The sequence below is a fragment of the Beta vulgaris genome, chromosome 4, assembly GCF_026745355.1.
Source record: "Beta vulgaris subsp. vulgaris cultivar EL10 chromosome 4, EL10.2, whole genome shotgun sequence".
In the NCBI taxonomy this organism is placed as follows: Eukaryota; Viridiplantae; Streptophyta; class Magnoliopsida; order Caryophyllales; family Amaranthaceae; genus Beta; species Beta vulgaris.
This window is the reverse complement of record NC_079205.1, coordinates 53,670,071-53,742,159: the sequence shown is the minus strand read 5'-3', so window position 1 is coordinate 53,742,159 and position 72,089 is coordinate 53,670,071. Positions and strand designations below refer to the sequence as shown.

The 72,089-nt window shown below is 34.1% G+C and overlaps 2 protein-coding genes across 2 annotated transcripts; one reads left to right on the top strand and one right to left on the bottom strand.

Annotated features, from left to right (window-relative positions):
- Positions 1-23,216: 23,216 nt before the first annotated feature.
- On the bottom strand, positions 23,217-30,787 carry LOC104890786 (uncharacterized). Its single transcript, XM_010676377.4, has 8 exons — positions 29,857-30,787; positions 28,590-28,681; positions 27,749-28,449; positions 25,639-25,709; positions 24,938-25,027; positions 24,640-24,837; positions 24,134-24,206; positions 23,217-23,865 (listed from the first exon to the last, which is right to left on the bottom strand). Exons 1-8 carry the CDS (start codon positions 30,226-30,228, stop codon positions 23,702-23,704), a joined length of 1,761 nt encoding a protein of 586 aa, XP_010674679.1. The 5' UTR covers positions 30,229-30,787; the 3' UTR covers positions 23,217-23,701.
- A 39,553-nt stretch (positions 30,788-70,340) lies between these two features.
- On the top strand, positions 70,341-71,514 carry LOC104890787 (TLC domain-containing protein At5g14285). Its single transcript, XM_010676378.4, has one exon. It carries the CDS (start codon positions 70,585-70,587, stop codon positions 71,347-71,349), a length of 765 nt encoding a protein of 254 aa, XP_010674680.2. The 5' UTR covers positions 70,341-70,584; the 3' UTR covers positions 71,350-71,514.
- The last annotated feature ends 575 nt before the right edge of the window (positions 71,515-72,089 follow it).

Sequence of the window (72,089 nt, the reverse complement as noted above, 5' to 3'; positions counted from 1 at the left end):
CTTGTTGACTAGAGTGGAAAATTTTCCAATGCTCCCTGGCCTGAGGGATCCGAGAAATTTGAGAGCGGGACCGGTGACCGTGGCTCCAAAGGACTTGCACATGCAGGCCTCTACCAAATGCCAAGGAATTGACGCTTGCCACATCTGCTGCTTGTATTGGGCGACATGCTCGCCTAGATCGGTTGAACCATCATAATTAGCAACGAGGGTAGGCAGATTGAGCTTCTTGGGAAGCACGGCCTTCGCGATCCTTTCGACGAATGGCGCCTCTGCATAACCGTCTGGATGCTCCACGATGCTTGGCGTCGGAACCCCGGAGAGCTTGGACATGAGCTTCATTAAGCACTTATTCTGCTTTTCGATCTGGACCATGCGCTTTGCCATAAGATTCGCTTCTCCTTCGCCTTGGTCGTTCTCTCCATTGTTTAAGGGCTCTTCATCCTCGGGCTCTTCGTCGTTTTCAGGCTCCTCATTATCTGACTCAGAAAGGTTCCCCATGAAAGGGATGTCGTTCAGATTAGTGCAACGTCGGACCTTCGAAGCTTTGGACAACGCTTACTCTTCCTGCAATTTCTGGATTCTCTCTTGCGACGTCGTGAAGTCGGTAGCTAGCCACTCATTGGCTTGCTTCATTTCGAGCATTTCTGCTCTCATCTGTTCATATTGTCTCTGCATTTCCTCGAGGTTAGGTGTTTCTCCCATTTGATAGATTTTGAACAGTAGATGGTCTGGTTATGCCCCACGGTGGGCGCCAAATTGTTTATGCTAAAATTTATCACTTACGATGAAATTGAAGTTTGGGACAATTTAACCAGATTATGTTTAAGACAATGCAACAAACAAATGCAATGGGGATGAAAGGAGATTAAGACACAAAAATGGTGACGCGAAAAACCCCAATGAAGATGGGTAAAAACCGCGGGTGGATGGAGATCCACCAATCTACTATGGTTCACTGTCTTTCTTAGTGAGTGATTGTCGTTACAAAAGTATTTTTCTCTCAAGTATTCTCTCGGTAATGTTGCGTAATCTCTCACTTATGACCCTCTACTCTCTTATGTATGCCTTTTTCTTTCCTTGGCTTTTTCTCAACGAATACATAATAAATTCACTAATTATTACATTAATTTCCGTTCTTCAATCATGGGAGATCTTCCCTATTTATGCTCCAACGTCACAAAATACGCTCCTTAACGGCTGATTTTATGCCTCGTTAGGCTCCTTCCTTATTTGGAGAAACCGTTACTGCTCAGTGCTTGGCTCCAATTTTACGTTCTCTGTCGCGTCTTCAAGTCATGGTCACCTTGTCATCATGTCGGATTGCTCCATGTCGTCACGTCGCGTCGTCATGTCATTGCGTCAATGTCATCCTGTCAAAAAATCCAGCCATAACATTAATTTTCATTTCAAAGGTCACATGTTCGATACCTTGCACTTATATATTTTTTTTTGAAAGTGATGAGTACACATGAACATAAAGCATTTGCATTAGAAATTTGAGGAGAGTGCCACGGGGCACATAGACTTTCTTTCGCATGCCTTTTAATATATTTGTATAGATATTAATACATGAAATTATTATTACCCGAGGCATTGTCCGGGCCTAAAAACTAGTTCGATACTCAAATAGTGCATTTTGTGTGTGTCTGTATCATCACAATTCAAATTGCATTTAGAAATTATAATTATGACTATTGTAGAGAGAAACTCAAAGTTATAACACTTACGAATGGGATTATAGGAAGAACTCTATGCTAGATGTCAGATGGTTGTTTTTATTTACTTATTTATTCCAATTGGTTTGTTTTCGTTGTCAATCAACTCCCTAGTTGTGGTTACACTGCCATATTATATCGTTAATCAACGAGTTCTAATAACATGTATTCATATGATCATGATAACTGAAGCTTTGAATGACTGATCCGATAACATAATCATAACAAGTCAACGATACAATATAGTTCTTGTTTAAATTGTTTAAATCAGTAACAAATTCTTCACTAATTTGAATTCTGACCAATAAAGACTATCAAGTATATATTGCATAATTTGACGTATCAATTCTAACCAAGCTCCAGTATAATCTAGTCCAAATTAGTTCGGTTGAAGCCGTAGATAAAGACATAAAGTTTAGCTCGGATCGGATTTGGACTCCAACTCCCATAAACAAAGTTCTTTTCAAGTTGACTTCAACTCAACCTTTTATGATGCATCCATTTCTAGACGGGTGCTACTTTGTAAAGTTGACATTGATACTCGAAATTTTTGAACAAAATCCTTAAAAAAACACACAAGTATCACTTTTCGACGATTATATGCCATCTTTATAAGAGTCATCTTTCAATTATATAAGTATATTTTTTCAAAATTTTAATGTGATTGTTCAAATTCCGTGTCAATATTTCTTTACCTTATTCCATGTCATTTTTGAGTCCCATTGTACTATTTTAAACTTCAATACCATCTTTTAATGTGTTATATTCTCAAGCATTTTGTACCATTTTTTGAGAAGTTCAGTCACTAATACCATTAAGCAGTGTTTACATTTTCCCATCTGTTCTGAGTTCAGTATACTAGTATCACAGTTCAGTTACTAAACAAGATCCGCATTTGTTCAACATACCGGAGAGTAAAACGTTAAAGCTGATCACAAACTCATAGGGTTGCTCTGCAGGAGTGCAACTACACTCAATTGCAGATTTTGTCACAGAATTTTATCATAGTTTTGGCTCCTTATCAATGGATATATAGCAAAATCATATTTTCGTTAATACACAATATAGTCACACACTTTTATATACCATAAAGAACTAGATTAGTGATCATGAGCCTATTTGCATTGTTGGCTCGTGAGTTGTTTGAGCTCGACTTGTAATTTTATGAGCCAAAGAGATTGACTTAAGAGCGAGGCTCGTGAGCAAGCTTATATTTTTTTTAAAAATGGTTATGGTTTTAACTTTTAACAGACTATAACATCGAACTAGACAGTACAAATAGTATAGATTTTACACAAAAATAATCTAAACAATAGAATATTAGCAAAAACTTTAGAATTAGGAACATCATAACCTACAAAGAATAACTCAAACAATGCTAAAGAACACAAAATAGAGAAAATCCCATTATGCGTCGATCTAAAACTGGTATCTATTTCACAAGGCGACTCTTTTTTCTTTTTTTTTGGTGAACAACGGTAACTAGATAGATTAGTAAGTCATGGCAAAAAGCCTATTACAATCATCTGAAAAATTATCCTGGCCGGCAATAATTAGGGGGTGGGGAAAATACCTAATTACATTCAAGATAAGGTGACCCTCTGGTTTCTACATAAACACGGATGTGCTAAATAAATAGTACTTGTAATAGTTAAAAATTGACAAGTTTAACACAAATTAAAAGAAACAGGATCAATTAGTTTGTAATTCTAAAAGAAAGTCATAAACATAAACTGATGAATATCATGAAATCAGATTACTCCAAAATTTATGTTGCATAATATTTTTTCTTAGTCTGGAAACTAATAACTAATAATATCCTTTGCAAAACTGATCGAATTTGTAATCTATATTTCTTTACTTTTGCAAGAATTGAAAAAACAACTATTACATCAACAAAAAAGAAGAATTTTGAACTCTAATTCACTACTAATAAAATGAAAAAAAAAAAAAAACAATCACCCTAAAGATATACGTGCCCTAAAAAACATTAATTAGAAAGAAGAGATACATCGATCTAGGACATATTGTTGGCTTGTTGCCCAAGTAATTAAACTGTATGTTGTCTCTCGTCAACAGCAAAGAAGTAAAGCTGATAAGTTTTAGACTGAAAACATACAAAACTAATTACTAGTACTGGTACTACGAGTTACTACCCCGTAATTGATCCTAGGTGTCCTTGGCTTTGTTCTTCCCCAACTCATTAATGGAAACTTAAGCTTGTTTACAAGAAAATAGATATGGCCATTGGATCGAAACGACACGAGTCGAATGGTATCTCTTAATCCTAGTTCATTCTCTGATCTAAGGGACTTATATGCACTACCATTGAGTACATACCTAAATCCAACACCACCTTCGAAATCCCAACGACATAATGTCATGTTATACTCTTTTAGAGATTTCCACCCTATCACCTTACATCAATACTTTCCTTTTTATTTATCTCGTTCTTCTTGGATTTGGATTTATGAAGATGTAACTTCTCAGCATCTGTTAGAAACTCCGATAATGTACTTTGGCTCTCTGGAATCGATAATCGGTTTTGTTGATGAGTTACATCAGATGCTTCAAGTTTTTTCCTTAAAATTAGTTTCATGTCAGTCACGTTTTCATACTTGTTCTTTGTCATAATGTCATTGAGCAACCATCTACATATACGATCCTCGTGACTTGATGATGATGACGCCGCTTGATTAGATGAAGAAGATGGTTGATTATCATCATCCATTGTTGATTCTGGGTTCGAGGGAGGCATCAGTTTCTTGCTCATCATACTAGTCTCTATTATCAAAGCTTCTCTCTTTTCTACATTATTTAACGAGACTACTTTATTGCTATTATCCTCTATTAAGAGATCACAATGCATATCGATGGGTGGTTCATCTAAATCAAAAGTCTCTCGAGTTTCATTATCATTCTGGTATGGAGGTTCCATGTGTGTTGATTATAAGAGAGAAAAATAAAGAGAAGCTTAATCTATATTTTGTTGAATAATACGTACGTGAATAATGTTCTTGTATCCTACTATATATATGGTAGATGTATTTATAAGACAAACTTAGTCATCTCCAAGTTGTAGTAGAACTAGTAAATCAACACTATTTCGGACTTGGAAACTAGTTATTCGATGGATAAGATAAGCTAACTAAGTTGTTATATAATCTTAGAATTGTTAATAGAGGGATATTAGTTAGGATATAGTTTATATTTTTGAAATTGATATGATGGGGTAAAGTTAGGCTGTCCATATGCAACTTGATTCAAATGAATTTTAAAAATTATAGGTTACAACATATATTAATATGAAGTTAATGAATATACTAACTTTGTTTCATAATACATGTGGCAAAAGGCTAGTATTTTATAATAACAAAAGTAGTATTGTAACCCCCCGAAAATTCATACCTTAATTAAACACATTTTCTCCTACTTAGCTTAGCAGCGAAAAATGAAACTTAAGCCTTGAAATATTGCCCACTAATACAACGCAACCTTACATATTCCTTGGTAATTAATACACAAATGTTCGGCTCAAATAATAATGATTTCCCTAATACGAGATACCATACAATTTCCCTTGAACGTATTCCTTATTAACAACGCTCTTGCAATGGTTCTGCTTATATCTAAAATATAAAAATAAAACGTCATGAGCCGAGAGGCTCGATCAGTAACGCTCTACTCTAACATTGTAAATTCATTTTATTTGCAAAAAGCGAGAAGAGAATATAGTAAAACCATTTCATAAACATACTCTTCGAATCAGGAATTTAAAAGTCATTTACATAGTCATTCATTAATATAATTTCCGTTATCACATTTCATTATCAGAAAACTTTTTTTGGTTACTTGGCGAGTACAAAAGAAGGCATAGCCACTGAGGACTTAAGTCCCGCATTAAAAGGTGGCATATAATGCCATAACAAAATTTAAAGCCACCGAGGATCTTCATCCCCCATCAGAAGGTGGCATATAATGCCAATAGTAACATAAGGCAAAGCCACCGAGGATATTCATCCCCCATCATAAGGTGGCATATAATGTCAGGCAAAGCCATCAAGGACATTGTCCCCCATCAGAAGTTAGCATATGATGTCATTATGCGGGTGCCACCGAGGACATTGTCCCCCATCAGAAGGTGGTGTTGCTGTCAGATAACAGAATGACACGTGCACAACCCTGAGAACATAGTATTGTCATTCACCATTTTTCACTTTCATTTATCATGTTTCGTTTCTTTTAAGTAGTTTTCAGAAATCATAGCAAAGTCATTGCATAACGTCATCAAATCATCGAACATCTTGTTGTGCATGTACATGTTAAGTTTTATGCACATGTTATGTTTTGATGATGAAAATTAATATAATATGTTATAGCATGAAAGTATGTAACAGTTGCAACAGATGCATGAAGAAGAAAGAAATTGATAAACGAAGACTTTGAAGAAAAGAAGAATCAAGAATGAAGTTCGAGTTTATAATTTCTTAGAATAGTAACTTTAGATTAAAATGTAATATGCTTAGTAATATGCAATGTGCTATAAATAGAAATATAAAGTTAATATAATTATTATCTTCTTTGAGTTAAGAAATAAATAATTATATTAAATTATATTTCTATATAAAAAGGAAATAAGTTTTCAAATCAGAAATCAAAAGGGATTAAGGAAAACGAGTTTTTAAAGAAAAAGATTTTCTAAAAAATTGCTTGTATAAAAAATGCGTGTATAAAAGATTTTAATAAAACAAAGTTTTTAAAAGATTTTGATAAAAACGTGTATGAAAAGATTTTGATAAAAACAAGTTTTGATAAAAGATTTTATAAACGTGTTTTATATAAAACGATTTTTGAAAAAGATTTTGATAAAAAATCGTTTTGATAAAAACGTGTTTTTAATAAAAAAGATTTTTATAAAACGAGTTTTATTAAAACATGTTTTCTGATTTTCTAAAAGGATTTGGAAAAATATTTTTAGATATAAACAGACTTTGAGTTAAAAAGAAAATCTAGATGGAAAACTTATCTTTGTTTGTTTAAAAGATAAAGATAGAAAAAGATAAAGTTTATCCCTTAAATCAAGGATTAAAAGATAAAGATATTTTTAAGTGATTTTGCCTAACAAGCTATAAAAGGGAATCAGAATTCACTTTTAAATCTTACGTTTTCAGAGAGATAAATCGAGTCTAATTGCTGAAAACTATTTCCTTGGCACTGAGCATAGCACTGAGCGATTAGGTTTAAGTTACTATTTCTCAATTGTAATTGTCCTCTATTTGCTTGACTAAGAAGCACATCTTTGAGGATCGTTCTTTTCTGTAACTTTTACATTATAGAGAGTGTCAACACTTAGAGTTAAGTGTTGGGAGTCATTACTAGGGTTAGTAGTGAGGGGAATCGTATTGTATCAAGAGTTTGATATTTTAGGATTCAAAGAAATAAAAGAGTTTTTGTTTCTTGTGGACGTAGATCTCAGAGGTGAGATTGAACCACGTTATATCTTGTGTCAAATCTAATATCTTTTAAGTTTATTATTCGCAAAAAGCAAATTAGCAATTTTCGAGTGTTCAGCTCAGAGCCTGGCACTGAGCTGTAAAAGGATTTTTGCGAAAATCGATTAGATTTCACCACTCAATTCAACCCCCCCTTCTTGAGTGTTCCCTTGGTTCACACAAGTGGTATCAGAGCAGGCTATTCTCGTAAGACTCACATCTAGAGAATAGAAACCATGAACACACAAGACGACTTTCGCTGACAAGTATTCCAAGTGTCCAATTTTCAACGGGAAAGATTATGGATGGTGGAAGACTAGGATGAGGATATACATTCAAGGTTCTGACTTTCAATGCTGGAGAATCATAAAGACTGGACCTCTTCCTATTCAAAACAAAGATGATGAAAGGAAACCTGTCGACAAAGAGGAAGAGAGTACAATTCTGTTGACTAGGAAAGGCAGAAAAGAATTTCAAAGCTATGAGTATTCTCCAATCTGGAATTGGACCTGATGAATATTCAAGAATCTCTGCATGCACCACTGCTAAGGAAATTTGGGACACATTGGAATTGGCCCATGAAGGTACAAACGAGGTAAAACAGTCTAGGATAGATTTACTAGTCCAACAATATGAACTGTTCACAATGAATAAGGACGAATCTATTAAAGATATGTTTACCAGATTTACACTAATAACTAATGAACTAAGATCTTTAGGAAAAATCTATTCTTCTGAAGATTTAGTTAGAAAAGTGTTAAGAAGTTTGACTAATAAATGGCTTCCTAAAATAACTGCTATTCAAGAGGCTAAGGATTATCAAAACTCTCACTAGAACAACATTGGTTCTTAATGACTCACGAACTTGTTTTAGATCTAAATCAAGTGAACCAAAGAATAAAGGGTTGGCCTTAAAAACTGAAGTAGAAACGGATGATAGTGAAAGTGATGAAGAAGTAGCGTCTCTAACTAGAAAGTTTCAAAATTTCTTAAAAGAGAACAGGAGCAACAACTTCAGGAGAAGTGGAAACTTCAAAGGTAAAGGCACTACTTCTAACCCTAAGAAAAGTGCTACTAACTCTGGTTGTTTCAAGTGTGGTGAGTATGATCACAGGATTAAAGAATGCCCTCTGTGGATGAAGAAAAGCCTAGAGAAAACGAGAGCAGTCAAGAAGAGTACAAGAAAGCATGATCGGCAGTCTGGGGAGACTCGGATTCTGACAGGATCAGTGCCAGCTCAGAGCCACGAAGCAAAATTATGTCTGAATGCTGTACAGACAACTCTGAAGACGGCACTGAGCCATGACGACTCACATCTATGCTTGATGGCTAAAAGTTCGAACCCTCTTGAAGAGGAAGAAGACAGTGAGGTAAGTCTAACTTCTTTAAAACCTTCAATTCATCTTCTTTCCAAAAGTAAGCTTGTCATATTGCTTGAAAACGTAATTGATGATTGTCAAAACATGAATGATAATTTTGATAACATGAAAAGGGAAATAAAAAATTTGACAGGCTAAAAATTGGATTAGAAACAGAATATAAGGAATTACTTAAAGAAAAAAAACTCTATGAAAAGGATTGACGAGAAAGACTTAGAGATAAACACACTAAAACAAGAAAAGACTCTAGTTGATAATCTCGTAAATAACTCAGTGCCAGTCACTGAGTTCCAAGCTGAAAAGATCTAGTCTTGAGGAACAAATTAAAATTAAATCACGAGTTGAATGAACTTAAGAACTCAAGACAACAATCAAATTGTTCCACTATGCTGCCTATGATGATGCAAAGATAAAAGAAGAGTTGGATAAAGTTAAAAGAGACTTAGAGACTTCCCGAAAAAGAAGTAGTGATTTAAATACCTCAGTTGAATTTTTGGAATCACAACTTTCTATTGCTCGAAAGATGCACGAAAAATGGACTAATGGGATGAATGCTCTAAATTACTTAACTTGCACCACAAACAACATGAACAAAACTGGATTAGGATATACTGACCAGCAACCAGTGCCAGGCTCAGTGCCAGAACCTTCGAAAGAGACTTTCGAAAGAGAAAATACGTGGGCCTTCCTGAATATCTAATTTGCAATTTTTGTGGTAATAATGGTCATCTAATTGACGACTGCAACAAAAAGAAAAATCGAATTGCAAAGAATGTCAAACATGTTACTCAAATCTGGGTTAGGAAAGACATACTAGATGCTCAACGTAAGAAAAAGGGACCCAAGCAAATATGGGTTCCTAAAACAAACAAGTAATCATGTAGAAAAAGGTAAGCCCTTGAATTTATTTGTACTGAAGACCAAATGCTGATATTTTCACTAAACCACTTGCTCGTGAAAGATTTGAAAAACTTAGATTAGCTTTGGATTGATTTCTGGTACTTAGTTGATTTGTTGCTTATTTGCCCCTTTGCATACTTAAGAGTTCGAAAGATTATACCTGCACTCAGTCAGATTTTTGATTTAATCCACGACTCCTGAAAAGGCTATTGATGTTATCCTGATAACTGACACCTAAGTTGCTTCAGAAAAATTCATGAAAAACTCCAACAAAGTATCATGTTTTAAAATATCCATTGATGTTGCTTTGATAAAACTAAAATTATTTCAAAAATTGGTTTTCAAAATTGTTTTTTTAAAAATGTATGCAAGGTTGTTAGAGGTGCATAGTGAACTCAAAGCCCAAACACAATCTCACCACCAACTTAAACCAAAAAAAAAAAAACCGGTCCCCCTTAACCCATTTCAAGTTCTCAAAACCTCCCCATTCTCTCTATCCTTCCTCACCTCCAAACCCTAACCATGGGAAGGAAGAACACCAGGCGGTTCCCCAAGAAACCCACCGCCGCTGCCACTTCTTCTCTAGATCCACCGTCATCACCGCACCGCCTCTCCCAAAATCACCGTTCCAAAACCCGCCACAAGATCGGCCCAAGAAAAACCGTCCGCGACTTCTCCTTGCCGTCCTACGCGATCTCCGACCACTTCCGCTGCTACACCTCATGACGCCTCTGACTCTCGCAAACGGAAAGGCGTGAGTTCCGGTCAGCCCACCTCCTCTAAACGACCACGAGTTTCGAAATCTGCAAGTTCTCCAAGGGTTTTATTCGGTCGAACTTATCCCACAAAATGGTTAGGTAATTCTGCTGTTATGTTTCTCCTGGAATCACTTCAATCTCAGGGGTAGGAATCTTGACACCGTGTATGAGGATGACGTTTGTCAATTTTCTAAACTTTCTCAATTTCGGAAGATCAGCCTCTATCCTCCACAGTAAACGAAATTTCATTACCTAAAACTTGTCCATCACCGATCTCTTTATCCGTATGGACTGTGGCTCACCAAGATATTTCATGTTATTGTATGTGTTAAACTCCTACTTCTAAGGAAGTAACCTGTCGTGTGGGTGATGGTATGCTAAGTAGGATGGATTTATGTGTTACGGGTGATGAGTTACTAAAAAAGGACTTTCTGGGGTTCACGCCAAGGGAGGCATGTGTGGGGTGCTTAAAGAAGGTGGAAGAAGTGCGTCACATTAAGAAACAGATGCACAACGACATCACCAACCTATGTCTAAACCATAAACACTTTTCCTTTTATCCTAGTCCTACTATGTACTTTTGTCTATGCCTTGTAGTTTTTCGAAAAACATGTCGGTTTTTGTTAAACTGTTTTGATGCTTTTTGGATGTTATTTTAGATTATTCTGAAGATTGTGATGAATTGGTGTTTGTTGTAGCACCAGCATCACTAGCTTAATTAGTTGAGCTATAGGATTATTTTAAACTTTTTGATTGTGTGAATGATTTTTTGTCTTTTTGCACTTTTTGAGAATGACAAAAGGGGGAAAAAAGGATATAATATTGACTTTGTGTCTTGATGATATCCTAGGTTGAGCTAATGTGAATTGAATATAATGAGCATGTGGGACAAAAGTGAATAATTGAATGCTATTAATCTGATGTACGGATAGATTCTATAAAGGGTGAATAATCCATGCATTCTTTGAGGGGGAACAAAAGAATATATGCATACTTTAAGGGGGAACAAATGTTTATTTAACAATATTATATTTAGTTGTCATACATACAAGGGGGAATTTGTTGTGCATGTACATGTTATGTTTTATGCACATGTTATGTTTTGATGATGAAAATTAATATAATATGTTATAGCATGAAAGTATGTAACAGTTGCAACAGATGCATGAAGAAGAAAGAAATTGATAAACGAAGACTTTGAAGAAAAGAAGAATCAAGAATGAAGTTCGAGTTTATAATTTCTTAGAATAGTAACTTTAGATTAAAATGTAATATGCTTAGTATTATGCAATGTGCTTAATATAGAAATATAAAGTTAATATAATTATTATCTTCTTTGAGTTAAGAAAATAAATAATTATATTAAAATTATATTTCTATATAAAAAGGAAATAAGTTTTCAAAATCAGAAATCAAAAGGGATTAGGAAAACGAGTTTTTAAAGAAAAAGATTTTCTAAAAAATTGCGTGTATAAAAATTGCGTGTATAAAAGATTTTAATAAAAACAAGTTTTATAAAAGATTTTGATAAAAACGTGTATTGAAAAGATTTTGATAAAAACAAGTTTTGATAAAAGTTTTATAAACCGTGTTTTTATATAAAACGATTTTTTGAAAAAGATTTTGATAAAAAATCGTTTTAGAAAAAAAACGTGTTTTTAATAAAAAGATTTTTATAAAATTGAGTTTTATTAAAACATGTTTTCTGATTTTCTAAAAAGGATTTGGAAAAATAATTTTTAGATATAAACAGACTTTGAGTTGAAAAAGAAAATCTAGTGGAAAACTTATCTTTGTTTGTTTAAAAGATAAAGATAGAAAAAGATAAAGTTTATCCCTTAAATCAAGGATTAAAAGATAAAGATATTTTTAAGTGATTTTCGTCCTAACAAGTCTATAAAAGGGAATCAGAATTCACTTTTAAATCTCACGTTTTCAGAGAGAAAATCGAGTCTAATTAAAAGCTGAAAACTATTTCCTTGGACTGAGCATAGCACTGAGCGGTTAGGTTTAAGTTACTATTTCTCAATTGTAATTGTCCTCTATTTGCTTGACTAAGAAGCACATCTTTGAGGATCGTTCTTTTCTGTAACTTTTACATTATGAGAGTGTCAACACTTAGAGTTAAGTGTTGGGAGTCATTACTAGGGTTAGTAGTGAGGGGAATCGTATTGTATCAAGAGTTTGATATTTTAGGATTCAAAGAAATAAAAGAGTTTTTGTTTCTTGTGGACGTAGATCTCAGAGGTGAGATTGAACCACGTTATATCTTGTGTCAAATCTAATATCTTTAAAGTTTATTATTCGCAAAAATGCAAATTAGCAATTTTCGAGTGTTCAGCTCAGAGCCTGGCACTGAGCTGTAAAAGGTTTTTTGCGAAAATCGATTAGATTTCACCACTCAATTCAACCCCCCCCCCTTCTTGAGTGTTCCCTTGGGTTCCAACACATCTCATAGTGGCGGAGCCAAGATTTCACAATTGAGGGGTCACAAAAAAATGGAATACCACTAGCATTAGATGATGGAGTACCACTATGTAGCGTTGAAGAACATGAATTATCCTGAAATTTCATTTTCTTGAATATAAATTATCGAAGATCGGGTTGTTTTCCCATTGCCTTTGATTTTTTTTGATCTAGGTGTATCACTCATCGTTCCCTATAATCATTATTGAAAATAAATTAACACATATGAACTAACTATTAAGTATTAAACTATATGAAAATCAATCAATAAATTACCATCATAAAGAAACTAAATCATCATAGAAAATTATAAATTAATTAACACTACCTAATTTATACAAATTCACATTTCACAAATTCAACATTCACAAAAACAAACTAACAACGTGCATCAATCACTTATCACACTTCACAAATTCGAAAATTAACACATATATGTAAATATTACAATTAATATCAACCAAATAAGATTTTAAATATACAATTTAGGGATTCGGAAATAAATAATGTAAAAGAATTAAAATTAAATTTCTGTAAATGTTAATACAATAATTATTATAATACCTGAGGGCTGCAGGCTGCGAGGACGCGGGGTGAGGGCGGGTCGGAGGACTAGGCGAGGAGCGGTGTCGCCTGCCGGAGTGCCGGTGCGGGCATGTGGCGCGTTGCGAAGGTGAAGGCTGGCCGTCAGTCGTCTGGGCAGTGAGCAGTGTGTTAATTTTATTTTTAGCGTAAGATTTAATTATTATTTTTTTGAAAGAGAAATTTTATTAATTGAAGGCCAAACGGCATCTACAATAGATATTAAAGAAAAACAAGATATAATTAAACAAGGTTAAATCAAATTCGTCGTTGAAGAAACTATAATGAACCAGATCGAGCAATACAGCCCAACCCCCTTGTATTTGCTGAATCAAACATATATTGATGAGGAAGTATATCATTCTGACATAGTTTGGGAAGATCATTCTTGATCGAGCCATGTTAACCGCATCTGAGATTCCAATACCTTCATGTAGACTCTTGAACGTCAACCAATAAGAACAATTTCTCATACCTAAAAACAAAACAACCACACTCACAAATCCAATAAGGGAGAAGGAAATCTCCACAACAGAGACTAAAAACCCCATAACAGGGTTTGAAGAAATCTCATAAAGAGATACTAATTTATTCAACAAAACAGGAAAATAAATTAAAAACTGAAAATAAAAGGGAAAGGGGGGCTTGCCATGGATGAAATCATCCATGGTAGCCCCTAACTGATGAAGAAGGAGTAGGGGAGGCTAGGATTTTAGAGAGAAAAAGAGAGAAGGGAGGCTAGGGTTTAGCGTGAGATTTAATTGAGACAGGTGTGTTGGGAAAAGAAGGAGTGAGAAACTGATAATTTTCCAAATTAAATGATTTTTAATTTTTGATTTAATAAAAAATTTGACAAAAATTGGGAGTTGGGACCACTATAACTAATAATTATAAAGTATGCAAGTGGGCCAAAAAGTAGACAAACTGACATCAAATAGCGTGCGTTTGTACTCTGTTGTGCTTCCTTTCTTTAATTCTTTTTTCTTTTTTTTTTTACGAAAAATCTTTAATTTTTTTAAAAAAATTTGAGGGGTTATATGACCCCACGTGACCCACTCTAACTCCGCCTCTGACATCTCATAGTATCAAATCATTTACATAGCAAAGATTTCATATCCCGCACACCATAAATAGCATAGCGTAAAATATACGGTTTTTTCACCATATACCCCTGACAATTTTTTTTTTGCACAGTATACCCTTTCAACTTTCCAAATTCATCATATACCCCTCACATTTCGAAAAATACATCAACTTACTCTTTTGACTAACGGTGTTAGACTTCCGTTAGTCATTAACCCCTAATCCCCTCTAACCCTAATTAAACTAACCTAAATTAAACTCTAACCCTAACCCTAACCCCCACTACCACATCACCCCATCCCTTACCCCCACTGCCACATCACCCTCCACTACCACATCAGCCCCTCACCTTACCCTCACTACAACATCACCCCCTCACCTTACCCTCACTGCCACATCACCCCCTCATCTTACCCTCACTACCACATCACCCCCTCACCACCACCACCTCCTCACCACCACCCCTCCCACTCCCCAGCAACCCCCCTCCCCCCTCCTTGACCCCCACCCTCACCCCACCGGATTTTCGCACTAGACCCTACCCCCACCCCGACCGGATTTTCGCACCAACCCCACCCCACACCGGATTTTCGCACCTGACCCTACCCCCACCCTGATCGGATTTTCGCACCAACCCCACCCCACACCGGATATTCGCACCTGACCCCTACCTCCACCCTGATCGGATTTTCGCCGACCCCACTCTACCGGATTCTCTGCTCTGAAACCGTTGCACAACCCCCCACCACCTCGCAGCACCCCTAAAATTATCGCACCACCCTCGCACCACTCCTGAAATCCTCGCACCTCCCTTAAAAACCCTCGCACCTCCCTAAAATCCTCGCACCACGCGAAAACCCTTCGCACCACCCTAAAAACCTCGCACCATCATCGTACCTCCCTGAAAAACACCGCACCATCCCTAATAAAAGCCAGATTTATGCCCGAAAGCAATTTTGCGAGGGAGGGGGGTGGGACTGCAGTGTGGGTAACTGGAGTGGGGTGTGGAAGTGGGACTGTAGTGGGGGGGGGGGGAGTGGGACTGCTGCGGGGTGTCGGAAAGTAGAAGGGGTTGCGGTGTTGTGGGCGGCGGATGGGGGGGGCTTCGGGGGTGGCAGGGAGGAGGACTGCAGTGGTGGGGGTGGGGTGGGGTGGGGGTGTGAGTGGGGGATGGGTTAGGGTTAGGTTTAGGATTAGATTTAGGTTAGTTAAGTAGGATTAGAGGGTGATTAGGGGTTAATGACTAACGGAGTTTAACGCCGTTAGTCATTAAGGGTAACTGGATGTATTTTTTCAAAAGTGAGGGGTATATGGTGAATTTCAAAAGTCGAAAGGGTATATGGTGCAAAAAAAATTTGTCAGGGGTATATGGTGAAAAAACCGTAAAATATATATATAAAAGCATCATAAAATATAGTTGGAAGGATAGTGCGGGTGTTAGCAGTAAACGTTACCTGAAATCCTGCTTAACAACCTTGATAGTCGGGGGAGGCTCGTAATTTCTCTTCCTTTTTAATCTAATCAATTAAGGGATTAATAAAAGACTTATTAATATTTTATTCTAAACTTTCTTGATCCATTTTCATCGTATGCCCATTTTAGGAGGTTTTAGGAGTTCTAAATATTTAGGTCTTTGGTGGTCGATGAAAAGTCATAGACAAAAATATTATGATAAAGACTTTTTATTGGATGATCATGGTACTTTTCAAAAATAAAAATTCTTGATCAATGGAAAAAAAATATTACCATTTTTGTTCAATAAGATATCAAAGTGGATGATTGATTCATTCCATCCTAGAAATAATCATAGAAAGAGACAAGTGATTGAAGCAGATATAGCTCTCAGACGAGCTAGGATACTGGTAGAGCTAGGAATATGATTTCTTCGTGACCATTTACGTGCGTCCAAATAATCATAACGAAAATAAGTTACATTTAATTTTTTATACACCTTTTATATATCTATGGAATCTATAGTTGAAATGAATGAAATAATCAGCAAAGTGTTGGGTGTTGATTTCGTCACGCCAACGCTTGCAAACGCACTTGCAACGGAGAATGTCTTCAACTGGTAGCCTCATTAGAATATCACGTACCAACTCCAAAGGAAGGTTGTTTGATATAGAACGCAAGTTATTATTGAATGAAATTTCTGTTTTTTTCGTAGAGTTTCTAGGGTACTTGCAAATCTTTTTAATGGGTTGTATTTTTCTGGTGGAAATTCTGTATGATCATCATCGATTATCATATTTTGTAAGCTTTTGTATAATTCTTCCATGGTAGAGTAGAGACTAGCTGGTGGTGGACAACGATGCAGCAGAGAGGAAAGCTAAAAGTTGTTAGATAGTTTTTCGTTTTCAATTTGACTTGTGTGGACCTGGTTCACATTAACATTAGTGTGTACCAGGCAAAACAACATATCATTACTGAACAATCCACTATATTATGCGAAAACTCACTATATTATGCAGATTCTCATTATATCATTCAGACTCACACTATATCATGCAGAAACTCACTATATTATCAAGACACACTTACTATAACATTCAAACACACACATACTATATCATACAGAAACTCACTATATCATCCAGGCACACACTATATCATACAGAAACTCACTATATCATACAGAAACTCACTATATCATTCAGAAACACACTATATGAAACTCACTATATCATTCAAACACACACTATATCAAGCAGAAACTCGCTATATCATTCCGATACTCATTATGTCATGGAGAAACTAAATCATTTCATATGTTAGAACACGTGTCATGATATATACTACGCAACTTAGATCTTCCTGTATGTTAAAACATTTTAATTAATTCCTCTATTGTATTGCATATAATTTCACATTATGTTTTTCACTAATAGATTATATTATATTGTATATAAATTCACTATATCTCTGTAGAATTCACTATATGAAGTTAATATCTTACCAACCCGGTGCATACTAAGTTAGTGTATACCGAGTCCATTTGAGTTTTTTTTTTTATTTCTTTTTATAGTCGTTTTCACTTCTTTCTTCTTGTATGTATATTTATGCAACTACCTCCGTTTGCAAGTGGGATTTGGATATGTTATGTGTATCTAAAACCGAATTTGAATAGGAGTATAATGGGATGTAGATATTATAACCTATAGCTCAATAATTAGATAGTTTATTGAAAATAAAACTCTGTTTGTGTTTATCCTAAACTCTATCTATTTTTTATTATTATTTGTAATAATATATTTTTTTATTTAAACCTATTTTATAACATGACCCATTTATGTAGTAATACTCTTTAAATCTAATAATAATAATCTATACTAATATATTAAAAGATATTCCACATTAACAAGATTTTATGTATTCCACATATAATAAAAAAATTATATATGATTTGATCACATGGCTTCAAGTCATAATATTAAAGTCTTAATTAACCAGTGAACCAAATAATGTTTGGTGTTATAGTTTTGAAATAAAATATTAATACATGAAATTGTTATTATCCGAGATATTGTCCGGACCTAAAAACTAGTTTGATACTCAAATAGTGCATTTTGTGTGTCTTGTTTCACAATTCAAATTGTATTTAGAAATTATAATTATGACTGTAATAGAGAGAAACTCAAAGTTATAACACTTACGAATGGGATTATAGGAAGAACTCTATGCTAGAGGCCAGATGGTTGTTTTTATTTACTTATATATTTGAATTGGTTTGTTTTCTTTGTCGTCAATCAACTCCCTAGTTGTGGTTACACTGCCATATTATATCGTTAATCAATGAGTTCTAATAACATGTATTCATATGATCATAATCACCTAAGCTTTAAATAACTGATCAGATAACATAATCATAACAAGTCAACGACACAATATATTTCTTGTTTAAATTGTTCAAATCAGTAACAAATTCTTCATTAATTTGAATTTTGACCAATAAATATCACTTATTGCATAATTTGACGTATCAATTCTAACCAAACTCCAATATAATCTATACCAAATTTGTTTGGTTGAAGCCGTAGATAAAGTTTAGCTCGGATTGGATTTGGACTCCAACTCCAAGAAAACAAATTCTTTTCAACTTGACTTCAACTCAACCTTTTGGACTCTAAAATTTCAGTTTGAAGTCCCTGAGGTACTTGTGCGGCGCCTTCTTATGATGCATCCATTTCTGGGCGGGTGCTACATTGTAATGTTGACATTGATACTTAAAAACTTTGAACAAAATCCTTAAAAAAAACACATAAAGTATCACTTTTCAAGCTTTTCAAAAAAAAAAAAAAGTATCACTTTTCAACGATTATATGTCATATTTATAAGAGTCATCTTTCGATTACATAAGTATATTTTTTCAAAATTTTAATGTGATTGTTCAAATTCCATGTCAATATTTCTTTACCTTGTTCCATGTCATTTTTGAGTTTCAGTGTACTATTTTAAATCAATGAATAGCAAAATCATATTTCGTTAATACACAATATAGTCACACACTTTAATCTACCATAAAGAACTAGATTGGTGATCATGAGCCTATTTGCATTGTTGGCTCGTGAGTTGTTTGAGCTCGACTTGTAATTTTATGAGCCAAATAGATTAAGTTAAGAGCGAGGCTCGTGAGCAAGCTTATATATTTTTTAAAATGGTTATGTGGTTTTAACTTTTAACATATTATGACATCGAACTAGACAGTACACTACAAATTAATAGTATAGATTTTATACAAATAATCTAAACAGTAGAATATTAGCAAAAACTTTAGAATTAGGAACATCTAATCTACAAAGAATAACTCAAACAATGTTAAAGAACACAAAATAGAGAAAACCCCATTATGCGTCGATCTAAAACTGGTATCTATTTCACAAGGCGACTCTTTTTTTTTTTTGGTGAACAACGGTAACTAGATAGATTAGTAAGTCATGGCAAAAAGCCTATTACAATCATCCGAAAAAATATCCTGGCCGGCAATAATTAGGGGGTGGGGAAAATACCTAATTACATTCAAGGTAAGGTGACCCTCTGGTTTCTACATAAACACGGATGTGCTAAATAAATGGTACTTGTAATAGTTAAAAATTGACAAGTTTAACACAAATTAAAAGAAACAGGATCAATTAGTTTGTAATTCTAAAAGAAACTCATAAACATAAACTGATGAATATCATGAAATCATATTACTCCAAAATTTATGTTGCATAATATATTTTTCTAGTCTGGAAACTAATAACTAATAATATCCTTTGCAAAACTGATCGAATTTGTAATCTATATTTCTTTACTTTTGCAAGAATTGAAAAAACAACTATTACATCAACAAAAAAGAAGAATTTTGAACTCTAATTCACTGCTAATAAAATGAAAAAAAAAAAAAAAGAATCACCCTAAAGATATACGTGCCCTAAAAAACATTAATTAGAAAGAAGAGATACATCGATCTAGGACATATTGTTGGCTTGTTGCCCAAGTAATTAAACTGGATGTTGTCTCTCGTCAACAGCAAAGAAGTAAAGCTGATAAGTTTTAGACTGAAAACATACAAAACTAATTACTACTAGTACTGCTGGTACTACGAGTTACTACTCCGTAATTGATCCTAGGCGTCCTTGGCTTTGTTCTTCCCCAGCTAACTAATGGAAACTTAAGCTTGTTGACAAGAAAATAGATATGGCCATTGGATCGAAACGACACGAGTCGAATGGTATCTCTTAATCCTAGTTCATTCTCCGCTCTAAGGGACTTATATGCACTACCATTGAGTACATACCTAAATCCAACACCACCTTCGAAATCCCAACGACATAATGTCATGTTATACTCTTTTAGAGATTTCCACCCTATCACCTTCACATCAATACTTTCCTTTTTATTTATCTCGTTCTTATTGGGTTTGGATTTATGAAGATGTAATTTCTCAGCATCTGTTAGAAACTCTGATAATGTACTTTGTCTCTCTGGAATCGATAATCTGTTTTGTTGATGAGTTACATCAGATGCTTCAAGTTTTTTCCTTAAAATTAGTTTCATGTCAGTCACGTTTTCATACTTGTTCTTTGTCATAATGTCATTGAGCAACCATCTACATATACGATCCTCGTGAGTTGATGATGATGACGCCGCTTGATTAGATGATGAAGATGCTTGATTATTATCATCCATTATTGTTGATTCTGGGTTCGAGGGAGGCATCAGTTTCTTGCTCATCATACTAGTCTCTATTATCAAAGCTTCTCTCTTTTCTACATTATTTAACGAGACTACTTTATTGATGCTATTATCCTCTATTAAGAGATCACAATGCATATCGATGGGTGGTTCATTTAAAACAAAAGTCTCTCGAGTTTCATTATCATCATTCTGGTATGGAGGTTCCATGTGTATTGATTATATATAAGAGAGAAAAATAAAGAGAAGCTTAATCTATATTTTGTTGAATAATACGTACGTGAATAATGTTCTTGTATCCTACTATATATATGGTAGATGTATTTATAAGACAAACTTAGTCATCTCCAAGTTGTAGTAGAACTAGTAAATCAACACTAATTCGGACTTGGAAATTAGTTATTCGATGGATAAGATAAGCTAACTAAGTTGTTATATAATCTTAGAATTGTTAATAGAGGGATATTAGTTAGGATATATATAGTTTATATTTCTTTTTTTTTTGAAAGGGATATAGTTTATATTTCTAATTAGAGTCATTGTGGGACTCTAGCACTGTTGGGTACTTGGATTTGGAGAGAGATAGAGGGGGTTAAGAGTTGGGGAATTTTTGTTTTTGAAAGGGAAACACGCTTATAAAGTTAAGAAATTGTGAATTTTTGGAGGGAATTTTTAATTAGATTTAGACAAAAGGAAATACAAAGAATATTGAAAATATTAAACCGAAATCGATGAAAAAGCAGGTCGTGTGATCCTCATTAGTGGGTTTTTTTTTTTTTGTGTTCATTTTTCTTTTTTTTTTTTCTTTTGCTAACAATATAATTAACAAAGGGATTATATCTTATACAAATCAATAAGCTAACACTAAAAAATTTATAAAAATAAAGTTAACAATGAATTCTAATAAATAAGCAAGCAGTGAAAATAAACAAGTTAATATGAGAGGATTTCTTCGAGTGAGAAAAGACGTAAATTTAACTGAAAAGTAATTTAACTCTAATCATAAAAGAAAATAGAAAATAGAAAATAATCATACATAAAAATATATATTCCTAAGAAAATCTTAAAATTTCTATTTTTTTTAACTCCAAAAATTTAATGGCACAAGTCCAATGTATGAGATGCATGCTATAATTCTAAGAGAAGAGAGAGAAAGAGTGAAGAGCGTGAGTTTTGGGTTCAAAAAACATAAAAAATGAAACACGTGCCAAGCACGTGATTTTAAGTTGCCAGAAATCATAAGTCAACGCCTGAAAACTTTATTTGGCAGCAGTCAACAACCGGAAGTCTCTTTAGTGGCAGTTGTGTGCAAAAAAAAATTCATAAGGCAATTTTTCACAAAAAAGTCCCAAATAAATGCAGTTATGGACAAAAAATCCTATTTTTTATAGTTGTTGTGTTGTTGAGAAAAATCAGGTTACATATATGTGCCTACATAGAAGGAAGAGGGGCGAGATTATCTCTAACTTCCTTTTGGATATGGCGCACAAACGACTAGTGGAAGAGGTGGTTTATCGTTGCAAAAATCGTGGATGATGTGCAGCGAGTTATGGGTCACAATTCCTAGAACTCAGCAAGAACACTACATGGAGAACGTGGAGTGAAGAATAAGAAGCTAAGCAACTATTTAAGGGAAAATAGTTGTCGAAAAAATAGAACTTTCAAGCATTACAATTCCAAATTAACTTAGAAAGTTTTTCTGTAATTTTCTTCTTCTCCTAAAATACATACCATTATAATATTTTTAGTGTTTGGGTGAATGAAAAATCACATAATATCCTTGTAATCAAGTGAGAGAAAAGAAAAGACGAGTGAAGTCAAGTGAGTGTCATCAGTTCAGGGAAAAACTGAATGACTGAAAACAAGTTTCTAATGGAACAAAGAAGAATCCAGTAATAGAGTCTTTTTGACTTGTTCTAATAAGAGGAGTGTTGAGTCAAAATCTCTTAGGGTCAAGATTTTTCTTCCTATTAAGCCTAGGAAGTTTTTCTTGTAGGTCTAATTGTGTGTGATCTTTCTTTTGATTCTAAATTCTTTTAATTCTGCATTTAAATTCGACTATTTTCCCTCAACTACAATTCAACCCTCCCCCTTGTAGTTATTCTAATGTTCATACTAGAATAACATACTCTAACCATCAACTAAGTCATAAAACCATTGATAAATTTAAAATTTCTAATATACACTCGACTGATATATCATACATGCAAATGTCAGACCAAATGTTTTTAATTCTTATTTGGAGCCCAAACTGGCAAACACCAAATGAGCAAATAAACGAATGAACATAAAATGATCTGGGTGCATGATGCACGCTACACACTGATGCATACACTTAATTCGTTGTATTTGTATCATTATGTACTTGGTCGGTTTTCATCGTTCTCATATAGTAATAACACTTGGATAGGAGCCCAAATTATAGGTGTAGAAAGAACATTTTACAAAATGACTCAGAATATAGTTAAACTGCATAGTAGTATGAGGAGCTTATTTGGGTCAAATATTTTCCGTGCCCCACCACGTTTAAGTTTCAGAATCTTTCTCTACTTTGAACCCAATACCTCCTTGCATGCCTTATGCACAATTCACATTGTTTTGGTATTTTCCGGAAACATACATATCCAGTATCCACTACATTGTAAATCTAGTTACAGGCACTACTACAGCGAAAAAATGAGGCATTATAATAAACCCCCAAACACCAATGGCAGCATTTATCATCTGGGTTTAATGTTCTGTGAAACAATTTAAAAAAATAAAAAGTTGATACAAACTAGAACAACAAATTAAGAGAGGCACATATGGTGGACCTCAAACAGAACTTATGCACTATGATATCTTCACTATGTATTTTTCGGTATCAACAAATGACGATCACAAGAAGGTAGTTTGGGCAGAATTGCAGCATCCAAACTCATATTCTGTAACTCCAAGAAACGATGAACTTTACCTTTAGGATCACACATTGACGTTCAATGCCCACATATAGAATTTCACACGGTCAAGGACATCATCTACTGTCCGGAAGAGTTTATAACAGCGGGAAAGAGTTCATCAAGATGATCCGAAGCTCTTGAAGTCGACATCTAAAGTGGCTTAAAGCTGCTGGAGATGATTTCAGGTTCCGTCAACTGGCTAATTTGTCATCACGTCTGGCCTTCTGATGGAACAGGTGGATGCTTGCCTGTTAAAGTACGTAGCATAGACTGGGTATTGACCAGTTCCTTCCTTAGCATTGTGTTATATTTGTATAGTTCTTGAAGGTTCTTTTGGATATCAGACAAATCCACTGTAGAACTTCCATTAAGTTCTGCCAGACAACATTTCAATTCGGATGAGTGATAATAGCACTGTACATTTCTTGATCACAGATTAGAATCGGATGTCAGAGAAGTTTCTCATACTGTTCGGATGCATTTTTGAGCTCTAAAAACATTATGCTCTTCATAACATGTACGAAACAACCCTTTTTTTATGCACTTTGAATTCTCAGACTTAATGAGATTATAATCATATTTTGATTAACTCACATTTTAGTTTTTCTTCAAAAGGCAAAGCAATTATCAGAAGTAACTTACCGGGTAAACTGGGCGGAAGCGGAATATTGTCATCTTTTGTGGGTTTTGCAGGTTCTGACAAATGTTTTCCAGCCTGGTAAAACATCATGAACAGTACTAATTATACAGCCTCGAACTGAGAAACAAATAGTATACTAATACATTGTCGTCTACTCATGAGAAGATGAATGCACCACCTGCCAAAGTTCTTTTTCCAAAGCATACACAAGACACATCAGTACATCACACATGCAAGACCTCAATATCCGAATTCAGAATGTATCTTAAATAAATGCCTGAACTTCTGTCTTTCAAATTTCAAGGCAACTAAGAGGACTATCTCACAAGCATGGAAACTAACATTAGAAGAACAAATCATTAGGCGGCCTAAACAAAGACTCCTGCAAGATCATCATAGAGATTCTCATGACCTATGTTACAAATTATACAGCGGTTTAATGGTCTAGCTACATGTCAAAATAAGTTGATTGTGTAAGACAAACAGGAAGTTAATAATAGAGACTTACCATCCCTTTATGTGAGCTATCTTTCTTGTCGAAACTAATGGCACGCAAGCTAATTTCTTGACGAGTCCTTGTGTGCAAGGATTCACCCTTTCTGAGCGAGGAACCACCAGCACAAGCACAGCATCCGTCACTATTGAAGTTATAATTTTCTTCAAGTAATGAACTAGGGCCCCATGTATACATCACATACTTTCTCAACTGGATTTAAGGTTAACCAGAGTGATCCATCAGAACTCAATTGGAAAGAAAAATGGTAAACCACCAAAATGCCAGCATACATGAGAGAAAAGAACTGCACCTTGTCCCAGTGAGCCTTAGCTTTACATCTGCTTCTGATATTCCTGAAAACCTGATCTTCATTACGTAGTCTTTTGACCCTATATTCACACTACAAGGCATAAATGATCATCAAGAAAAGTTAGGTTGGAGACTGGTTTTATAGCAATCAGGTATACCGTATACTCACAGTCTCACATAAAAGTCAATAACTAGATTGAACGAGTAAATTAAAGAAGCATGTCAAAAGAGTGGAGCCGGCAGGTAGAAGGGGATGAAGAAATTTGCAAAATGTCCTTTTAATAGGGAAAGGGTCATTACTAGACTTATCTAAAGTGAAACCACGAGAAGAATCCAATGAAGAACAAATTGCCAACACAAGATTTTAAGGCTCAAGCTGACCCTCCCTGTGAAATACCATATGCAACTTGCAACCCTATTGGATAGAACAAGCTCGTGAACTTAGATTTCTTGGAAGTAGAACAAGCTCACAGAACATAACAATTAAGTTACCACGGTAATATAGCATGATACAGAGTTAACAATTAAAGTTAAAGGCTGATTTCACAATTGTAGTAATCCTACACAAGAAAATCAATGTATATAGAGAACAAGCAACAGTCTCAGAGATAGGGTCACAAGTTTCAATGCATTATCATTCCTAGACATACACCAACAAGCAACAGATGAGATTTATCGAAATCATTGTTAGGAGATACATACTTGCACCAAAAGGTAGAAGAAAATCCCAATACTTATGCAGTATAGACCACCAAGATCTGCGAGGAAGCTCACTGCAATTTCCAAAGTAAACAAGACATAAAAGCATTTAGGAAAGAGGGAAATTAATCATATGGAGGGGGGAGGACACCTAAGAGTTAAGACTTTATGTCATGAAACAACAACGAGATGCTATGAAATTAGGAAAAAAAATCAGCATTCAATGTGGAATCCAAATCACTGTTGTGAAGAAGTAAAAGCACCATGTAAGTCTCAACTCCAGCCCTCAAAATAATAGCTGACCCCAGCAACATCACTAACACGAAGATGTTGTGTAGTTCAGCTTAAAATGCAAGACATTCAAACACATTTGTATTGCTAACTCAAACATGCAGGCTTCTCCCCCTCTAAGTCTTGCAAATAAGCAGAGCACTTGCAAGTAAAAAAATTTTACACTTAAAGTACACCATCATTTCTCCAGTTGCCAGTTACATTGGAAAGTCATCAAGAAGCACTTCTAAGTCGGCACCAATAATATTCCATGGCTATCAAGTGACCAGCCAACTGAACGTAACACTCCCAGGGAATAAATCCTAAGAGAGGATGCTAGTCTGCTACAATAGAAGCTACAAATATGGAGAAATAATACTAAATGATAGTCATCTAAAGATCAGCAAACGGAAAAAGTAGTTGTAAATCCACATAATTTCAGCACAGGAAAGAAACTTGATTTTCTAGTATCTGTGGAGCTAAGCGAGTCACTGTTGAAAGATTTAATGGGATTAAACAAATATTTTACCGAACTGCCAAGGCCTCATTTAAGCCCTGTTTTTTTGGGTTGCCTGAACTGAACTAAAGTAAAATTGTGAGAGGAAAGTAGTTGATGAGCTGAGCTGAAACTGTCCCCAAAAGAATTGGTTCTTAGCCTCAAAAATCTTTACAAACCACGGATCTTAGGGAACACAGAGACAAGGATGCATATGTTTGACCTCTCTAAACCTACAATAATTGGTGTTCAAAACAGACTAGTTTTGACTTGTTAATATTGTGATGCATTGGAATAGGCAAGAGGTGATATAGGCAGTAGATAATAATTAGGCTAACTTGGAGAGAAAGCAAGTGCATTAGCACTATAAACAGACGAGATTGGTGAGAGGAAGAGGTACGAAGATTTGAGAGCTCATGCACGGCCAAAGCTAAAAAGAGACCAAGGGTGGCCTTGCCCCCTCCCTCATGTGCTTAAATATATTAATGTGGGATTAGACGTTTTGCTATATTTTAAAACTCTAGTACTAGTTATTTGGTCCTCCTAGTAGTTATTAGGCCCCCTCATGTTAAAGTCCTGGCTTCGCCCCTGTTCATAACAGTGGTTAGCTTGGAAATGCGTCAAGTCACTCAAATACTTGATATTTTATCCAATCATCTTCTGTATTTCAGCTTTATTAGTGAAAATCATCTTCTCCAGTTTATTATTAATCTGTCAAGAAACTCAGCTTGTTACAGATATACTAAAGTGAGAAATGATATCGCATTAATATTTCCATGCAACAAATACGAAATACAGATATACTAAATTCCATTCAAGAAATATATAGGAGTTAGAATCTATTCTTACTGATTTCACCATCCACAAATTGATGCAAGAACATTTTGAGACCCTAGACGTAACTAAATCCATCTTCATAATCTTATTGCTAAAAGGTGCTAATTGTTAATCATTCTATAATTTTTGGAAAACTCTGGTATGATAAAGAGCTATTCAAATTGAGATTCAGACCCAAAGAAGGATTCAACAAATTACAGAAACATAATTTACATGATTCTCTAACCTAAACTTAGAACTCATTATTCATTATTGGCAAAAAGTATCAATCTCCAAATCCATCATTGCATATCCTGCATATGTGAGGACAACAGGTCCCACTAGAAGGATACTGCTTGCCATCAAATCACATATATTTCAGTGGTGAGTTAACATATTCGTAACCCAGCTCCCCATCCAAAGGATATAAGTGAAAACATTATTGATCCAAGAAACACGTGTCCATACATCATGAAAAGAGAAAGGACCAAATGAAATAGATACCATATGCATAGTACCAAAGGTACTTACCTGGTCCCATGATATTCTGATTATCAATCTCAACAATGTAGTCAGAGAGAAAATTGATAAGCAATGTGGTGTTGATCAATCCATTATTTGAACTCTGAAGGGACACTTGAAGCTCATTTGCATCTCTTATAAAGGAACCCGGAAGAAACTCATGGAACAAAGGTTGGACAAGCTTTAGATTATGTAACTTCTGATATACTCTGGGAAACAAATTGAACTTCAATATATTTGTATCCCTGCCTCTAAATGTTAAAGATGCACTGTCCAGATCAGTTCCATTACTCACTACACCACTGACTAAACTCATATGTTTTTTCTGTGCAGGGTATCTTGCTGAAAGATTGAATTCAAAGGCAACTGCACTGGCAGGTTCACCGGGAACATCAACAAATTGCCAAGAGATGTACACACTATCCCTTACAAGCGGGCAATTGTTGCATCTCAAACTTACTTTTGGTCCAAGAGTAGTGTTAAGACAAGAATAGTTGGCAAAGGTAGAGAGAGGTGATACCCGATAGTCAATGGAACCTGGGTTTCCCAAGAATATAGTACCGAGACCACGCAACTGAGAACAGCTCATAGCGGAAATGGTTGTAATGTTGAACTCCAAATCATTCACGAAAGATACTAAATCAGGAGCGTTTGTTGCCCTAAGATTATGCACCTCTACACTTCTTTTGGATATGATTTGATACAGAAGCCTGCAGTAGAAAGCAAGTCAAGAAAGCTCCTCACAGTAGCAAACAAATGGAAAACAGGAGATGGAAAAGCAATGCATTCTCTTTTATGATAGGAAATGAATCAGACAAACAACACACTTTGTATACAATCATATACTCACGCCGCGAACAGACCAATGAAAAGTATCCAGCTAGCAACGGAGAATGCTCCACCAAGTTCAGTCTTTCTCTTCCTAACTACCTTCTGATCTTCCTACAGACAGCAAGGTAATAGTCAATTGAACAAGTTTTTCTAATGTGCTATACATACAAGATGACTAACAAAATACAACAACAAAGAAGATGGGGAGTAATAACAAAGCAGTCCTGGAAATTTTGGCTCCAGGGCTTCAGGATCCAAGACGTTTAGTCAACCGAGATGCAACTCTTCTGTGAGAAATTACACATATAAGGACCTATGGAAACCTTCTAAGATAATACGAAGAAAATGTTTCTATATTTATCATATAGATAATATATGGTAATTGGTAAGCCTAAATCTAGACTTACTATGTTCCCATCGTTACTAAAAGGGTACCAAGAATCCGAGATAACTGTGCTAAAGAAAGAGCTCTACTTGACACGAGTAACCCTGTATGTCTTTTGACACTCACATAGCTGATGCACAGTAGAAGTGGTACAAGGCCACTGGTCCCACACCAACCAACCTTTTGTACCTAACTTCACTTAGACCCTCAAAAGATGTTTCGATGACATGACTAGAACAGTTTAAACCTTACAGAGTAACCTAAATACCACTCTCACTGCCAAATAGAGATCAAGGTCATGGTTTCACAACCTCCTCCACTGATGTTTGAAGGAGATGATCTCCTGTTTAGCAGAGACACTTCCTAGGTAATATGAGCTCCTGAGCCATATATATACTGGTTGCCAATACCTACTTAATTTAACATAAAGAACATATAGGAAAATCTTCATAATCATGCACATGCCCATAGAATCAATGTTAGGAACAAGAACTCCGCGTTGGATCATAACGTGTTCTGCCCAAAACAATGCAACTTTTAAGTCAATCAATTACTTATTAAAGCATTTGGATATCTGTTCAAAAGATAATAAACTCATGACAGAATGAAAGTCATTGTCACCTTCCAACACTTCCACTGATCAAAATGGTTGTGACCGGACTATTAAGCAATGAGCCACATCATAAATAGACAATGTTTCTTTACCAAAAAAACAAAAAAGGAAACAGATACAGACACAGAAACATCATATATATTTACATAGTTGAATATGCTTATTTTTTCAGCACACTGACCAATTCATCCCAACAAACAATCAAACACAATCAATCGAAACCCAAAAATATAACCAAGCAAGAAAAAGAAAAAACAACAACAACAAACAACAACAGCAGCAAATTACCAGCCAATGTCTAGTAGCAAAGCAAACATCAAGGCGGCTGATCCACCATCTAATCTGGAACCAAATAGACCTTCCACCACTCAACTTGCCAAACCTCACAAACACACAAAACAAAAGCCAAGAAGCCAACAAGATTGCAGTAGCTTCCAAGAAAACAGCTTGAGACTGAGTAAACTTCTTGATTTGGTCAAAAGAGAATACAGTTTCAGGGAATGAAATTGAATAATCAATCCCAGAATTAACAACCCAATTTGAAGGAGAGTTAGTGAACAAAGTGCAGTTATTAGAAGTAGCATTTAAGAGATACCCTGGTGCACAAGCACAAAGGGTTCTGTTGAATTGGATTGCATTGCTAGGACATGAAGCTGACATCTCAACTTTAATCAACAAAAAAACCCAGAAAAATATAAAAAAGTTGGAATTTTGGAAAAATTGGGTATTTTCTAGATTCCCAAATTTCCTAATCTTGGATCAAAGAAGCTGAAAATTGATCTGGGTACTCATAATTTTGACTTTTTTTTTGAGGGGTCAATGTTTTTATACTAATATTTGCTGTTTGATGAACTGGGTTTAGCTGCTTTAAGGTAAAGTTTGAGCTAAGTGATTTTAATAAATGTATTGAGAAGATGGGAAGAATTGGTACGGATTAGTTTGAAATTGAAAGCTTTGAGAAAATGTGAAATTTGTGAATAGCGTGCAATTATTATTGATGAGCTAATTAATGATTGAGGGTTTTAAAGGAAGATAGAGGTCAATATGTTGAAGAGCGAGTATGGCAGAGAAGCAAAGAATATTGCAAGAGTTTTGAGACAGCAGGAGAGAGAAAGAGAGAGAGAGAAGGTGCTGAATCTAAATCCCTGTCGTGTCTTCTAGAGCTGCGCAACTTGAACTGTTGTCCCCTTTTATTTGCCCCGGTTTTGTTTTGGACATCTTTGAAAGATCTTCATAAATTAAAAATGGCAATTAGAGAATTATATCTATATCACTGCACTTTGATGTTTAGTTGCTCCCCAATATAATTAAAAATATGATTAAGAAGGTATTAGTTCGATCCGTATAATAAAATAACAATTATCATATAAAAATATATATTGAACAAAAATTGTACTTTCACTATTCTGAAATAAATAGAACGATTCTGTAAAAAAAAACTCTCACATAAAAGTACAAAGTATATAATTGGATGGATTAAAATTTATTTTTTGATACAAATTTTAGATATTAGTAATTACACTCTTTTAAAAAACTAATCTAAGTTAGAATTTATTTTTTTTGTTAATGAAATAAGATATAGTCGAAAAATGAAAGTAGACTTGAGGCCGTAATTTTGAGCTGAGCAATTGGATATTCAATATTGACGATGGAACCTTGGTAGAATATTCTATCATGCTATTATTAATCTATTATATTTTCAATAGTATCTAAGTTAATATATAAGATTGGAAAATTTGAATAAGAACCTCATCTCACACATTAATGTAGTTGTACTAAACTTTAATATTGAAAACATCCTAACCTTTTACATACATATGTATTGTTATTAAAGAAAGATGGGAATAAGGAGGAGTGGAATAAAGAGCAGTTTTATAACATTTTCAAGAAAAAATCTGAATTATGGGCGCGGCTTGAAGGTGTGCAAAAAATCCTATCTACGGGTAGGCAACCTCAGCTTGTTAAGTTAGAAGCGAAGCTAAGGAGAGAAATGGATGAAGTTTTAAATGACGAGGAGATGTTGTGGTTCCAAAAGTCGCGTATGGAGGCTATAGTAGACGGGGATCGGAATACGAGGGTCTTCCATTTATCCACAGTAATTAGAAGGCGCCGTAATCGCATTGATACTCTAATGGATGATAATGATGTTTGGGTTTCAGATGGCTCTGTGGTTCAGCATATGATTCGATCCTACTGGGTAAATCTATTTCAAGATGATTCACTGGGGAGGCCAGGGCCTCATCTGCTTCGAGGCTTTTTTCCCGAAATATCGTCGAGTGATCGAGAGAAATTAAACCGTCCATTCAGTTCTTGTGAGATAGTGGCTGCTCTAAACTCAATGCAACCTTTCAAAGCGCCTGGTCCAGACGGTTTCCAGCCGATATTTTACCAACGTTTTTGGGAGGTGGTTCAACCGAATGTAACTACCTTGGTTAGGGATGTTTTGGAGGGAAGAGATTTCCCGGAAGGTCTCAACGATGCTTATTTAGTATTGATACCGAAACAAGATGTCCCTAGCAAACCACATCATTTTCGGCCTATAGGGCTGTGCAATATTGTTTATAAAATGGTGACCAAGGTTATTGTGAATCGCCTTAAACCTGTCTTACCAGATTTAATCTCCCCTACACAGTGTAGCTTCGTTCCTAAGCGGCAAATAACGGATAATGTGGTGATTGTTCAGGAGATGCTTCATTCAATGCGCTCTAAACAAGGAAAAGTTGGGTATATGGCAGTCAAAATTGACTTCGAGAAAGCATACGATAGATTACGGTGGTCCTTTATCCGCGATACTCTTCTTGAGTTGAGTCTTCCACAGAGAATGGTTGATGTTGTGATGACATGCATTACCTCGGCCAAGTTGCAGATTTTGTGGAATGGGGAACCACTAGAAGCTTTTAAACCGACTCGTGGTATTCGTCAGGGGGATCCTTTATCCCCTTACATTTATGTGCTTTTTATGGAACGCTTAACTCACCTAATAGAGCGAGAAGTGCAACTGGGTGAATGGAGAGCTGTTCGGGCAAGTCGTAATGGTCCCTTTCTTTCGAATTTAACCTTTGTTGATGACTTGATTCTTTTCGGAGAAGCGACACCTAAACAGGCGATGGTGATGAAAAGTTGTCTGCAGGCGTTTTGTGATGCGTCAGGGAGTAAGGTCAGCCTGACCAAATCCCGGATTTATTTCTCGAACAATACCAATTTTGATATTCGGGATGAGGTGAGTAGGTGTCTCGAAATGGAGATCACCGATAACTTTGGGAAATATCTTGGTGTTCCCACAATTCATGGGCGTACTTCGAAAAGAGAATACCAGTTTCTAGTGGACAAGGTGAATGGGAGACTTACGGGGTGGATGTCAAAAACTCTATCGATGGCGGGTCGGGCGACACTGATTCAATCTACCCTTGGGTCTATCCCCATGTATGCTATGCAGTCGACAAAAATCCCTCGGTCGACTTGTGATGAAACTGATAGGAGATGTAGAGGTTTCCTATGGGGAAGTTCAGAGGGGGAACGAAAGACTCATTTGGTGGCGTGGGACAATGTAACAAAGCCTAAGGCCGAAGGAGGCCTCGGTCTCAAGTCCATGCGACAAGTTAATTCTGCGTTCCTTGCGAAACTTGGTTGGCGACTCTTATCGGAACCTCAAGCCTTGTGGTCGCGGGTGTTGAGAGCGAAATATTGTGATAATCGCTGTGATTTGGACATGTTTAAGGAACGTCAGAATGCCTCGAATACTTGGCGAGGAATTATTTCGAGTGTAGACGTAATTCGTAAAGGGATTAATATGGCGGTGGGTAATGGGGCCAAGACCTTCTTTTGGCACCATCAATGGGCCACGAATGGACCTTTGATTGAACTGGCTGTTGTTGAACCCCCATTACATCTTCAGGATGTAACAGTTAAGGAGATGTGGGATTGTCATGAGGGTTGGAAGATGGTGCAGTTTGCTAGCTTTTTATCGGCTGAGCACTTGCGAATGATATCGTCATTTGAATTGGCGGTGGATGATGACATAGTTGATGAACTCTACTGGAACGGCTCCCCATCTGGAGGCTTTTCCTTGGGTTCAGCCTTTAAAATAATTCGCAATGAAGCGATGGCGTCCGAAGCCACGACAAGTCGATACAAGTCAATTTGGAAGGTGGAAGTACCTCAAAGAATTCGATTCTTCCTATGGCTGGCTATTCAAGATAGAATAATGACAAATAGTAATCGTTTTATTCGTCATCTTACGGATGATCCCCGATGTTTGGTATGTGGTGAAGTGGAAGAGAATACACTACATATTCTCCGAGAATGTCCAGTGGCTCGAATACTTTGGAGAAAGTTGGGAATGAATATTGATGATTTGGTGTGGCGCTGTTCTTTACAACAATGGATTATGCATAACTTGAATGTTAAATCTCAAAGTGGGCATGCTGACTGGTCAAGGATTTTTGCAATCACTTGTTGGTGGTTGTGGCGCTGGAGAAATGATAGAAGCTTTCGCCCGGTGCCACAAATTCCAGTAGATCAGGTTACCTTTGTCTATGCTCGAGTGCGACTAGTGGAAGACGCTATGTCCAGATGTTTGAAGAGGAAAGCACCTGCTGATGCGACATGTAGGGAAATCCTAATTAGATGGGTTCATCCTGATTGTGGGTGGGTAAAATTAAACACGGATGGTGCAGCTAAAGGCAATCCAGGCAGGGCAGGAGCTGGAGGTTTAATTAGAGGGTATAGGGGGGAGCTTTTCGAAGTTTTCACTATGAATTGTGGAGTTTGTAGTTGTACCAAGGCTGAATTATTGGGCATCTTGCGAGGCTTGGCAGTAGCATGGAACGCAGGCCACCGGAAAGTCATGGTGAATGTGGATTCTATGGTTGTGGTTAATATGTTAGAAGCTGACAGCCCGTTGAGTTCTCCCTATGTCCACATTATCAGAAAATGTAAGGCTCTTATCCAAAGAGGAGAATGGGAGGTGAAAATTGTTCATTGTTATAGAGAGGCGAATCGAGCGGCGGATTGGCTTGCTAATTTTGGAGTTTCAATGGAGGAGAAGTTCATGTTCCTAGAAGCGGTCCCTAAGGATCTTCATGCTGTTTTATTGGAGGACCTTAGTGGAGTGGCTTGGCCTCGTCAGGTTGCGGCTATGGCGTCTGCAGGAAGGCAGTAGAGCTGGTTTAGTTTCGTTGTGTTGTTTTAAGTTTGTTTTCCTTTCGTAGTTTTCGTTTTTTGTTGCCTCTGGCTTTGTTTGTTTGTTTGGTTGGTTTTCTATTTCTTTGGCTTTGGGCCTCTTTTCACACCAAAAAAAAAAATTAAAGAAAGATGGTTCAACAACATTGTTTGACGAAATTGTGAGTATTAAGATCTATGGTATATAAGGTGTTAAATTAGTGCTGTTACAGAGAAAAGACAATGTGAATGTCTTAGACTTATTATTTTATAATTTGGATATAATTATTTTAAAACATTTAAAATTCTATTGTTGGATATCATGCAATAATTTTGTATAACTCGAACTTATTGATAAAAACTTACTTGCATTTTAAGAGATTCGACGTCCGATAATGTGTAAAGAGTTATTTTATTTGTTAGTAATGTTTACTTTTTGATTGGCATAGTGTCATGTCATATGCACAATCAACTACAAGTAAGGATGGTGTGATAAGTGGCATTATTCGAAGTTAGATGACATGTGACAAAGTTTTGTAAAAGCAACTTCTTGTAAATAACATGATACTATTATAATTATGAGTTCGTATTGTGTCGGACGAGTCCGACACAATATTCTCGTTGGACCACTTCAGTTAGAAGCACTTGTGCTTTAGTTAGACTTACTTGGGTTTCAGTTGGTCTTTTTTTTTTCAGGTAGTCTTCATTTTTTTTCAGTTGGTCTTCTTTTTTTTTTCAGTTGGTTCTTGTGCTTCAGTTAGACTTACTTGGGTTTCAGTTGGTCTTTATTTTTTTTCAGGTAGTCTTCATTTTTTTTTCAGGTAGTCTTCACTTTTTTTCAGGTAGTCTTCATTTTTTTTCAGTTAGTCTTCTTTTTTTTTCAGTTGCTTCTTGTGCTTCAGTTAGACTTACTTGGGTTTCAGTTGGTCTTTATTTTTTTCAGGTAGTCTTCATTTTGTTTCAGGTAGTCTTCATTTTTTTCAGGTAGTCTTCATTTTTTTCAGTTAGTCTTCTTTTTTTTTCAAATGGTTCTTGTGTTTCAGTTATACTTACTTGAGTTTCAGTTGGTCTTTATTTTTTTTCAGGTAGTCTTCATTTTTTTTCAGGTAGACTTACCATATCAAGTATCATGGATTCTTAGTTTTATTATTCTTTCATGTAACACTAACCTCTGCTTTGTTGTTGTTGTGATTGTGGTTGCTTCCTAAGCCGTCTGATCTAGAATCAGAAAAGCTGAAACAATTGATTGATGGAGGAGATGGTGAATTATTGAACATGAGTAGTAGTTGTTGTTGTTGTTGAACATGAGACTAAAAACCAAGTATGGAGGTCAGATGGTGTCTCAATCTCTCAGAAGGACCGAGTATCCTTTCCTTCATCTTGAATTTCATTAGATCCACTCGCAAGAAATTCCCCTCCTTCAAGATTGATTATCAATCGGATTGCTCTGGCCAAATAAAGAATATCTCAGAGGGGGAAGTTAGTGCTTTCTCAGATGTAGTTAGCTGGAAGAAATATCCCATATAGTTAAGATGTTGTTCTTTTATATTTTGATGATGTAAGAAAGCTGTCAAAGGATTTTCTCTCTCTTAGCAGAGATGGAGCAATAAAATGATAAAAAAAAAAACCAAGTATGGAGGAACTCATTTCTCTCTCCTCTACAACAATGGCTGCCACCAGTTGGATCTTTCTCTCTTGAACGTCCACCGTCGACACAACAAGGTGGCGGAGGAAGAAGATGAAGAACGAGCAGCGGCGCGGCGGCGGCGGAGGAAGAAGATGAAGAAGGAGCAGCGGCACCGTTCTCGCGGCTTCGTCCGACGAAACATATTGGGTCAAACGGTCTGACCCAATAGTTTCACTATAATTATTTAATAGGAAATTAAATTAAAAACTAACAGCAGTAGATTCAACTAAGGCCAGTATGCTATAAAAGGTGTCAACTTTTAATTGACTTATAATAATCCTGACTTTAATGATAAAATCATAATTTTCATTGGCCATTTGAATTCATTACAAAATGAAATTAATATCGCTCCACTTACTCTTTCTCCACTCAACCTAAGCACCCACAAGGGAGTTAGGGATTGATTTCTTTAATAAAAATAGTTAACAGAAAAATACAATTATGCCATGTGGCGTTTTAAGTTTTAAACAGTTTAGCATATCACTTTTGATTGAGTACCAATCCGGAAAAATACTCCCAAAATTAAAAGCATTTCAAGTTGATCTAACTTTTTTCTAATGTATCTATATTTCCTATTTAATGAGCACAAATATATACAATTGTGAAAATTAATTTACAATTTTATGTCAAAAGAATATTATCTATTGTTGCATAGTTCAATTGGTTATTAGAAATTTAGTATATTAACTTGTATAGACAACTACTTTTTAAGATTCTAATTATAGTTATATATGCATATACTTAAATTTTGTTACCATATAATGGGATCTGCATGTTATAAGTTCTGTAAAATGGAAAACAAAAGTTCTAACATCAATTAGAATGTAACATTGGCAGTTGACAATTGACAAAACACTTGGCAAGTGCGGGATAAGAACAAACATATTATGTTTTACATTTATAAGGTAAAAAATATCTTAAAGAAATATAACTATTTGAATATAGGATATACTCGACAAAAGTTTTTCAAATAGCATTTAAAGACCTTTGTCTTTGTAAAATCAAATCTGAAGACGGCATTCCAATTGAACCTAGTGATTTAGAGCTCGTCTACTCAAGTATGGTTCTCATACCAAAATGTGAACCTTGAAATACTCTCTCTAGAGAATATCGAGTCATCAAGGAAAGTGACTCTTCGACGAATCATAAGCCAAGAATTCCAAGTGATAGAAGGTGGTTGGGATTGCTCATGCGGTGAGATGCACCTCTCGCCCTTGGTTGTTTCTTATCCAAATTGTGAATGAAATTCGCTCCTTCCACTTCTTCCAGCAGATACTTTATACTCCTTTATTGCAGGTTGCCTTTATTCAAGAAGCTCCTGTGGATCCTCAATTCTAGTTGTGGTCAAGCATTTGTCAATCACTTCTAGCAGAGTTTTGCTTTAATTACCGAGCAACATAATCCTCTATTTCCAGCAGAACCTCAATAGTATTACTCATTTTAACTTAGTTTCGTTTGTAATAGCAAGTAAAACTCTTTTAGTGTTTTTATGTTTTGTTGTTTAGTATTAGATTGTATGCACTATTTTCATTAATACAATTTTTCTCGATGTAAAAAAAAAAAAAACTCAACCTGAAAAACTCATTTCTTGTTTTGTTCATTTATATATCCAATAGCTACTTTTGAGATGATTCCATATGGTGAGTATTTCATACAACACCATGATTGTATAAGAGTTTAATTTATGAGATCTCTACAATATAAAGGTAAGATTAAATTATAATAATATATACGTTTTTAAAGCCAGATGTGTTGCACAAGTTATTGTTTATTTTATTTTTTGCAAATTTTTTGTTAACATTGTTGATTTTTTGTTGCTGTGAAATGAGGTTTTTCAACACCATCTTGTTTATACAATTTCTCTGTTCTTTTTCTATTGTAACAATTATCACTTTGGGTAGTTTCATCTATTAGAACCATTCCACTTTTGTTAAAAAAAAAGTAATTGTAATTGACAACATCTCCTTTACTTGATGTTAATAAGACTATCATTAATTACTCAAATAACCTCAAACAGTTGTGTTTACTTTATTAAGGATTTACTTATCTCCTACTCTAGTTAAACCATCTATGCTAAACTATCCATATACTTTTATTTTCTTAAAGATCATACCTAAACCCATTGTTGCAGTATAAAAAGACAGAGAATGTATTTGTCATTATACTTTAATTTCTAGATTTGTTATATAAAAAAATTTATATTTTTAATGTTCGATTAAACATTGTAGCTAATAAGTCGATTATTAAATAGTATCCCAATAATTGGTATGACTAACAATAGCTAACGCAGTTTTAACATGAAAAATACCCGAATGATACTTTAAGAAAGTAGAGAGTAATAATTGAATAGATGTAGGACAATAAAATAGAGAAAAAAATATGAGTGTCAACCACAACTTCAATGTTTAATATAACACGCAAACAGTAACACATATAGAATATAAGATGGAAATTAAGCCATAAAGAAGATCATAATGATGGTATCATGAATAAAGTAACTTAAATATAAAAGTAACCTCTATTAATAATCGAAAACACTATTTAAGAAAAAAAGAGATCTCTTCATCAATCATGATCATATCAAGACTTATCAAACTTTCCCTTTTTCATGATCTGCAATCTCAAATAGTCTAGAAACTCGAACCTTGATTTCCCAATTAGTTTTAGTAGAATTAAGTTCATTGAGAAAAGAATAAGATCTAACATATAGATATATGAAAAAGAAAAACATAAATAATTATTCATACGACAAATATTCTAGGAATAAAATAATTAGTCAATTGCATAATACCTCTGTAATATCGTTGACAAACTTTCATTTGATTCTTCATGTAATGTGTTGACCCTTGAGTTTTGAAGATGACCTAACCACAAAAGACATAGTATATTTTATTTATGTTGTTGCAAGGTAATTCATGCTCGAGCTAAGAGAATACTTGATTGAAGATTAAAGCGGAGAATTAATCAAGATCGAAGTAAAGATGTTCGAGAAATGAAGAATCAAGCATGGAATGAAGATTAGAATACATTAGGGTATTTATTAATCTTCTTGTTAAGAGTAAAAGCTTTATTAAGTTCGTGGTGAATTCTCAAAGGAACTTGGTTCTGTTCCCATGAAAGGAACATACCTGGCACTATAGGAACAAGGCTAGGAACAAGACTTAAAATTAGGGAACAAGACTTAAAACTAATTTAGGAACTTCTAAGTGACTAATATTTGCGCCTAAGTTAATTGTGCCCAATATAGTTGTTAGAGTTTTTAGGGATAATTTTGACTAAGATCCATATTTTAGGAAGTTAGTTTAAGTTTGTTAGGAAAAGATTATAAATAGATTTATTGATTTCAAAATAACTGATTTTCAAATCTTATCTTTTTTTAAAATATATATTTTATCTTTTATATTTTATTTAAAGATTTAGTTTTCGAAAATTATTATTTCCGGTTTTTAAAATGTTTCGGATTTTTAAAATTAAAACTGTTTTCCGGTTTTTATAAAGATTTTGAAAAAGATATTTTTCCTAAAAACTAGCTAAAGATTTTATTTATTTATTTCCTAAATTCTAGATTCACGCCTAAAGATTTACTGCTACAGTTTATGAGTTAGTGGATTTAGTGGTTAAGTTAATTATCCTCCAAGTATTTAATTAAATTAAATAAGTTTAATTATTCTCCAAGTTTTGCAAAACCACGTATTGTTACTGCTTCTATGAATGAAGTAGTGGATTAGTGGATGCTTACATGACATGAATAATTAATTAATTTAATTAATTAATTAAAATCATGGAGAACATGTGATAATGGTCTAAGTTAGTGGAAATCATGTCTTGTCTTAATGTCTATAAATAGCGCCTAATTCATTGAGAAAAATTGTGTCTGACTTAGTTAATTTGTCTTAAGTTATCTAAAGTGTCAGTGCCTTTCCTTAAGAGAATTCATACTTACATTAATCGAGTTTTATTACTCTTCCATTTTTTATAAGTGTATTTTTGAGAAAAAGGGTTTGAGTGAACTCTTGTAAGTGTGAGAAAGCTTTGAGTGAAGCAAGAGAGAGAGAGAAAGAGAAAGGAACTTCGAGTGAAGTTTGAGAGAAAACGTCAGTTGTTGGGAACTGTCGTTGGGAACTTGAGTTGAGTGACTTAAGTTGAGAATCGAGAGAAAAGTAATAGGTTGTAATCAGAGTTGTTTTGGCCTATTATAGTGGAAAGTTGTTTAAAATCCCTTGTGGTCGAGGTTGTTTCTTCCTACTAGGCCTAGGAAGTTTTTCCTCGTAAAATCTCTCGTGTTCCCATTGTTTGTTCCCAAGTTTACTTTTAATTCCGCAAAAAGTATGCTTATTCTCTCACTATAATTCACCCCCCTCTTATAGTGCTCATATTATACAACAATTGGTATCAGAGCGGGAACTCTAATATTCAGGAAACCCTGTTGAGTTCAAGATCTTGAAAAATATGAATACTAGAGAGAAACTGGAAGAAGGGTACTCTACGCAGAGGCCACCAATGTTCAATGGTAAGTTTTACACTTACTGGAAGAACAGAATGGAGATCTTTATCAAAGCCGACAATTACCAGGTATGGAGAGTCATAGAGGTAGGTGATTTTGAAGTCACTACCACTAATGACAAAATGAGGTAATTCCTAAATCTATATCTGATTTTGATAAAGCTGATTTCGAAAAGATGGAAATTAATGCTCTTGCTATAAAATGCTTCATTGTGGTCTTGGCCTCATGAACACAATCGTGTCATGGGATGTAAAACCGCAAAACAAATTTGGGATCTTCTTGAAGTCACTCATGAAGGTACGAGTGAAGTTAAGAGATCAAAAATAGATCTTTTGATGAACCAATATGAACTTTTTCAAATGAAATCAAAAGAGTCTATCCAAGACATGTTTACACGCTTTACTAATATAATTAATGAGCTAACATCTCTTGGTAAAGTGATTACATCTGAGGAACAGGTACGAAAGGTCCTAAGGAGCCTTCCTAGGGATCGTTGGATGGCTAAGGTAACTGCCTTACAGGAAACTAAGGACTTTACTAAGTTCAATTTGGAACAACTTGCTGGTTCCCTCATGACTCATGAGTTGCAATTGGACAATGAGAATGGAGAATGTCCAAGCAAAATCGATTGCCTTAAAAGCTGATAAAGAACTCAGAAACAGATGAAGAAGAATCTGCTCTCATGGTCCGAAAATTCAAAAGAATGTTTAGGAACATGAAGAAGGGATTACAAAGGTAAGAATAAGAAATATTCTAACAAACTTGTTTGTCATAAGTGTGGCAGTTCTGAGCACTTCATCAAGGATTGTCCCCAATGGGAACAAGAAAAAGGCAAAGGAAGGGAACAAAGCAGAGATAGGAACAAGAATACAAAAACTCCTATACTCGATCTGACATGAAGAAAGCTATGGTTGCTGCATGGGGAGACTCTGACTCGAGAAGAAGATGATCCTCAACCAAATGAGGAGACTGCAAACTTCTGTCTTATGGCTCTTGACAATTCCGAATCTGATGAAGAGATTGAATCTCTTGAGGCAAGTCTAGACACCATCAAAACTCGTCTTAATTCTTTAAGTAAAGAAAAATTATTTGAGTTTATTGTTGACGCTGTAAATGATTGCAAAGATGAAACCATTAAACTAAAACAATGTCAACATGCTTTAAGTGTAGCAAAGGAACATACCTCTTGGCTTAAAAGTGTTCGATTGATATTGAGAAAAGATTTTTCGAATTGTTTGACAAAAATCTTAAATTAAAAGAGGATTTCGAAAATCTTAAAAATGAGAACTACTTGTTAAGTCTTGAGTTATTATCACAACTAAAAGAGTTTGTTCCTGAAGTAAGTTCATTTGACATTAAGTCAGTTCCCTTGCAAAGTTTCAAATCTGAAATAAACGAATTGAAAAATCATGTTTCATTTTTGGAAATTGAAAATAAGGAACTTGAGGGGAACTGCACCAAATGAGAAATGAAAAGAAAATGCTACCTATTCCAAACGGGATTAAGAACCCTCAAACAAAACGAACTGAAGGTCTTGGTTTTAATTACAAAAGAAATTTGAAAAACCTAAAAAGAGAGTTGATTTACCAAGTGATAAAGTTTGTATGTTTTGTGGGAACACTGGTCATTTTAGGAACTCTTGTCCTAAAAGACTTGGTCGCATCAATGAGAACTTGGAAACAAGTAAAGTAATTTGGAAAAAGAAATCTATTGTTCCTGAAGGAAAGGAACCCAAGAAAGATTGGGTTCCTAACTCTAACAATTAGTTTTCTTGCAGGTTGGAGTGAGGGGGAACAACACATGGTACCTAGACAGTGGTTGTTCTAAGCATATGACTGGAGATAAATCAAGATTTCTCTCACTCTCAGCCTATATGGTGGAAGTGTGACTTTTGGTGACAACAAGAAAGGTAACATAGTTGCCATGGGCAAAGTTGGTAAGTCATCGTCACATTCCATAGAAAATGTGTTTCTAGTTGATGGATTAAAGCATAACTTGTTAAGTATTTCCCAATTTTGTGATAGAGGGAACTGTGTGAAGTTTAATAGTGAAAAATGTTTATTGTCAACAATAGCACAAAGGATATCATTTTGGAAGGAACAAGGAAAGGGAACACATATGTTGTGGATCTCAACCTTGTTCCCAAAAACAAATTCACATGCCTTAGTGTTATTGATGATGATTCATTTTATGGCACAAGCGTCTAGGTCATGCTAGCTTTTCCTTGCTTGACAAACTGCGTTCTAAAGAACTAGTTTTAGGTTTACCCTCTACTAAGTTTCATTTAGATCATGTGTGTGATGCATGCGCAAAAGGAAAGCATGTTAGGTCCTCTTTCAAGTCCAAGAATGTGGTGAGTACCACAAGACCTTTAGAGTTAATACATATGGATTTATGTGGACCTATGAGGATACAAAGTAGGAGTGGAAAGAAATATGTGTTAGTAATTGTAGATGACTTCTCTAGATTTACTTGGGTTATTTTTCTTTCTAGCAAGGACGAGACTTATGATGAGTTCCTTGTCTTTGCAAAGAAAGTACAAAATTTGAGTGGTCATAAGTTATTCACCTTAGATCCGACCATGGAAAGAGTTTGAAAATTTAAGTTCGATGACTTTAGCAGAGACAATGGATTAGATCACAATTTCTCAGCCCCTAGAACACCTCAACAAAATGGTTTGTTGAAAGGAAGAATAGAACACTAGAAGAGATGGCTAGGACTATGTTGATAGCTAGTGGACTTCCTAAAAACTTTTGGGCAGAAGCTGTGAATACTGCTTGTCACATTATAAATCGAGCCATGGTAAGACCTTTATTAAATAAAACGCCCTATGAGCTGTATTTTGGTAAAAGCCCAATATTACATATTTCAGAACATTTGGATGTAAATGTTTTGTTCATAATAATGGGAAACAAAATATTGGAAAATTTGATGCTAGAAGTGAAGAAGCTATATTCTTAGGATATTCTTCTAGTAGCAAGGCTTATAGAGTGTATAATAAAAGGTCTATGTGTGTAGAAGAAAGTGTGCATGTTATTTTTGATGAAACAGATAAATTTGATGCAAGCACACAGGTTGAAGATGACTTCGAAATAGGATTGACAAAAGACTAAGTCTTATTGATGAGACTTTGGAAGACGAAGTCATGGGAACAAAGCCAAGGGAACAACATCCTGTTCCTGTTCCCAATGAGGAAGAAGAGAACTAAGTGATGATGCACTAGTGAATGAATCCACTATTGTTGAACCTGGTTCCCAAGTACTAGGAAATGAAGATGATCAAGGAAACCAAGTTTCCATCCAGGATTTCCAACCAAAGCCTTGGAAAACTCATCGTTCCCATCCTGTGGAACTAATAATCAGTGACATAAATAAGGGAACTCAAACGAGATCTCAATTGAAAAACTTTTGTGCTTTTCATGCTTTTCTTTCTATGTTGGAACCTAGGAATCATGAAGAAGCTCTCACTGATGCTGATTGGATCGTAGCAATGCAGGATGAACTTCATCAATTTGAAAGAAACAAAGTTTGGCACCTTGAACCTAAGCCTAAACATAACAAGGTTATTGGTTTAAAGTGGGTGTTTCGAAACAAATTAGATGAGTTCGGAACTATCATAAGAAACAAGGCCAGGTTAGTTGTGAAAGGATACAATCAACAGGAAGGCATTGATTATGAAGAAACTTTTGCTCCAGTTGCAAGATTGGAAGCAATTAGAATCTTCATAGCTTTTGCTGCCTTCATGGGTTTAAATTGTATCAAATGGATGTAAAATGTGCTTTTCTAAATGGTTATCTTAATGAGGAGGTATTTGTAGAACAACCTCCAGGTTTTGAAAATAAAGAATTTCCTAATCATGTCTTTAAGCTTGACAAAGCTCTTTATGGGTTAAAGCAAGCTCCAAGAGCATGGTATGAAAGACTTTCTAAGTTCCTTCTTGAAAATGAGTTTAAAAGAGGAAAATTGGATCGAACCTTTTTTTAAAATCAAAAGGAAAACATTTATTAGTTGTTCAAATATATGTTGATGATATTATATTTGGTGCCACTAATGAATCTTTGTGCAAGGACTTTGCTAATCTCATGAGTAAAGAATTTGAAATGAGTATGATGGGTGAGCTCAACTTCTTCTTGGGGTTGCAAATCAAGCAAACAGAAGAAGGAATCTACATCCATCAACAAAAGTACATAAAGGAACTATTGAAAAAGTATGGTTTGGAAGCATCCAAAGTAATCATACACCTATGGGAATCTCAACCAGATTGGATGAAGATTCTATAGGAACAAGTGTGGATCAAACCAATATCGAGGTATGATTGGCTCATTACTATATCTAACTGCAAGTCGTCCTGATATTGCTTTCAGTGTAGGTTATGTGCAAGGTTTCAAGCCAATCCAAAGGAATCTCATCTCACAGCTGTGAAGAGAATCCTAAGATACCTCAAGGGAACAGATGATTTAAGCCTATTCTATTCGAGAGTGATACCTTTGAATTGAAAGGATTTGCGGATGCTGACTATGCAGGAGATCTGGTCAATAGAAAGAGTACATCAGGTATGGTTCAGTTCCTTAGTCATAGTTTAGTTTCTTGGAGCACCAAGAAGCAAAACACAGTTGCTTTATCTACAGCAGAGGCTGAATATGTTGCAGCAGCAGCATGTTGTTCCCAAATGCTATGGTAAAACAACAACTACGTGACTATGGAATCTACTTTGAATGTGTTCCCATCTATTGTGATAATACTAGTGCTATTAGTATTTCTAAAGATCCCGTACATCATTCAAGAGTCAAACACATCCATATTAGGCATCACTTTCTGAAAGATAATGTTGAAAAGGGTCTTATTAAAATGGAATTCTGTGAGACTGAACGTCAAATTGCAGACATCTTGACAAAACCTTAAATAGAGATAGGTTTGAGAAATTGAGACTTGAACTTGGCTTAATCAAATTGAAATGATTGCTACAATATTCCCCTTTGTGTTAATTCTTTGGCATTATGTCTGGATGTGCATTTTCGATGTTTTATTTGCTTAAATACATCACAATTCTTATATGATTATTTCATATGTATAAGTAAAAATGTCTGAAAACTGCTCACCAATGTCCAATAATATTCCCCTTATTGTTCATAGGACAATTCTATGCCTTAAGTGATAACAAAGGATTAAAAGAATTAATGGAGTTCCAAAGTAGCAAAATTTCATTGTTTCCATTCTTGTTCCCAAACGCTGTTCCCCAGCGTATTAGATTTTTTTTTAAAATTCAAAAACCAAAAATATTTGTTCAGATTTTATTTCCTAAAAATCTGATTTTTCCTTATATCTCTCAAGTTAGTTGAAGATATTTTTTTTAGATAGAATTTTTTTCTAAAACGTGTAAATACACGGTTTTTATTTATTTCTTTCCTTAAACAAAACAAAAATCTTTCTCCTTCCTTCTCATAAAACCGAAAATATCTCCACAAAATATGATACCAAAAACACTTCTCACTCTCTCTCCTCCCACAAAGCCGAAAAACCCTCTCCTTCTCCCTAAAATTGAATCACCAACACCCATGGATATTTCTCCCAATTCTTCATCAAGAATTCTAAGGAAAAGGAAGAAAAAGAAGAATCGGTTGAAATGGAGGTTGAAGAAGCTCATGCAACTAGTGAGGGGGAATCAGATGTTCCCGAGAGAGGAACAACGTTGTCGAAAAAATTCCACGGCAACTAGGTATGTGCATGGACTTTTTATTGATGTTTCTTGGTGCAAAAGAGTAAATTCTTCGTCAATTGCTTAATATGATTAAGTTTCAAGGGTGAAAGAATCTTTTTGTGAAATGTTATGGAAATAGTTTGATTCCTAAATTGATGGATGAATTTTGTGAAAACTTTTCCATGGATGAAGAAGGAAATTGTTCCACTTTGGTAAAGGGAACTCAAATTGATTTTAATGCTAAAATTTGGGTAAATACTTTGGTGTTCCCGTGAGAGGAACGATGTTTATTTCAAGAAACAACGTGGTTCTATCCATTTTCGGACATTTCTTTTGATCAATTGATTGTTAAGTATGGTGGTCAAAAGGGAAAAACATTTCTTGATCATAATCTTCTTTCCCCTTACACAAAATTTGTTTTCACATCCTCAAGAAAGCTTTATTGCCTCGTCTTTCCAAACGTGCTCAAGTTAGCATGTTGGATTTAATTTACATTCATTGTTTAGCTCTCACAAACACATAAACTTTCCCTCTTAATTATTACGTCATTGCATTGAAAATGGATTTGTTGTTGGTCATGGAGCTTAGTAACCGAAATTCTACTTAAGTTTAAAGTGAAAATTTCGGGAACTCAGTCCATGGTGTTCCACGGGAAATATGTTGAATGTGCGTGCCTTGAATAACTTAAATGTTTGTGTTGTGAATGGAGAAGTTATTAAGGGAGGGCTAACTTTATGATGAGATGATGATGTGGATGAAGAAGTGGAAGAAGAAGAAGAAGAAAAAGAAGTTGAAGAAAGAAAAGAAAAACGAAAAAGAAAAAGAAAAGAAAAATCAAAAAGAAAAGAAAATTGAAAAAGAAAAAGAAGAACTAAGAAGAAAGGGAAGAAGGTGGTTGATGAGGTGGTGAAACCGGTTTGAAAAGCACTAGAGCTAGTCAAAGGGTTCAAAAATGAAAGTGCTTAATTTTCCTTTCTTGATGCCGAAGAAAGTTTGAGGAAGATGAAGTAAAGGTGATTGATAGGGAAGATTATGAATCTAACCTACCTCCTTCTAGGGAACCGACTCCTGTTCCCATGGAAACCAATCCTCCTTTTCCTCCATCTCCACAAAAATCTGCCTCACCCTCTACCCTAGCACCACAAAATGATCCTATCCCTCCCTCTACCTCAAAACCCTCCTGTTCTGTTCCTAAAGCTAAGGAAACAGTGTGTTCCCATTCTAGAGGAACAACCTGCTGTTCCCAAACCTAAGGAACAAACGCACCCAAACCTTCTCAAGCTCCCTCGTCTTCTCAAAATCCTACCATTGGTTCTACATATACTCTAGCTCATGCTAGAAGGTTGGATTCTTTGTTTTCCTTGGTTATGGGTCATTCGGAAGCAATGATGGAGTTTGCTACGGAAGCTAAGGATTTAAATGGGTTGGTAAAAGGGGTTATGAGCAAAGTTGACAAAGCCTTGGATGGACAACAAGAAGATATGGCTCGGCTTGGTGAACTTTCTTCCTCCATTCAAGCATGAACTCTAGATTGTTGAAGTTGGAAGACATTGTGCTCAAGGGAAATGATACATTGGCCGAAAATCATCAAGAAGTGATGGCAAAGCTTCATGATGTGGTGGAAGAAGTAGAACAACCTCCCTCTCCTAATCATAAACTTTCTCTTTAGTTGTTTTATTTTGTGTGGGAACATGAACTTTGTTTAATATTTGTCTTTTCTATCCTTCTCCTTTAATCATGCTACAATGGAACTTTGTGTTTGCTTAATTCTAAGTTTGATCTTTTTGCATGTGTGCGTCTAAATGAATGGCTAATATTCTTGGATTGCGGTTTTTGAGAGTTGAATGCTTTATTTGCTTATACTAACCAACTTATTTCTTACAAGTTTGGTGGTGTGATGTGTTTAGTGAATAATATTCATCTTTTTGAAATCGTGGACTATGTTTTTGAAGATGCCAAAGGGGGAAAGATAAGGCAAATCAGAGTAAATTTTTTTTGTCATGAATTATGTTCTCATATTTCGACTTTACAAAATAAAATAACATCTATAAAGTCTATAATACTTAATTTAACTTGGTTACATACTTTGTTAAAATTTTTTATATGACTTATGATGATATTATTTTTAGTATATGCCTTTTGTTTCCATCTTCAAAAAGGGGGAAATTGTTGACCCTTGAGTTTTGAAGATGACCTAACCACAAAAGACATAGTATATTTTATTTATGTTGTTGCAAGGTAATTCATGCTCGAGCTAAGAGAATACTTGATTGAAGATTAAAGCGGAGAATTAATCAAGATCGAAGTAAAGATGTTCGAGAAATGAAGAATCAAGCATGGAATGAAGATTAGAATACATTAGGGTATTTATTAATCTTCTTGTTAAGGTTGAGTAAAGCTTTATTAAGTTCGTGGTGAATTCTCAAAGGAACTTGGTTCTGTTCCCATGAAAGGAACAGACCTGGCACTATAGGAACAAGGCTTAGGAACAAGACTTAAAATTAGGGAACAAGACTTAAAACTAATTTAGGAACTTCTAAGTGACTAATATTGTGCGCCTAAGTAATTGTGTGCCCAATATAGTTGTTAGAGTTTTTAGGGATATTTGACTAAGATCCATATTTTAGGAAGTTAGTTTAAGTTTGTTAGGAAAAGATTTTAAAAGATTTTCTGATTTTAAATTAACTGATTTTCAAATATCTTTTTAAAATATATATTTATCTTTTATGTTTTATTTAAAAGATTTAGTTTTCGAAAATTTATTATTTCCGGTTTTTAAAATGTTTCGGATTTTTAAAAATTGTAAAATTGTTTTCCGGTTTTATAAAAGATTTTGAAAAAGATATTTTTCCTAAAAACTAGCTAAAGTATTTTATTTATTTATTTCCTAAATCTAGATTACACGCCTAAAGTTTACTGCTACACGTTTTATGTAGTTAGTGGATTTAGTGGCTTAAGTTAATTATCCTCCAAGTATTTATTTAATAAATAAATAAGTTTAATTATTCTCCAAGTTTTGCAAAAACCACGTAATTGTTACTGCTTCTATGAATGAAGTATGGATTAGGAGATGCTTTACATGACATTGAATAATTAATTTAATTTAACTAATTAATTAAACATCATGGAGAACATGTGATAATGGTCTAAGTTAGTGGAACATGTCTTGTCTTAATTGTCTATAAATAGGCAGCCTAATTCATTTGAGCAAAATTGTGTCTGACTTAGTTAATTTGTCTAAGTTATCTAAAGTGTCAGTGCCTTTCCTTAAGAGAATTCATACTTACATTAATCGAGTTTATTACTCTTCCATTTTTACAAAGTGTATTTTGAGAAAAAGGGTTTGAGTGAACTCTTGTAAGTGTGAGAAAGCTTTGAGTGAAGCAAGAGAAAGAGAAAGAGAAAGGAACTTCGAGTGAAGTTTGAGAGAAAACGTCAGTTGTTGGGAACTGTCGTTGGGAACTTGAGTTGAGTGACTTAAGTTGAGAATCGAGAGAAAAAGTAATAGGTTGTAATCAGAGTTGTTTTGGCCTATTATAGTGGAAAGTTGTTTAAAATCCCTTGTGGTCGAGGTTGTTTCTTCCTACTAGGCCTAGGAAGTTTTTCCTCGTAAAATCTCTCGTGTTCCCATTGTTTGTTCCCAGGTTTACTTTTAATTCCGCAAAAAAAGTATAGCTTATTCTCTCACTATAATTCACCCCCCTCTTATAGTGCTCATATTATACAACATAATGTCATCATGGTATGCTATAGTTTCAAAACTATATGTATGTAGTTTTTATCTTTATATAACTCAATTTCTAAAAGTATAATTTTGAAAGACATAATTGCTATTGTTACATATCATATGCTATTTTTATAATTAATTTTATATGTATTTAAAATAAATGATACTGTATATTGTTCATATAAATAAATATAGTTTTATATGTTGTTAAACTATATTGTATATTGAACTTATTTCGGAACGTATTTCAAGCACTCTCCGATGGTAAAAATATAATATTGCGAATTATGTAACAAGTTATATATAATTTATATAGTTAAATAATTTAGGTTATTTATTTAAAATAAGAGTGTAATCTTCAATTATTAAAAACACCTTATATGTATTTATATCTATGTTAAACACAACTTTTTTTAAAAAAAATTATAAAATTAAATAGAATGACATGTCATGGTTAGGTGAAGCTCTCAATAATATTCTAAGGTCGTTTTTTTAAAATCATACTCTAATTTTTTTATCATCTAAAACTTATATATATATATATATATATATATATTATATATATATATAATATATATATATATATATATATATATATATTATATATATATATATATATATATATATATATATATATATATATATATATATATATATAATATATATATATATATATATATATATATATATATATATATATTTTAATATGACTACAAAATTTTAATTTTTGGTTTAGCAATATCAACCATCGAATAAAAAAAATCAATAGTTCATATATTATCTTCCAAAACCCTGTCTATTTTTTCTCATCAAAATTCACCCCCTTATTTATTCCCCCCTGTCACCAATACATACCCTTGATTTGAAATGTATGGTTCATATACAACTCTATCCTGTAGAATTTTATTAAAACTCTAGAGGAGCCGGACTCGTAAAAAACTAAGATTTTGAAAGATAATATGTTTAATCCTGTAAATTGGACCCTTGATAAAATGCAATAATCATATATAGTACAACATAGTTATAACTACTATTATATTTATCTAAAAGATAGACTAAATAATGACTTACCATTCATTTAGTTAAATATATTTTCATGAGTTGTAAAATTATATTGTAATGGATCTTATTTTGAAGTATATTTCAAGCACTCTCAATTGGTAAAAAATTATAATATTTTGAATTAGGTAACAAAAGTTATATTCAATTTACATAATATAATAATTTAGGTTGTTTACTCAAAATGAAACTCTAATTTCTCGTTATCCAAAACTCCTTTTATGTATTTAAATATATGTAGAACTTTTTTTAAATATTTGAAATAAAAATTAATGACATGACAGTCCTATGTGGCGCTCTCGGTTTCATAATTTGTAAAACTATATTGTAAATGGATCTTATTTCATAGCATATATTGAGCACTATCCAATGGAACAAATATTAAAATATTTCGATTTACATAATATAATAATTTAGGTTGTTCATGCAAAACCAAACTCTAATATTCAATTTACATAATATAATAATTTAGGTTATTTACTCAAAACGAAACTCTAAATTTCTCGTTATCCAAAACTCCTATTTATGTATTTAAATATATGTAGAACTCTTTTTTAAAAAATATTTAAAATAAAAATACATGACATGACAATTCTACGTGGCGTTCTATATTTCATAAGTTATAGAACTATATTGTAAATGAATCTGATTTCATAGCATTTTTCGAGCACTATCCAATAAAACAAAAATTTGAATATTTCGAATTACGTAGCAAAAGTTATATGTGATTTACTTAATATAATAATTTAGGTAGTTCATGCAAAACCAAACTCTAATTTTAGCTTATCTAAAACTCATTATATGTATTTAAATCTATGTAGGACTCTATTTTTGTAAAAGATAAAAATAAAATTTGATGACATGACAGTTCATCTATGTGGCGCACTCTATGGCCTCGAAATCTTGAGGAGCTCCCTAAGCTCTCGAAAAGTTCCTCCTTTATTTATATATATACTAGTTTTGAAGCCCGCCCGTGCGTTGCACGGGTTTTTGTTTATTTTATTTTTGCAATTTTTTTGTTAACATTGTTATTTGTTGTTGATGTAAAATGAGAATTTTCAACACAATTGCTATATAATTTTTCCATTCTTTTCCTATTGCAACAATTACCACTTTGAGTAGTTTAATTTATTCTAATCATTTCACTTTTGGTTAAAAAATCAATTATAGTTGACAACATCGCATTTACTTTATGTTAATAAAACCATCATTAATTACTCAAATTCCATCATAAAGTTGCATTTACTATATATATTAAGGATCTACTTATCCTTTACTCTAGTTTAATCCTCTATGCTAAACTACCTTTTTTTATTTTCTTACAAACCATGCCCAAACTCATTGTTGTATTAGAAAAAGACAGAAAAAAGTTGTAACACCCCCAAATTACTCACTTTTAAATAGATAATTTAATAAATAATATTTGAGTAATTTAGGAGTATTACCGCCACGTGACTACCACGCTTTCGGCAACCAACTACTAACTAACCAAAATAACTTGCAGCGGAAGAATTTAACCAAAAATAATAATACTTCTTTATTAATAAAAGTAAATATTGTCTCAAAACTCAAAATAAATGAAACATTCTAATCTAGGTGAAGATCCCCTTCCTAGTATGCTCCCATGCACATCCAAAATTCACCTGCAAATCTGCTTACCAAAAAGGTAAACAGGGCAAAGCCAAATAGGAAAAAAGAAAATACGCGTCAGTATAAAACTGAGTACGAAATGTACTAGATAAGTAACACATTTGTTAGTTCGTCATAATTTTTCATTTCGAAAACTCCATAACCAAAAATTCAAGAATAACTCTTTAAGAATAAACTATTTTCAAACACTTAATAATAATTCAAGAATAACATTTTAAGAACAAACTCTTACCAAACACTTGAATAATAATTTAAGAACAACAAGAACAAATTCCAAACACTTGAATAGTAATTCAAGAATAACCTTTTTAAGAATAAACTCTTTCCAAACAACTTGGATTAAAAATAATCCTGAAAACAATTCCTCTTCTTATCTCCCCTTCTATTTTGCTAAGTGTGCACACCCCCCAAGCTAGTCATCCCATCACGGAGCTATATCAAGGGGTAACTATAATTGCCAACAAGTGGACTTTGAATCTCTTGATATTAATCAAGCGAAATAATAATAATATGACTTGTAAGTCATGAATAAACTTCCTTTCCTCATAAACAACTTTTTGAACATTCAAAGTTCATAAAAACCAATCAACCTTTCCTTGTAAAAATAATTTAATTTTCCAAAAAGGATAACAAAACTTCTATAAAATGATTGATAATATCATTCCTTCTTTTCACTTTCAAGAGTGAATAATAAAACATTGTAACCATTTTAAACCAAATTTCTAAACCAATCCAACCAATAAAATCAATAAACAACTTTATCATATAAACCACATTTTAAAAGATCTAGCTACATAACGTACCTTGATCTTGCACAAAAGTATACTAGTATCTCCACTTAGTCTTAATCTTGAACGATCTCCTAACAAACCAATAATAAAAATCTAATAAGTAACTTATCACATGAACTTAATCATGAATGTAAACATGAATAACCTATCATGAGCATAATATTTTTGAGTAAGAAACATGGAAAATCTTTTTTCTTTTCTTAACCCAAAGAGAATTAGAACTTGAATAAGAAATATAAAACTAGAATAGATAAGAAAGAAAGAAGAACCTTGAAGTATGGATTCTCCAAAGTTTTTGTGTGGAAAAAATGACTAAAGATAGGGTATTTATAGGAGTAGAATAGGTAGAGTACTTAATTTTGAAAATTAAAGAGTTTGTAACCTTCACCATAAATTAGGAGATTAAACCAAGATTTGTAACCTTCATCATAAATTTAGAAAACAAAACTCCCCCATTTACTTCACAATCCCGTCAAAAATAATGGCCTAAAAAAAAAATTTTTTTTTTTTTTTTTTTTTTTTTTGGTTTTTTGAATAATTTTGACTAGGATTTAAAACCAAAAGTTTAACAAATCCAATTTTGGCGCCATCTTCCGCCAAAATAATTTAAAACGAGTGAAATTGCTAAAATACCCTTTGCTTAAAATATTTATTTTAGAAAATAAATATTTTAATTAATAAATAAATACTTGAAAATATGGGTATTACAGTCTACCCCCCTTAAAAGAAGTTTCGACCTCGAAACTCAAGACAAAAATCATAATCACTTTCCAAAAATTGGATTAAAATTTAAAATTTAGTTTCTAACTCAAATGCTCATGTCTAAAATGCATATAATGACTCAAAAATATGCTAAAATGTAATAACTATAGTAAAAGCGCGAAACTCTATCGCATTCTACCCCCTTAAAAGGAGTTACGACCCCGTAACTCGACAACTAACCTCGGAAAACAACGCCGGATATTTCTTGCGCATATCCGCTTCTGCTTCCCATGTTGCTTCCTCAGTCTGATGGTTTGACCATAATACTTTGACTAATCTTACATCCTTAGTCCGAGTACTTCTAACTTTACTATCAAGGATTCTTACAGGTCTTTCCTCGAAGTCAAACTATCATCTAATTCAATGGTCTCAGGTTGCAGCACATGAGACACATCCGGAATATACTTCCTTAACTGAGATATATGGAAAACATCATGACTCGACTTAAATCATTTGGCAAATTCAACTTATACGCCACTTTCCGATCTTCTTTAACACCTCTATGGCCCGATATACTTTGGCTTAACTTTCCTTCTTCCCAAATCGCATCACCCCTTTCATTGGAGATATTTCAACAATACCTCTCCCCAACCTGAAACTCTTCATCACCTTTCGCCTTCAAATCCTCGCTTCAATCAGCATAACTCTTCTGCCGTCTTGAGCTGCTTGATCTTTTCTTGAATCACTTTCACCCTTCACCGTCTCTTCGAGGAACTCGGTCCAAGCACCACAGTTTCACTAATATCATTCCAGCAGACTGGACTTCTACACTTCCGACCATACAAAGCCTCAGCCATACCAATACTTGCATGATGACTGTTGTTGTAGAAAAATTATATTAAATCGAGGAAATCTTCCCACGAACCCTGGTACTCCATAACACAAGATCGAACATATCTTCTAAAGTCTGAATTGTTCGTTCTGTTTCCATCTGTAGCCGGATGAAAAGCTGTACTCATTAACAAATTATACCCAAAGCCTTCTGCAAACTCTGCCAAAAGTTGGACAAGAATCGTGAATCACGATCCAAACAATGTCCTTAGGCACACCATGATATTTCACCACCCACTTCACATATGCTTTAGCCAATTGATCCATCGACCAAGTATTCTTCATAGGTATGAAAGTTGCAGATTTAGTTAACGATCTACCACTACCCAAATTGTATCATTTCCAGCCTTATTCTTGGTAATGCAGACACAAAATCCATTGATATAGAATCCCATTTCCAACTCGGAATATCCAGAGGTTGAACCTTCCCTTGCGCCTCTTGTGCTCAAACTTGACCTTTTAGCATGTGAGACACTTAGCCACGAACTCTGCTACTCTCGCTTCATGTTTGGCCACCAGACATTTTCTTCATGTCCTTATACAACTTATCACCACCGGTGTACTGAATAAGGTGAGCTATGAGCTTCTTCCATTAATTTCCGCTTCAACTCTTCTCTATTACTTGGTATACACCACCTCCCCTTGAACCGAATACTTCCATCATCGGCTATCGGAAATCCGACACCTGACCATCCGGATCTTCTCTCGAATCTTTTCTAATTTTCATCCTTTGATTGACCTCCCTAATCTCATCATAGATTGAGGGTTGAATCGACAAAGAACCCAATAATTCTTCAACACCCTCTTTCTAGTACCTCCAATGACATTTTCTGAAACTCGACACATAACTGACTTGGCAGCACCATTGCATTAACTGAATGACTCGACTTTCGACTCAATGCATCAGCAACAACATTAGCTTTCCCTTCATGATACTGGATCTCAGATCATAATCCTTGATCAACTCCAACCACCTCCTCTGCCTCATGTTCAACTCCTTCTGAGTGAAAATATACTTTAAGCTCTTATGATCCGTGTACAACTTACACTTCCCCATACAAGTAGTGTCGCCATATCTTCAAAGCAAACACTATTGCAGCTAATTCAAGATCATGGTTGGATAATTCACCTCATATGGTTTTAACTGCCTAGAAGCATAAGCGATGACCTTCCGGTTCTGCATCAATACACACCCTAACCCAAATTTCGAAGCATCACTATAAACATCATACTGCTGCTTTCATCAGGTAGAGCCAAAACGGTGTTGTAGTCAACCTTTCCTTCAACGCCGAAAAAGCTTCCTCACACTCTGGAGTCCAACAAACTTACATTCTTTCTTCATCAGGCTAGTCATTGGTCTCGATATCTTGAGAAATCCTTTACAAATATTCGATAGTAACCAGCTAACCCAAGGAAACTCCTTATATCAACACCGTCTTCGGTGTTGGCCATCGCGCACCGCTTGAATCTTAGAGGATCCACCGAAACTCCTTCCTTTGAGATAACATGTCCAAAAATGCAACCTCATCCAACCAAAACTCACACTTAAGAGCTTGGCGTACAACTTATGCTCTCTTAGGGTGGACAAAACTTCCCTCAAATGCAGCTCATGACACTCCTACCTTTGAATATATCAAAATATCATCTATAAACACAACCACATATTTATCCAAGTATGGCCTGAAAATCCTATGCATCAAATCCATGAACACTGCAGGTGCTTGTCAGACCAAACGGCATCACTGTAAACTCATAGTGACCATACGCGTCCTAAACGCAGTCTTAGAATATCACCCTCAGCAATCCTCAATTGGTGATAACCTGACCTAAATCTATCTTCGAGAAAATCCCCTCCTTTCAACTGTCAAATAAATCATCAATTCTCGGAAGCGGATACTTATTCTTGATCGTCACATTGTTCAACTCCCGATAATCAATGCACAACCTCAAACTACCATCCTTCTTTTTCAAACAATACAGGTGCACCCCAAGGAGACGAACTAGGTCTTATATACCCTTTTTCCAAACTCCTCCAACTGAACTTTTAACTCTTCATCTCAGCTGGAGCCATTCTATAGGGAGCCTTTGAAATAGGTCCGGTTCCTGGCATCAAGTCTACGGTGAACTCAAGATCCCTAACCGGTGGCAACCCGGTATCTCTTCAGGAAACACATCAGGAAACTCAGATACGACTGGATCTCCCTATTCTCATCTTCCTTTTCAATCCTCTGAACTCCACATAAGAATAACGGACACCCCTTCTTCACATAAGATTGAATTCTCATCGCAGACACTATCTTCATTCCCTTCTCCTTCCCAAGCTTCCTATAAGTCACCCTTTCTTTCTTAGGACCGACTAAGGACACCTTCTGGGCCTCACAATCAATTGAGCCTTGAATCTTCCCAACCAATCCATCCCCAAAACACATCGAGGTCTGACAATACAAACTCAACTAAGTCGGATGGAAAGTTCACCCAACTATCACTAAAGGTACTTGACTATGCAACCTAGTACAATTAAACATTTCCCCTGATGGCAATGCAATTTCCAATGAAATAGACACTGGACTGCTTAACTGGAGCTTGTCTACTAAAGTGCTAGAAATAAATGAATGAGATGCTCCTGAATCAAATAACACTTTGACAGACAAGGAATTAATGAAAAAGGTTCCAACTACTACCTCAGAAACATTCTGAGCCTCACGGCGGTTCATGACGAAAACTCTGCCTTTAGACTGATTTCCCATCCCTGGTTTAACACCAGCATTGGAAGAAGCTAACTTCTGTTGATCATTCTGAGGTGCCTTACTACTCGGGTCAGGTTTGACTGCAGGTTCTCCACCAGCTTTTCTAAAGCACTCATATTCACGGTGCCCAATTTCTGACAATAATGGCATGTCACCAAGTTGCCTTGACAATCTTTTCCAGGGTGGTTCTTATCACACCTTTTGCAGAAAAAGGTTCTCTCAGCTTTCTTCCCATTCCCTTGGTTCCCATTAGGCTTCCGACTAGGTACCTATTATCTTTCTCAGTTTGGTTAAATCCACCATTGGCTTAGGCTTCTTATCTCCAATTTGTTGGTTCCCATTGTTGTTATACTTCCTCTTTTCCCCAGAGGAAGTCCCTTCAATCTCTCTTCCTTTAATCCCATATAAGTGAGCAGCTCTACCATAAATTTCATCAAGAGTCTCAAAAGTTACTCCTCCAGCTTACTTTGGAGAGTTATGGTTAACCCTTGCTCAAACCTTTGGGCCTTAAAGTCTCAGATGGTACTATCTCAGGTGCGAACCTCATCAACTCCAAAAATTTGCTATAATACTCATTAACAGACATAGTCCCCATTCTCAGATTGGTGAACTCCATAGCCTTTTGCTTCCTTAAGTACGCAGGATAAAACTTACTCCTCAGGCTTCTTTAAACTCGTCCCACCCAAAGTTCGGATCCTCTAAAAGATCATTTTTCGTTGTTTCCACCAAGGTCTGCCTCATCTCTCAAATAATAAACAACATTATTAACTCTAAGGTTTTCAGGGCACACTATGGCATCAAAAAGCTTATCAAATTCTCGATCCAGTTTTCTAAGCTAGCTGGGTCCTCTTTCCCATGGTAAGTCGGAGGTTTGACAGCTGCTACCCTCTTAAAGACCTCACCAAAACTATCAGTCTCACTCTGCTTGGTTTCTTGATTAGCTATCACTTGAGTGATGTTTTCAGTGATCTTTGCTAGCCTTCTAACCATAGAACCATACTCCTTCTCCTTCTTTCTGCCATTCTGCTAGAGTAAAAGTGTTTGAGTAAATATACATATATAACATTCAAGAATACTGTCTATCTACCAAACAATTCAATAAATAACCAGTCTTATAACTAGTTCAAAATATAGCAATCACATATTTCGTACATCACGGCCAAATATGAGGCCTTATTCATAACAACTACTAGAACATTTGAGTGTATCAAAATATTCTTAAGACAACTAGGCCGTTTCATGGCCGAAACAAAACTATATATTCCTCTGGTTACTGGAGACTTCAAACTCTGGGTAGCCCGCCTCAATAACATTCTCCAACTCGTCAATAGCCATATAATCATATTGGCCTGGGTATTCTCGAGGGTATATTCTGGGCTATCAGGCTCAGATGAACCTTCATATCCCATGCTATCAACTGAAGAAATTGGATACTGGGCTAGGTAGGTCAATATCAATGGCATCCCCACCCCTTTGGGCTCCATCTATTTCTATATACATTAACTCGGTGCCAAAATGAAGAATAGTGGCTAACCAAACTCCCTGGAACTCATGATTATCTCTGTTCCACTCCCCAGTTGGTAGGACTACATTAGCGTACTTATCATGGAGGATTTGGTATTTGGGTGTCTGAGGAAGGTGAATTAAGGCTAACAGAATTTGGTAGGGTTCCTCACTGACCCATGGCTCCCAGTCAAATGCATTAATACCACTGGCCTCAACAATATCATCTATAAAATCAGGGACCGTTTTTCCTTCCAAAAGAAGTTCTTCAGAGTAATACATGTCCCTCATATGGTTAATCATCTGTTAACAAAATTACTCATTAAAAGAAATATAATACACATAATACTACTATTTGCTGGCCAATGCAGCATGACCTCTTGTTTATCCCATACATAGGGAATAAATAAATTTTTTCCTCTACTTCCAAGAACAATCATATAAAAGTAAAAAGAATTGAGATATTACAAGAATATCATAAGATAATACTAATATATGATAACTAAATATAGTTCAAGATTTGTACTAGATGCACCATTTGGCTTAAAATATTTATTTTAAAAAAAAATCATAATTTTTTTTTAAAGTGTACTTGATTTCAAGATATAGAATAGCCAAGGTGATTATAGCTCCCAGGTAAGGAAGTTACCCACAGCGTCGGGGAGAGCCTTCCTAATCCTAGACAGAGCTTGTCACCCCAACATATCTACACCCTTCATCTTTCCAAAAAAATTATAAAATATAGTATATACCTTTTTGTGGCACTAGCAAGATGCATCTATACAAATGTCAAAAAAAAAATAAACTTAACAAAAACAATTTAGAATGCAAATGCGAAACTCTATATCCCATCTTATGTCTACCCATCAATTTTAATGTTCAACTTTTATCTTTTCAAGACCTGAAAAACTGATACCACTTTGTAACACCCCCAAATTACTCACTTTTAAATAAATAATTTAATAAATAATATTTGAGTAATTTAGGAGTATTACCGCCACGTGACTACCACGCTTTCGGCAACCAACTACTAACTAACCAAAATAACTTGCAGCGGAAGACTTTAACCAAAAATAATAATACTTCTTTATTAATAAAAGTAAATATTGTCTCAAAACTCAAAATAAATGAAACATTCTAATCTAGGTGAAGATCCCCTTCCTAGTATGCTCCCATGCACATCCAAAATTCACCTGCAAATCTGCTTACCAAAAAGGTAAACAGGGCAAAGCCAAATAGAAAAAAAAAACACGTCAGTATAAAACTGAGTACGAAATGTACTAGATAAGTAACACATTTGTTAGTTCGTCATAATTTTTCATTTCGAAAACTCCATAACCAAAAATTCAAGAATAACTCTTTAAGAATAAACTATTTTCAAACACTTAATAATAATTCAAGAATAACATTTTAAGAACAAACTCTTACCAAACACTTGAATAATAATTAAGAACAACAAGAACAAATTCCAAACACTTGAATAGTAATTCAAGAATAACCTTTTTAAGAATAAACTCTTTCCAAACAACTTGGATTAAAAATAATCCTGAAAACAATTCCTCTTCTTATCTCCCCTTCTATTTTGCTAAGTGTGCACACCCCCAAGCTAGTCATCCCATCACGGAGCTATATCAAGGGGTAACTATAATTGCCAACAAGTGGACTTTGAATCTCTTGATATTAATCAAGCGGAAATAATAATAATATGACTTGTAAGTCATGAATAAACTCCTTTCCTCATAAACAACTTTTTGAACATTCAAAGTTCATAAAAACAATCAACCTTTCCTTGAAAAATAATTTAATTTTCCAAAAAGGATAACAAAACTTCTATAAAATGATTGATAATATCATTCCTTCTTTTCACTTTCAAGAGTGAATAATAAAACATTGTAACCATTTTAAACCAAATTTCTAAACCAATCCAACCAATAAAATCAATAACAACTTTACATATAAACCACATTTTAAAAGATCTAGCTACATAACGTACCTTGATCTTGCACAAAAGTATACTAGTATCTCCACTTAGTCTTAATCTTGAACGATCTCCTAACAAACCAATAATAAAAAATCTAATAAGTAACTTATCACATGAACTTAATCATGAATGTAAACATGAATAACCTATCATGAGCATAATATTTTTGAGTAAGAAACATGGAAAATCTTTTTTTCTTTTCTTAACCCAAAGAGAATTAGAACTTGAATAAGAAATATAAAACTAGAATAGATAAGAACAGAAAGAAGAACCTTGAAGTATGGATTCTCCAAAGTTTTTGTGTGGAAAAAATGACTAAAGATGTAGGGTATTTATAGGAGTAGAATAGGTAGAGTACTTAATTTTGAAAATTAAAGAGTTTGTAACCTTCACCATAAATTAGGAGATTAAACCAAGATTTGTAACCTTCATCATAAATTTAGAAAACAAAACTCCCCCATTTACTTCACAATCCCGTCAAAAATAATGGCCTAAAAAAAAAATTTTTTTTTTTTTTTTTTTTTTTTTTTTTGGTTTTTTGAATAATTTTGACTAGGATTTAAAACCAAAAGTTTAACAAATCCAATTTTGGCGCCATCTTCCGCCAAAATAATTTAAAACGAGTGAAATTGCTAAAATACCCTTTGCTTAAAATATTTATTTTAGAAAATAAATATTTTAATTAATAAATAAATACTTGAAAATATGGGGTATTACAAAAGTATTTGTCGTTATACTTTAATTTTTATTTGTTATTGTTATATATAAATTTTATATTTTTAATGTTCAGTTGAATATTGTATCTAAGTTTATTATTAAATAATACCCCAATAATTCGTATGACTAACAATAGCTAACCCATTTTTAACATGAAAAATATCTGAATGATACTTTTGAAAAAGTAGAGGGTAAAAATTTAATAGATGCAAGACATAAAGAATAGAGAAAAAATATGAGTGTCAGGCACAACTTAGGTTGTCCATTCAAAATCAAACTCGAATTTTAGCTTATCTAGAACTCCTTATATATTTAAATCTATGTAGATGTAACAGGCTGGTTTTAAATAAAAGATTTATTAAATACTTCTTATAATTATTAAGTTAATTATGTTCTAGATTTTCATATTTTATTTGATTCAGAATGTGACACTTTAGTTGTCGTATTTGTAATATATTTATTAGTTTAAATTTTACGAAATCATTCTTATTGTATATATTTTGAAATTAAGCGATTAAATTTTAGTTGGGTGTATTTGGGCATAACGAAACACAAATTCGGTATACATCTTCATTCCTATCCGGTTGCTTTATTTGGAAACTCCATAAAAATCCCTTTTTAGTTGTCGGTTTGGTGATAAACCCAAACCCACCCCTTAAACCTTTCTCTGTCTTTCCCGTGAAACAAATTCCAAAAGAAAAAAAACCCCCAACCCTTAAAACTGAAAACCCCGAACCCGAAACCTCACTCTCTCTCTCTCCTCCCCGTGAACCCTTCGTTTCTCTCACGCTCGCCTGCGTCGTGCCTCGCCGGCGTTTTTCGAGGCTGTCGGAAATCTGCACTACTCTGTTCTCTTCTATTTCGTTGCTGCTAGTGTTATTCGTGGGTGTCGCCCTGCGTTGCTGCTCCTCGTGCGTCGCGTCGCACCACGACCGCAGCTTCGTCAGAGCTTCCCTCCTCGGCTCGCGCTGCTGCTAGTGTCGTTGTTGTTGTTCGGTTTTTGTTGTCACCTCCCCTGCCTTGTTTTCTCTCCCCTGCTCGAGTGTGTTGCTGCAGGTGTCGTGGCTCGACTCCACTTTTCTCTCTCCTCTGTCGCTCGTCGGTTCCCGCCGTTGTGCAGAAGCTTCGAAACCCCCGTAGCCTTATGTGTTTGTGGCTGGGGCTGTGTTCTTCGCTGCTCTTGTGAGCAGAGGTACTAACCCTCCATACCTCCATTTAAATTGGGTTATGTATTATTTAGAGTTCAGAATTTTTTGATTAGTATATTTATTATAAAATTATAATTGATTGAACTATGTTATGGTGGTGAATGTTGCAGTGGAATTGTTGTTGCTGTCATATTGTTGTCGTTGGTGGTGGGGACTTATTGTTGTTATTGCTGATATGTTATTTTTGAAGGTTGTTGTGGTAGATGTTGTGGTGTGGCAGTTGTGTTGTTGTTGTTGATGCGTCGTCGTTGTCGTTGTTGTTGTTCTGTTGTTGTGAGATTGTGTTGTTGAGGTGGTGGTGATGGTGGAGTAATGTTGTTAATATTAATGGAATTATGGAGAACGAATATGAGCTGTGGTTATCACTTTAATAAGTAAGACTATGAATTATTGAAGATTATTAGTGCTGAACTTAAATAGTATCTATATTATTGAGTATTGTGGTAATCAAAGTTTATGGTTGAGTTTTGAGTTTAATATATTACAAGGTAGAAGTTATAATAGTAATATATTAACTAGTTAAGAACTAAATATCGAGGCTATGAAGTAAATTGATTTTAATTATCGTAATGATAGAAGATTCCCAAATTTGGTTAATATAGTATAGTATAGTTAATGGTTAATATTCAGTATAATAAGCTAGTATGTGAGTTTAAATCATTAGGTTAGATATAAGTTGCTAATTACTTTAATAGTCTTAGTTATTGGTGTATGTAGTATGTGTTAGTGTTTAAAGTAACTATCAAATAGAATATTACGGGAATGAAATTATCTTTAATTCAAGTTATGTTCCTTTGATTCGTGGAATCTATCTATTTGTTTAGATGGTGGTTTATTAGGTCTTGAAAATGATATATTAAAAAGGAGTAAGAATCATAACTCTGAGTTGTTAGTTTGCCAAAGTTTTTATTATGATAGCATGTGCATTAAATTGTCAATCGTATGATTATTTATATTAGTAATTCAAATGATTGAGTATAATTCTAAGAAGTTGGTTAATCGATTTATCGTATTTTGATGGGAATCGTCCTAGTGTTTCATGAGGAAGGATTATTTGATTAAACTCTAAAGGTAATACATTGAAGTGATCTTCGCACATAAAGTTAGAATTAGACCTAGTATTTCTAATAATATGGAGTCTATTGGAGTTAGTTTATATTAACTAAATTTGGATGAGATTATTGAGGATGTGTTCAACAAAGGATTTCAGTTTAATGTTTACAAATGGAGTAATATAATAAAGTTGGATTATCTTTTCCGTGATCATTAAAATGAGTTTGTATAGAAATTTTCGTAAAGAAGTGAATAAGGGTATTGATTACATTAAAGAAGCTTTAGTTATTTGATATAATTGTTCTGTAACTAGGAAAGGAATAGACTCATTAATGCAGGTGTGAGTATGGTTCCTAAATGGGTTCGTTGTTGATCACGTTAATTAGAATTCAGCTAATGGTATAACCAGAACCCTATTTAGTCACTTTAATAAACCTTTGATTGGTGAACATTGAGTTGTGAAGTTTGAGTTAACTCTCCTTAGTTAATTCTAAGAGAGAGACATAGGTATGGTAAGTGTTGCCAAGACTTGGTAACGAATAGTATTATCAAGATGAATATAGATTGATGAATATGAAAAGGAAAATTAGTATGAAATATGTATATGCAAAAGTATGTGATGTGTGGAATCGGGTTAGTAACTCTCGCTAGTTAATTCTAGCCGAGAGACCTATTGTCACTATGGGTGGATATTTTATTAATATGATTACTTACTACTAGTTGTAGCTCACAAGCTTAATGATTGGATTTGGAATTGAAAAGGATAAATGTATCAATTTGGAATACGTAGTTATAAGAGTTATATGTTAAATGATTATGGTTATCTACGAAGGAAATCACTTGGTTAGATTCGTTATTCAAAGATCGTTATTTAGGATTACTAAATTAGTGGATGAGTTATATGAATGATCTGATCGAGTTATGAACAATAATCGAAAGGAATTTGAAAGGGGAAAGTAGCCTCGTCTGAGTCGACGGATGAGGTGACATGAACAGTGCCCCATGGACTGTGAACCTTGGGGGCCCAACAGGGAAACTTGCACATTGCTCTGTGGGGCGATAATCGGGCGTTATATCAGGTAATGTGAAACCTGTGGATGGCTGATGAAATCAGCGGAAAAAATGTACTCCGGACTAGTCGCGGTTATTGGCCAAAAGTAAAGCGAATGGTTGGGTGACGACCCCCACTGTCGGAGTGTAAGCTTTGTCTCCTCCGCCGCGTTCTCTTTCCCCCGGGTTAAAAGGAATGTTATTTCAAAGTATGAAAGTTATTTCGATAGTGGATTCCCGATAAGGAATCGTATCGTGGTAAGTTGTTTCGATATCGGATTCCCGATAAGGAATCATATGAGGTAAGTAATGAATGTTTATTCAGTATATGAATATGAATATTGATATTGATTTCCTGATAAGGAGGCATATCATGGTAAGTGATACTAACGTTAGATTCCTGATAAGGAATCGTATCTTGTTATGTGGATTCCCGATAAGGAATCATATCTCGTTATTGGATTCCCGATAGGGAATCGTTATGATGAAAGTTGTTATGTCATTTATTGTCTGATAAGGGTTTATGTACGACAATATAAGGGAATGATTGATAGAGTATGAAAACATAAGTTTAGATTTCTGATAAGAAATCAATTAAAGGAAGTAAAGTTTATTACTTATATCAAAGTTGGTGACCTCATATTCCTACTAAGGAATCGTGGTAAGTTAAAAGGTTGATCAAATGAGAATATATTAAACGTATCATTGTTAGGGGTCACCTTAGCGTGTTTGCTACTATGTGATTAATGATGTATTATGAAATGTGGAACTAGAAATATAATATGTATGTTCAACAAGATTATTGCTGCTAAGCATGCTATGATGGATGTGATTGTTGAACTTATGTTGACTGCTGAGTCGTTTTTAAGTAAAAGCCACCAAAGCATGTGTTACTCTTATTTACGGGTCTAGTAATCAGCTTTGCTGATGTGTATGTTGTTTTGTCATTTCTGTGGCCTTTCACTTGGTGGGTGGCAGTTTTCTTAAATGTTTCAGGTTGAAGCCGTGAGTTAATCTTTCACAAGTTGAAGCTGATACGAGACGGTGTATTATCGTAGTTGTTACCAAAGTGAGGGCGCTTAACTTGTAATATTTAGTTATCAAACTTTTGTTTTAATTCTTTGTATTTAAGAGTCGTTAGTGCTCCTGATTCTCTATTGGTTGTTGCTCCGCAAAAGCGTTGAGGTTAATAAGCTCTGGGATTTGGAAATATTTTATTTATTGAAATTGTAACAGGTTCATATTATTTTTCGCTTTAGCGTTGTCCTATTTTCAAAGGAAATTCTGCCGGATTTTCTGTAGAAATTTATGGGAATAGAGTCTGAGAATCAGAGCGTAGTTGCAATGGTTAATTAACTTGAATAGAGTTGGGAATTGAGTCCCACACTCTTCGATGTAGTTCGGTGAGTGTGATGGTAATAGTTCGGGTTATCTCGACTAGAGTCTCTTTCGCTGTGCTTAATCTTTTATAAGCTGGTCGAGAAAATCTGGGCTGTTACAGTAGAACTCGATTTTTGTAAAAGAATTCTCATTATCCAAATCTCCTATTATGTATTTAAATAAATGTAGGAATCTCTTTGTTAAAATATTTAAAATAAAAATTAATGACATAATTTACATAATATAGTAATTTAGGTTGTTTATGCGAAATCAAACTCTAATTTTAGCTTATCTAGAACTTTTTATGTGCATTTAAATCTATGTAAAACTCTATTTTTAAAAATATTTAAAATAAAAGTTAGGGCCTGTTCTCTTCGGCATAAAACAGCTGAACTGAACTGAACTGAACTGAACTTATTGGAGCTGAACCAAAATGAGCTGAACTGAACTTATCAGAGCTGAACTGAACTGAACTGAACTGAACTGAATTGAAATAAACTGAATGTAATAAATATATAAATAATATTTTAAACAAGAATAATATGAATATTAAATAATAATTATAACCATAAGTAATAATAATGAATAATAATAATAATAATAGTATTTTGGAAATTTTTAAATGATATAATGATAATTAATAATATTTTATATTATTTGTATTAATATATTAATACTTGATGATGATATATAATAAAAATAATATCTAAGAAGTAAATTAATGTTACTATTTTAATAATTATATTTAATGATATAAAAATATTTAGTAATAAAAATAATGATTGGGTTGGACCGCAAAAATTACATCATAAACCGTCTTGACGCGATTTGATTGGTTTATGGGCTAAAAAAAGTGGGTTTATTTGTGCTTTGACCTAAATCATGTTCCTCCTAATAATAATAGTAATAATAATGAGTAAAGCTGTAATAAACAAAATAATATATAGAAACAACAACAACAATAATAATAATACTTAATAGTAATGATATATATTTAAATAATAATAATAATGATAATAATAATGATAATAATAATAATAATAATAATAATAAGAGTAATTAGTAAAATAAATTATACCAACATAATAATAATATTTAACAAAATAATTATAAAAGAATGGAGTTGAACTGAACTGAACTGATCTGATCTGAACTGAACTTATTGGAGCTGAACTGAACTGAACTGAAAATAAGCTGGGGAGAACAGACCCTTAATGATATGACAATCCTATATGGTGTAATTTAGATTGTTCATGCAAAATCAAACTCTAATTTTAGCTTATCTATAACTCCTTATGTGTTTTTAAATCTATGTAGAACTCTATTTTTGTAAAGAAAAATAAAAATAAAAATACAAATAAATGACATGACAATCCTACGTGGCATGCTCTATTCATAAGTTGTAGAATTATATTGTATATGGATCTTATTTCGAAGCATATTTCGAGCACTATCCAATGGTACAAAAATTATAATATTCCGAATTACGTAGCAAAAGTTATACACAAATTACATAATATAATAATTTAAGTGGTTCATTGAACTCGAAACTCTAATTTTCGCCTATCCAAATTCGTGATATGTATTTAAATCCAGGTAGAACTCTATCTTTGTAAAAAAAAAAAATATAATAATTTAAGTGGTTCATTGAACTCGAAACTCTAATTTTCACTTATCCAAAGCTCGTGATATGTATTTAAATCTAGGTATAACTCTATCTTTGTATAAAAAAAATAATAAAAATAAAATTGATGACATGTCAATCCTACGTGGCACGCTCTATGCTCCCAAAAAGTTCCTCCTTTATATATATATATTGATTGATTATTTGAATTTAAAAAATTAGATTATATATAGTACTCCTTCTATTTTGTATTATTTTGTCATTTAAATTTTTTAAAAATTATATACAAACGCATGTAATCTATTAGTTTATGTATCAATATTTAAAATTATATACAAACTCTATAATACCCAGCCCTCCGCTTCCAAAAGACTTGAACACTTGTTGGGACATGTAGTTTAATGTGGTATGATGTATCGTGGTTATAAAATATGCCCGCTGTTTTTTTTAATCTTTCTCACTTTCCTCCCAATGCGTATCTCGGAACTTAAATATTTTTCACTATATATTAGTAAAAAATATAACGATTGAATATTCATAAAGTACTAATCGAGACGAGTCAAACAAAAACCCCACATGACTATATTTTTTTCCTTATAAATTGATACAAATTAAGAACATTCTCTCTAGTTTAGGGTTTATTCATTTCATTTCGATTCAATTCAGACTTATTCAGTTCAATTCAGTTCAGCTGTTTTTTGCCGAAGAGAACATACCCTAAGTATGAATAGTATCAAAATTCTAAATGAGAATGATTAAAAAACAACAGAGGCAGCATAAAATTAATAAAAAAGTATAAATGATAGTAGTTGATGAAGTTTTTTCTATATAAAGCTAGTGTGGGGGCCAAAATATTGTTAAAATAACTAATATAATAATAATGAGATTAGATAAAAAAACAAATAGAAGTTTTCAAACCAATATTTTACAAATATAATAGGAAAGTGTCCAAACTATTATGCGACATAGGAAGTATACATCTTTGATCATCAACATAATGAGGGGAGTATTAGTAAAAAAAATCTTTAAAATATCTCCATTATGTGAAAAATTACTTAGATATTATTAGTGTGGTCAAAGTTTTGTAAGATCATGTTAGATAAGTACAAATAAAGACTAATAAGTTCTAATAACTTCTGATCGGTTCAAATAAATTTAGTTAAGCAAAAATAAGTTTGAAACTCTTGCAAAAATAAGTTTAGTTAAGTTTCCATAAGCAAAAATAAGTTGAATAAAACAAGTTGTTGTTAAATTTATCGTAACATAAAATTTTCAAATTATTTCTTAATTTTCAATGAGAGACTAATGTTCAAGTAATACATATTTAAAATACTAATGTTCAAAATTTTATATTGAAAATTGCACAAAAGACAAGTAAAGTTGTTTTCATGTAATGAAGGGAGTACATTGACATATTTGATCACCAAATTCTAGGTACATTTAACAAAATAATTTTCAATGAGAGACCTTTCATTAATATAATAAATTGAATAAATAATAATAAAAAATAAATTTAATAAAATAAATAATAGTAGGAAAAAGAAAGGGTTAGGGGTGAGCTTGGTCAGATCTGCGCTGAAAAACCCTTTTTGAATTTTGATGAACCAAACAAAGTACAGACAGTACTCTATTTAACAAGTCACCTTTTCTCCTCTGTTTTGTTTTGTTTTGTCCTCTTTTTTTTATCTCCAAATTCTTCACCTTCTTTCCTTTAACCCCTAACCCCTCTTTCCACCCACCACCGTTGCCTTCAACTCCTCCATTTCTCTCTCACTTCTACATAATATCAATACTTCAATCAAACTAATTTTTCTCACAATACCCATTTTGTTTCAATCTTGAAAAAAAAAATAAAATCTTCCTCAAATTTCTTGATTAATCATCAATGGAAATCTTGAATAATCAACCAATTCAATCACCTATTTTACTGTTCTTACCACTTTTTCTCTTCATTTACTTAACTGGGTATTTCTTAATCTTCAAAAATTGGCCCCCAAAATTTCGACCTGAAGCTTCAAGTTGCTTCATTTCCATCTTCCATGGCACCCCAGCTGCAATTCTTGCAACTTTCTCTCTCCTCCATAATACCCAAAAAAACAACTTTTTTTTCTTTTCCGAAAATACCCATTTCCAAAACATGGTTCTTGAATACAGTATTGCATATTTCATCATGGATTTGACCCATTACCTAATATTTTACCCACATGACATTATGTTTATTGGGCATCATTTAGCAACCTTATTTGTGTTCATAACTTGCCGTTTTCTTGTCTCTCATGGTGCATTCTCCATTTTAGTGCTGTTGATTTTGGCAGAAATCACAAGTTTGTTGCAAAATCTTTGGACTTTAGCAAATGCAAGAAGGGTAGAATCGGAATTTGCTGCAAAAGTTTACAACTTTTTGTCACCTCCATTTTATGTATTGTATACAATTGCAAGAGTGATTTTAGGGCCTTTTTTTGTGTATAAAATGGGGTGTTCTTTGTGGAGAGGAGATGCTGATGGTATTATTCCTACATGGGTTTGGATTTCTTGGATTGGAGTTATTGTAATGGCAATTTCTGTTAGTATTTTGTGGATATGGAATTTATGGATACATTTCTTTAGAGAATGGCAATGTAATAAGAGACTTGACAAGAAAAGTCAATAGGTTCTAGAATATCAAATATCAATAGGGTGTAAACTGTAATGTAAGAGAGTTATGGTTTTTGTTGTTTCACATATGAATGATATTATACTATAGGTCATGTATGGCAGTTGATACTTCTATCATATTATAAACAAAAGAAATTCAAGTGCTCCTTTCTTTTGTGAATTTTTTTTTTTGTTTTCAAATGTGTTAAATCATTGTCTTTTGATTAGTGTAAGATCTTTGTTACTTTAATTAATGTACTTGTTCATGAAGGTCAAAAGGTTAAATCATAATTGAAGTTTACTATTCCATGAATTATTAATGTTATTCTAATTATTTTAGTTGTCTAATTATTATCTCACAAATCTTAACTTGTTATTTCTAATGTAAGTTTGTCTTTATTAATAGAAGAATCTTTATATCCACATAACACAAAAATAATAAGAAGAAAAAACTTCAATATTGAAAGTAGAAAGAGCAAATATATATCGACTTTTATTAATAATTCTTCCGTTCTGTTTTCAATGAAATGTTTATTTTTCACTCAATCCAACGCGTTTGTTTAATCATTAATATCTTTAGTTGTGCACGGGTAAAAAATATAAAAAAGTTACAATTTGATAGTATGCATCGAGACGAATCTAACAAGATCCCACTTGACTATATTTTTATTTATGTAATGGCGATAAATTGGAGTTAAAATTGATCAATAAATAGTGTCATTTCATCCAATGTTTCATTAAACAGAACGGAGGAAG

Bases quoted from the DNA above. Each gene is read 5' to 3' on its own strand.
- LOC104890786 (XM_010676377.4), bottom strand. From the start codon at position 30,228: ATGTCAGCTTCATGTCCTAGCAATGCAATCCAATTCAACAGAACCCTT. The intron at 28,450-28,589 runs GTGAGTATATGA...TTTCTACTGCAG, and splicing joins TTCATTGGTCTGTTCGCGGC to GCTTCTGTATCAAATCATAT. The intron at 24,838-24,937 runs GTGCAGTTCTTT...CCTTAAATCCAG, and splicing joins CTAAGGCTCACTGGGACAAG to TTGAGAAAGTATGTGATGTA.
- LOC104890787 (XM_010676378.4), top strand. From the start codon at position 70,585: ATGGAAATCTTGAATAATCAACCAATTCAATCACCTATTTTACTGTTC.